Raw genomic sequence first — 72,089 nt, 5'->3', positions numbered from 1 at the left:
TCATTGGATGATGTCATAATCATTTTGTTGATGTCATAATCATTTGATGATGTCATAATCATTAGATTATGTCATAATCATTTTGATGATGTCATCATCATTTGATGATGTCATAATCATTGGATGATGTCATAATCATTGGATGATGTCATCATCATTTTGTTGATGTCATAATCATTTGATGTCATAATCATTTGATGATGTCATAATCATTTTGTTGATGTCATAATCATTTTGTTGATGTCATAATGATTTGATGATGTCAAAATCATTGGATGATGTCATAATCATTTTGTTGATGTCATAATCATTTGATGTCATAATCATTGGATGATGTCATAATCATTTTGTTGATGTCATAATCATTTGTTGATGTCATAATCATTTGATGTCATAATCATTGGATGATGTCATAATCATTTTTTTGATGTCATAATCATTGGATGATGTCATAATCATTTTGTTGATGTCATAATCATTTGATGATGTCATAATCATTAGATGATGTCATAATCATTTTGTTGATGTCATAATCATTTGATGATGTCATAATCATTAGATGATGTCATAATCATTTTGTTGATGTCATAATCATTTGATAATGTCATAATCATTAGATGATGTCATAATCATTTTGTTGATGTCATAATCATTTTGTTGATGTCATAATCATTTGATGATGTCATAATCATTTTGGTGATGTCATAATCATTTGATGATGTCATAATCATTTGATGTCATAATCATTGGATGATGTCATAATCATTTTGTTGATGTCATAATCATTTGATGATGTCATAATCATTAGATGATGTCATAATCATTTTGTTGATGTCATAATGATTTGATGATGTAATAATCATTGGATGATGTCATAATCATTGGATGATGTCATAATCATTTTGTTGATGTCATAATCATTTGATGATGTCATAATCATTAGATGATGTCATAATCATTTTGTTGATGTCATAATGATTTGATGATGTCATAATCATTTGATGTCATAATCATTGGATGATGTCATAATCATTTTGTTGATGTCATAATCATTTGATGATGTCATAAACATTTGATGTCATAATCATTGGATGATGTCATAATCATTTTGTTGATGTCATAATCATTTGATGATGTCATAAACATTTGATGTCATAATCATTGGATGATGTCATAATCATTTTGTTGATGTCATAATAATTGGATGATGTCATAATCATTTTGTTGATGTCATAATCATTTGATGATGTCATAATCATTAGATGATGTCATAATCATTTTGTTGATGTCATAATCATTTGATGATGTCATAATCATTAGATGATGTCATAATCATTTTGTTGATGTCATTATCATTTGATGATGTCATAATCATTTGATGTCATAATCATCGGATGATGTCATAATCATTTTGTTGATGTCATAATCATTTGATAATGTCATAATCATTAGATGATGTCATATTCATTTTGTTGATGTCATAATCATTTTTTTGATGTCATAATCATTTGATGATGTCATAATCATTTGATGTCATAATCATTGGATGATGTCATAATCATTTTGTTGATGTCATAATCATTTTGTTGATGTCATAATCATTTGATGATGTCATAATCATTTTGATGATGTCATAATCATTTGATGATGTCATAATCATTTGATGTCATAATCATTGGATGATGTCATAATCATTTTGTTGATGTCATAATCATTAGATGATGTCATAATCATTTTGTTGATGTCATAATGATTTGATGATGTCATAATCATTGGATGATGTCATAATCATTGGATGATGTCATCATCATTTTGTTGATGTCATAATCATTTGATGATGTCATAATCATTTGATGTCATAATCATTTGATGATGTCATAATCATTTTGTTGATGTCATAATCATTTTGTTGATGTCATAATGATTTGATGATGTCAAAATCATTGGATGATGTCACAATCATTTTGTTGATGTCATAATCATTTGATGTCATAATCATTGGATGATGTCATCATCATTTTGTTGATGTCATAATCATTTGATGATGTCATAATCATTTGATGTTATAATCATTGGATGATGTCATAATCATTTTGTTGATGTCATAATCATTTGATGATGTCATAATCATTAGATGATGTCATAATCATTTGATGTCATAATCATTGGATGATGTCATAATCGTTTTGTTGATGTCATAATCATTTGATGATGTCATAATCATTAGATGATGTCATAATCATTTTGTTGATGTCATAATCATTAGATGATGTCATAATCATTTTGTTGATGTCATAATCATTTGATGATGTCATAATCATTTGATGTCATAATCATCGGATGATGTCATAATCATTTTGTTGATGTCATAATCATTTGATAATGTCATAATCATTAGATGATGTCATAATCATTTTGTTGATGTCATAATCATTTTTTTGATGTCATAATCATTTGATGATGTCATAATCATTTTGTTGATGTCATAATCATTTGATGATGTCATAATCATTTGATGTCATAATCATTGGATGATGTCATAATCATTTTGTTGATATCATAACCATTTGATGATGTCATAATCATTAGATGATGTCATAATCATTTTGTTGATGTCATCATCATTTGATGATGTCATAATCATTGGATGATGTCATAATCATTGGATGATGTCATCATCATTTTGTTGATGTCATAATCATTTGATGTCATAATCATTTGATGATGTCATAATCATTTTGTTGATGTCATAATCATTTTGTTGATGTCATAATGATTTGATGATGTCAAAATCATTGGATGATGTCATAATCATTTTGTTGATGTCATAATCATTTGATGTCATAATCATTGGATGATGTCATAATCATTTTGTTGATGTCATAATCATTTGATGATGTCATAATCATTTGATGTCATAATCATTGGATGATGTCATAATCATTTTTTGATGTCATAATCATTGGATGATGTCATAATCATTTTGTTGATGTCATAATCATTTGATGATGTCATAATCATTAGATGATGTCATAATCATTTTGTTGATGTCATAATCATTTGATGATGTCATAATCATTTGATGTCATAATCATCGGATGATGTCATAATCATTTTGTTGATGTCATAATCATTTGATAATGTCATAATCATTAGATGATGTCATAATCATTTTGTTGATGTCATAATCATTTTTTTGATGTCATAATCATTTGATGATGTCATAATCATTTTGTTGATGTCATAATCATTTGATGATGTCATAATCATTTGATGTCATAATCATTGGATGATGTCATAATCATTTTGTTGATATCATAATCATTAGATGATGTCATAATCATTAGATGATGTCATAATCATTTTGTTGATGTCATCATCATTTGATGATGTCATAATCATTGGATGATGTCATAATCATTGGATGATGTCATCATCATTTTGTTGATGTCATAATCATTTGATGTCATAATCATTTGATGATGTCATAATCATTTTGTTGATGTCATAATCATTTTGTTGATGTCATAATGATTTGATGATGTCAAAATCATTGGATGATGTCATAATCATTTTGTTGATGTCATAATCATTTGATGTCATAATCATTGGATGATGTCATAATCATTTTGTTGATGTCATAATCATTTGATGATGTCATAATCATTTGATGTCATAATCATTGGATGATGTCATAATCATTTTTTGATGTCATAATCATTGGATGATGTCATAATCATTTTGTTGATGTCATAATCATTTGATGATGTCATAATCATTAGATGATGTCATAATCATTTTGTTGATGTCATAATCATTTGATGATGTCATAATCATTAGATGATGTCATAATCATTTTGTTGATGTCATAATCATTTGATAATGTCATAATCATTAGATGATGTCATAATCATTTTGTTGATGTCATAATCATTTTGTTGATGTCATAATCATTTGATTATGTCATAATCATTTTGGTGATGTCATAATCATTTGATGATGTCATAATCATTTGATGTCATAATCATTGGATGATGTCATAATCATTTTGTTGATGTCATAATCATTTGATGATGTCATAATCATTAGATGATGTCATAATCATTTTGTTGATGTCATAATGATTTGATGATGTAATAATCATTGGATGATGTCATAATCATTGGATGATGTCATAATCATTTTGTTGATGTCATAATGATTTGATGATGTCATAATCATTGGATGATGTCATAATCATTGGATGATGTCATCATCATTTTGTTGATGTCATAATCATTTGATGTCATAATCATTTGATGATGTCATAATCATTTTGTTGATGTCATAATCATTTTGTTGATGTCATAATGATTTGATGATGTCAAAATCATTGGATGATGTCATAATCATTTTGTTGATGTCATAATCATTTGATGTCATAATCATTGGATGATGTCATAATCATTTTGTTGATGTCATAATCATTTGATGATGTCATAATCATTTGATGTCATAATCATTGGATGATGTCATAATCATTGGATGATGTCATAATCATTTTGTTGATGTCATAATCATTTGATGATGTCATAATCATTAGATGATGTCATAATCATTTTGTTGATGTCATAATCATTTGATGATGTCATAATCATTAGATGATGTCATAATCATTTTGTTGATGTCATAATCATTTGATAATGTCATAATCATTAGATGATGTCATAATCATTTTGTTGATGTCATAATCATTTTGTTGATGTCATAATCATTTGATGATGTCATAATCATTTTGGTGATGTCATAATCATTTGATGATGTCATAATCATTTGATGTCATAATCATTGGATGGTGTCATAATCATTTTGTTGATGTCATAATCATTTGATGATGTCATAATCATTAGATGATGTCATAATCATTTTGTTGATGTCATAATGATTTGATGATGTAATAATCATTGGATGATGTCATAATCATTGGATGATGTCATAATCATTTTGTTGATGTCATAATCATTTGATGATGTCATAATCATTAGATGATGTCATAATCATTTTGTTGATGTCATAATGATTTGATGATGTCATAATCATTTGATGTCATAATCATTGGATGATGTCATAATCATTTTGTTGATGTCGTAATCATTTGATGATGTCATAAACATTTGATGTCATAATCATTGGATGATGTCATAATCATTTTGTTGATGTCATAATCATTTGATGATGTCATAATCATTAGATGATGTCATAATCATTTTGTTGATGTCATAATCATTTGATGATGTCATAATCATTAGATGATGTCATAATCATTTTGTTGATGTCATAATCATTTGATGATGTCATAATCATTTGATGTCATAATCATCGGATGATGTCATAATCATTTTGTTGATGTCATAATCATTTGATAATGTCATAATCATTAGATGATGTCATAATCATTTTGTTGATGTCATAATCATTTTTTTGATGTCATAATCATTTGATGATGTCATAATCATTTTGTTGATGTCATAATCATTTGATGATGTCATAATCATTTGATGTCATAATCATTGGATGATGTCATAATCATTTTGTTGATGTCATAATCATTTGATTATGTCATAATCATTAGATGATGTCATAATCATTTTGTTGATGTCATAATCATTTGATGATGTCATAATCATTAGATGATGTCATAATCATTTTGTGATGTCATAATCATTTGATGATGTCATAATCATTTGATGTCATAATCATTGGATGATGTCATAATCATTTTGTTGATGTCATAATCATTTGATAATGTCATAATCATTAGATGATGTCATAATCATTTTGTTGATGTCATAATCATTTTGTTGATGTCATAATGATTTGATGATGTCATAATCATTTTGTGATGTCATAATCATTTGATGATGTCATAATCATTTGATGTCATAATCATTGGATGATGTCATAATCATTTTGTTGATGTCATAATCATTTGATGTCATAATCATTGGATGATGTCATAATCATTTTGTTGATGTCATAATCATTTGATGATGTCATAATCATTTGATGTTATAATCATTGGATGATGTCATAATCATTTTGTTGATGTCATAATCATTTGATGATGTCATAATCATTAGATGATGTCATAATCATTTTGTGATGTCATAATCATTTGATGATGTCATAATCATTTGATGTCATAATCATTGGATGATGTCATAATCATTTTGTTGATGTCATAATCATTTGATAATGTCATAATCATTAGATGATGTCATAATCATTTTGTTGATGTCATAATCATTTTGTTGATGTCATAATCATTTGATGATGTCAAAATCATTTTGGTGATGTCATAATCATTTGATGATGTCATAATCATTTGATGTCATAATCATTGGATGATGTCATAATCATTTTGTTGATGTCATAATCATTTGATGATGTCATAATCATTAGATGATGTCATAATCATTTTGTTGATATCATAACCATTTGATGATGTCATAATCATTAGATGATGTCATAATCATTTTGTTGATGTCATCATCATTTGATGATGTCATAATCATTGGATGATGTCATAATCATTGGATGATGTCATCATCATTTTGTTGATGTCATAATCATTTGATGTCATAATCATTTGATGATGTCATAATCATTTTGTTGATGTCATAATCATTTTGTTGATGTCATAATGATTTGATGATGTCAAAATCATTGGATGATGTCATAATCATTTTGTTGATGTCATAATCATTTGATGTCATAATCATTGGATGATGTCATAATCATTTTGTTGATGTCATAATCATTTGATGATGTCATAATCATTTGATGTCATAATCATTGGATGATGTCATAATCATTTTTTGATGTCATAATCATTGGATGATGTCATAATCATTTTGTTGATGTCATAATCATTTGATGATGTCATAATCATTAGATGATGTCATAATCATTTTGTTGATGTCATAATCATTTGATGATGTCATAATCATTTGATGTCATAATCATCGGATGATGTCATAATCATTTTGTTGATGTCATAATCATTTGATAATGTCATAATCATTAGATGATGTCATAATCATTTTGTTGATGTCATAATCATTTTTTTGATGTCATAATCATTTGATGATGTCATAATCATTTTGTTGATGTCATAATCATTTGATGATGTCATAATCATTTGATGTCATAATCATTGGATGATGTCATAATCATTTTGTTGATATCATAATCATTAGATGATGTCATAATCATTAGATGATGTCATAATCATTTTGTTGATGTCATCATCATTTGATGATGTCATAATCATTGGATGATGTCATAATCATTGGATGATGTCATCATCATTTTGTTGATGTCATAATCATTTGATGTCATAATCATTTGATGATGTCATAATCATTTTGTTGATGTCATAATCATTTTGTTGATGTCATAATGATTTGATGATGTCAAAATCATTGGATGATGTCATAATCATTTTGTTGATGTCATAATCATTTGATGTCATAATCATTGGATGATGTCATAATCATTTTGTTGATGTCATAATCATTTGATGATGTCATAATCATTTGATGTCATAATCATTGGATGATGTCATAATCATTTTTTGATGTCATAATCATTGGATGATGTCATAATCATTTTGTTGATGTCATAATCATTTGATGATGTCATAATCATTAGATGATGTCATAATCATTTTGTTGATGTCATAATCATTTGATGATGTCATAATCATTAGATGATGTCATAATCATTTTGTTGATGTCATAATCATTTGATAATGTCATAATCATTAGATGATGTCATAATCATTTTGTTGATGTCATAATCATTTTGTTGATGTCATAATCATTTGATTATGTCATAATCATTTTGGTGATGTCATAATCATTTGATGATGTCATAATCATTTGATGTCATAATCATTGGATGATGTCATAATCATTTTGTTGATGTCATAATCATTTGATGATGTCATAATCATTAGATGATGTCATAATCATTTTGTTGATGTCATAATGATTTGATGATGTAATAATCATTGGATGATGTCATAATCATTGGATGATGTCATAATCATTTTGTTGATGTCATAATGATTTGATGATGTCATAATCATTGGATGATGTCATAATCATTGGATGATGTCATCATCATTTTGTTGATGTCATAATCATTTGATGTCATAATCATTTGATGATGTCATAATCATTTTGTTGATGTCATAATCATTTTGTTGATGTCATAATGATTTGATGATGTCAAAATCATTGGATGATGTCATAATCATTTTGTTGATGTCATAATCATTTGATGTCATAATCATTGGATGATGTCATAATCATTTTGTTGATGTCATAATCATTTGATGATGTCATAATCATTTGATGTCATAATCATTGGATGATGTCATAATCATTGGATGATGTCATAATCATTTTGTTGATGTCATAATCATTTGATGATGTCATAATCATTAGATGATGTCATAATCATTTTGTTGATGTCATAATCATTTGATGATGTCATAATCATTAGATGATGTCATAATCATTTTGTTGATGTCATAATCATTTGATAATGTCATAATCATTAGATGATGTCATAATCATTTTGTTGATGTCATAATCATTTTGTTGATGTCATAATCATTTGATGATGTCATAATCATTTTGGTGATGTCATAATCATTTGATGATGTCATAATCATTGGATGGTGTCATAATCATTTTGTTGATGTCATAATCATTTGATGATGTCATAATCATTAGATGATGTCATAATCATTTTGTTGATGTCATAATGATTTGATGATGTAATAATCATTGGATGATGTCATAATCATTGGATGATGTCATAATCATTTTGTTGATGTCATAATCATTTGATGATGTCATAATCATTAGATGATGTCATAATCATTTTGTTGATGTCATAATGATTTGATGATGTCATAATCATTTGATGTCATAATCATTGGATGATGTCATAATCATTTTGTTGATGTCGTAATCATTTGATGATGTCATAAACATTTGATGTCATAATCATTGGATGATGTCATAATCATTTTGTTGATGTCATAATCATTTGATGATGTCATAATCATTAGATGATGTCATAATCATTTTGTTGATGTCATAATCATTTGATGATGTCATAATCATTAGATGATGTCATAATCATTTTGTTGATGTCATAATCATTTGATGATGTCATAATCATTTGATGTCATAATCATCGGATGATGTCATAATCATTTTGTTGATGTCATAATCATTTGATAATGTCATAATCATTAGATGATGTCATAATCATTTTGTTGATGTCATAATCATTTTTTTGATGTCATAATCATTTGATGATGTCATAATCATTTTGTTGATGTCATAATCATTTGATGATGTCATAATCATTTGATGTCATAATCATTGGATGATGTCATAATCATTTTGTTGATGTCATAATCATTTGATTATGTCATAATCATTAGATGATGTCATAATCATTTTGTTGATGTCATAATCATTTGATGATGTCATAATCATTAGATGATGTCATAATCATTTTGTGATGTCATAATCATTTGATGATGTCATAATCATTTGATGTCATAATCATTGGATGATGTCATAATCATTTTGTTGATGTCATAATCATTTGATAATGTCATAATCATTAGATGATGTCATAATCATTTTGTTGATGTCATAATCATTTTGTTGATGTCATAATGATTTGATGATGTCATAATCATTTTGTGATGTCATAATCATTTGATGATGTCATAATCATTTGATGTCATAATCATTGGATGATGTCATAATCATTTTGTTGATGTCATAATCATTTGATGTCATAATCATTGGATGATGTCATAATAATTTTGTTGATGTCATAATCATTTGATGATGTCATAATCATTTGATGTTATAATCATTGGATGATGTCATAATCATTTTGTTGATGTCATAATCATTTGATGATGTCATAATCATTAGATGATGTCATAATCATTTTGTGATGTCATAATCATTTGATGATGTCATAATCATTTGATGTCATAATCATTGGATGATGTCATAATCATTTTGTTGATGTCATAATCATTTGATAATGTCATAATCATTAGATGATGTCATAATCATTTTGTTGATGTCATAATCATTTTGTTGATGTCATAATCATTTGATGATGTCAAAATCATTTTGGTGATGTCATAATCATTTGATGATGTCATAATCATTTGATGTCATAATCATTGGATGATGTCATAATCATTTTGTTGATGTCATAATCATTTGATGATGTCATAATCATTAGATGATGTCATAATCATTTTGTTGATGTCATAATCATTTGATGATGTCATAATCATTTGATGTCATAATCATTGGATGATGTCATAATCATTGGATGATGTCATAATCATTTTGTTGATGTCATAATCATTTGATAATGTCATAATCATTAGATGATGTCATAATCATTTTGTTGATGTCATAATCATTTTGTTGATGTCATAATCATTTTGATGATGTCATAATCATTTGATGATGTCATAATCATTTGATGTCATAATCATTGGATGATGTCATAATCATTTTGTCGATGTCATAATCATTTGATGATGTCATAATCATTAGATGATGTCATAATCATTTTGTTGATGTCATAATGATTTGATGATGTCATAATCATTGGATGATGTCATAATCATTGGATGATGTCATAATCATTTTGTTGATGTCATAATCATTTGATGATGTCATAATCATTAGATGATGTCATAATCATTTTGTTGATGTCATAATGATTTGATGATGTCATAATCATTTGATGTCATAATCATTGGATGATGTCATCATCATTTTGTTGATGACATAATCATTTGATGATGTCATAATCATTGGATGTCATAATCATTTTGTTGATGTCATAATCATTTGATGATGTCATAATCATTAGATGATGTCATAATCATTTGATGTCATAATCATTGGATGATGTCATATTCATTTTGTTGATGTCATAATCATTTGATGATGTCATAATCATTTGAAGTCATAATCAATGGATGATGTCATAATCATTTTGTTGATGTCATAATCATTTGATGATGTCATAATCATTTGATGTCATAATCATTGGATGATGACATAATCATTTTGTTGATGTCATAATCATTAGATGATGTCATAATCATTAGATGATGTCATAATCATTTTGTTGATGTAATAATCATTTGATGATGTCATAATCATTTTGTTGATGTCATAATCATTGGATGATGTCATAATCATTTTGTTGATGTCATAATCATTTGATGATGCCATAATCATTTTGTTGATGGCATAATCATTTGATGATGTCATAATCATTTGATGTCATAATCATTAGATGATGTCGTAATCATTTTGTTGATGTCATAATGATTTGATGATGTCAAAATCATTGGATGATGCCATAATCATTTTGTTGATGTCATAATCATTTGATGTCATAATCATTGGATGATGTCATAATCATTTTGGTGATGTCATAATCATTTGATGATGTCATAATCATTTTGGTGATGTCATAATCATTTGATGATGTCATAATCATTTGATGTCATAATCATTGGATGATGTCATAATCATTTTGTTGATGTCATAATCATTTGATGATGTCATAATCATTAGATGATGTCATAATGATTTTGTTGATGTCATAATCATTTGATGATGTCATAATCATTAGATGATGTCATAATCATTTTGTGATGTCATAATCATTTGATGATGTCATAATCATTTGATGTCATAATCATTGGATGATGTCATAATCATTTGATGTCATAATCATTGGATGATGTCATAATCATTTGATAATGTCATAATCATTAGATGATGTCATAATCATTTTGCTGATGTCATAATCATTTTGTTGATGTCATAATCATTTGATGATGTCATAATCATTTTGGTGATGTCATAATCATTTGATGATGTAATAATCATTTGATGTCATAATCATTGGATGATGTTATAATCATTTTGTTGATGTCATAATCATTTGATGATGTCATAATCATTAGATGATGTCATAATCATTTTGTTGATGTCATAATGATTTGATGATGTCAGAATCATTGGATGATATCATAATCATTGGATGATGTCATAATCATTTTGTTGATGTCATAATCATTTGATGATGTCATAATCAATAGATGATGTCATAATCATTTTGTTGATGTCATAATGATTTGATGATGTCATAATCATTTGATGTCATAATCATTGGATGATGCCATAATCATTTTGTTGATGTCATAATCATTTGATGATGTCATAAACATTTGATGTCATAATCATTGGATGATGTCATAATCATTTTGTTGATGTCATAATCATTGGATGATGTCATAATCGTTTTGTTGATGTCATAATCATTTGATGATGTCATAATCATTAGATGATGTCATAATCATTTTGTTGATGTCATAATCATTTGATGATGTCATTATCATTAGATGATGTCATAATCATTTTGTTGATGTCATAATCATTTGATGATGTCATAATCATTTGATGTCATAATCATCGGATGATGTCATAATCATTTTGTTGATGTCATAATCATTTGATAATGTCATAATCATTAGATGATGTCATAATCATTTTGTTGATGTCATAATCATTTTTTTGATGTCATAATCATTTGATGATGTCATAATCATTTTGTTGATGTCATAATCATTTGATGATGTCATAATCATTTGATGTCATAATCATTGGATGATGTCATAATCATTTTGTTGATATCATAATCATTTGATGATGTCATAATCATTAGATGATGTCATAATCATTTTGTTGATGTCATCATCATTTGATGATGTCATAATCATTGGATGATGTCATAATCATTGGATGATGTCATCATCATTTTGTTGATGTCATAATCATTTGATGTCATAATCATTTGATGATGTCATAATCATTTTGTTGATGTCATAATCATTTTGTTGATGTCATAATGATTTGATGATGTCAAAATCATTGGATGATGTCATAATCATTTTGTTGATGTCATAATCATTTGATGTCATAATCATTGGATGATGTCATAATCATTTTGTTGATGTCATAATCATTTGATGATGTCATAATCATTTGATGTCATAATCATTGGATGATGTCATAATCATTTTGTTGATGTCATAATCATTGGATGATGTCATAATCATTTTGTTGATGTCATAATCATTTGATGATGTCATAATCATTAGATGATGTCATAATCATTTTGTTGATGTCATAATCATTTGATGATGTCATAATCATTAGATGATGTCATAATCATTTTGTTGATGTCATAATCATTTGATAATGTCATAATCATTAGATGATGTCATAATCATTTTGTTGATGTCATAATCATTTTGTTGATGTCATAATCATTTGATGATGTCATAATCATTTTGGTGATGTCATAATCATTTGATGATGTCATAATCATTTGATGTCATAATCATTGGATGGTGTCATAATCATTTTGTTGATGTCATAATCATTTGATGATGTCATAATCATTAGATGATGTCATAATCATTTTGTTGATGTCATAATGATTTGATGATGTAATAATCATTGGATGATGTCATAATCATTGGATGATGTCATAATCATTTTGTTGATGTCATAATCATTTGATGATGTCATAATCATTAGATGATGTCATAATCATTTTGTTGATGTCATAATGATTTGATGATGTCATAATCATTTGATGTCATAATCATTGGATGATGTCATAATCATTTTGTTGATGTCGTAATCATTTGATGATGTCATAAACATTTGATGTCATAATCATTGGATGATGTCATAATCATTTTGTTGATGTCATAATCATTTGATGATGTCATAATCATTAGATGATGTCATAATCATTTTGTTGATGTCATAATCATTTGATGATGTCATAATCATTAGATGATGTCATAATCATTTTGTTGATGTCATAATCATTTGATGATGTCATAATCATTTGATGTCATAATCATCGGATGATGTCATAATCATTTTGTTGATGTCATAATCATTTGATAATGTCAAAATCATTAGATGATGTCATAATCATTTTGTTGATGTCATAATCATTTTTTTGATGTCATAATCATTTGATGATGTCATAATCATTTTGTTGATGTCATAATCATTTGATGATGTCATAATCATTTGATGTCATAATCATTGGATGATGTCATAATCATTTTGTTGATGTCATAATCATTTGATTATGTCATAATCATTAGATGATGTCATAATCATTTTGTTGATGTCATAATCATTTGATGATGTCATAATCATTAGATGATGTCATAATCATTTTGTGATGTCATAATCATTTGATGATGTCATAATCATTTGATGTCATAATCATTGGATGATGTCATAATCATTTTGTTGATGTCATAATCATTTGATAATGTCATAATCATTTTGTTGATGTCATAATCATTTTGTTGATGTCATAATGATTTGATGATGTCATAATCATTTTGTGATGTCATAATCATTTGATGATGTCATAATCATTTGATGTCATAATCATTGGATGATGTCATAATCATTTTGTTGATGTCATAATCATTTGATGTCATAATCATTGGATGATGTCATAATCATTTTGTTGATGTCATAATCATTTGATGATGTCATAATCATTTGATGTTATAATCATTGGATGATGTCATAATCATTTTGTTGATGTCATAATCATTTGATGATGTCATAATCATTAGATGATGTCATAATCATTTTGTGATGTCATAATCATTTGATGATGTCATAATCATTTGATGTCATAATCATTGGATGATGTCATAATCATTTTGTTGATGTCATAATCATTTGATAATGTCATAATCATTAGATGATGTCATAATCATTTTGTTGATGTCATAATCATTTTGTTGATGTCATAATCATTTGATGATGTCAAAATCATTTTGGTAATGTCATAATCATTTGATGATGTCATAATCATATGATGTCATAATCATTAGATGATGTCATAATCATTTTGTTGATGTCATAATCATTTGATGATGTCATAATCATTTGATGTCATAATCATTGGATGATGTCATAATCATTTGATGTCATAATCATTGGATGATGTCATAATCATTTTGTTGATGTCATAATCATTTGATAATGTCATAATCATTAGATGATGTCATAATCATTTTGTTGATGTCATAATCATTTTGTTGATGTCATAATCATTTTGATGATGTCATAATCATTTGATGATGTCATAATCATTTGATGTCATAATCATTGGATGATGTCATAATCATTTTGTCGATGTCATAATCATTTGATGATGTCATAATCATTAGATGATGTCATAATCATTTTGTTGATGTCATAATGATTTGATGATGTCATAATCATTGGAATATGTCATAATCATTGGATGATGTCATAATCATTTTGTTGATGTCATAATCATTTGATGATGTCATAATCATTAGATGATGTCATAATCATTTTGTTGATGTCATAATGATTTGATGATGTCATAATCATTTGATGTCATAATCATTGGATGATGTCATAATCATTTTGTTGATGACATAATCATTTGATGATGTCATAATCATTGGATGTCATAATCATTTTGTTGATGTCATAATCATTTGATGATGTCATAATCATTAGATGATGTCATAATCATTTGATGTCATAATCATTGGATGATGTCATATTCATTTTGTTGATGTCATAATCATTTGATGATGTCATAATCATTTGATGTCATAATCATTGGATGATGTCATAATCATTTTGTTGATGTCATAATCATTTGATGATGTCATAATCATTTGATGTCATAATCATTGGATGATGACATAATCATTTTGTTGATGTCATAATCATTAGATGATGTCATAATCATTAGATGATGTCATAATCATTTTGTTGATGTAATAATCATTTGATGATGTCATAATCATTTTGTTGATGTCATAATCATTGGATGATGTCATAATCATTTTGTTGATGTCATAATCATTTGATGATGCCATAATCATTTTGTTGATGGCATAATCATTTGATGATGTCATAATCATTTGATGTCATAATCATTAGATGATGTCATAATCATTTTGTTGATGTCATAATGATTTGATGATGTCAAAATCATTGGATGATGCCATAATCATTTTGTTGATGTCATAATCATTTGATGTCATAATCATTGGATGATGTCATAATCATTTTGGTGATGTCATAATCATTTGATGATGTCATAATCATTTTGGTGATGTCATAATCATTTGATGATGTCATAATCATTTGATGTCATAATCATTGGATGATGTCATAATCATTTTGTTGATCTCATAATCATTTGATGATGTCATAATCATTAGATGATGTCATAATGATTTTGTTGATGTCATAATCATTTGATGATGTCATAATCATTAGATGATGTCATAATCATTTTGTGATGTCATAATCATTTGATGATGTCATAATCATTTGATGTCATAATCATTGGATGATGTCATAATCATTTGATGTCATAATCATTGGATGATGTCATAATCATTTGATAATGTCATAATCATTAGATGATGTCATAATCATTTTGCTGATGTCATAATCATTTTGTTGATGTCATAATCATTTGATGATGTCATAATCATTTTGGTGATGTCATAATCATTTGATGATGTAATAATCATTTGATGTCATAATCATTGGATGATGTTATAATCATTTTGTTGATGTCATAATCATTTGATGATGTCATAATCATTAGATGATGTCATAATCATTTTGTTGATGTCATAATGATTTGATGATGTCAGAATCATTGGATGATATCATAATCATTGGATGATGTCATAATCATTTTGTTGATGTCATAATCATTTGATGATGTCATAATCAATAGATGATGTCATAATCATTTTGTTGATGTCATAATCATTTGATGATGTCATAATCATTTGATGTCATAATCATTGGATGATGTCATAATCATTTTGTTGATGTCATAATCATTTGATGATGTCATAAACATTTGATGTCATAATCATTGGATGATGTCATAATCATTTTGTTGATGTCATAATCATTGGATGATGTCATAATCGTTTTGTTGATGTCATAATCATTTGATGATGTCATAATCATTAGATGATGTCATAATCATTTTGTTGATGTCATAATCATTTGATGATGTCATAATCATTAGATGATGTCATAATCATTTTGTTGATGTCATAATCATTTGATGATGTCATAATCATTTGATGTCATAATCATCGGATGATGTCATAATCATTTTGTTGATGTCATAATCATTTGATAATGTCATAATCATTAGATGATGTCATAATCATTTTGTTGATGTCATAATCATTTTTTTGATGTCATAATCATTTGATGATGTCATAATCATTTTGTTGATGTCATAATCATTTGATGATGTCATAATCATTTGATGTCATAATCATTGGATGATGTCATAATCATTTTGTTGATATCATAATCATTTGATGATGTCATAATCATTAGATGATGTCATAATCATTTTGTTGATGTCATCATCATTTGATGATGTCATAATCATTGGATGATGTCATAATCATTGGATGATGTCATCATCATTTTGTTGATGTCATAATCATTTGATGTCATAATCATTTGATGATGTCATAATCATTTTGTTGATGTCATAATCATTTTGTTGATGTCATAATGATTTGATGATGTCAAAATGATTGGATGATGTCATAATCATTTTGTTGATGTCATAATCATTTGATGTCATAATCATTGGATGATGTCATAATCATTTTGTTGATGTCATAATCATTTGATGATGTCATAATCATTTGATGTCATAATCATTTGATGTCATAATCATTGGATGATGTCATAATCATTTTGTTGATGTCATAATCATTTGATGATGTCATAATCATTAGATGATGTCATAATCATTTTGTTGATGTCATAATCATTTGATGATGTCATAATCATTTGATGTCATAATCATTGGATGATGTCATAATCATTTTGTTGATGTCATAATCATCGGATGATGTCATAATCATTTTGTTGATGTCATAATCATTTGATAATGTCATAATCATTAGATGATGTCATAATCATTTTGTTGATGTCATAATCATTTTTTTGATGTCATAATCATTTGATGATGTCATAATCATTTTATTGATGTCATAATCATTTGATGATGTCATAATCATTTGATGTCATAATCATTGGATGATGTCATAATCATTTTGTTGATGTCATAATCATTTGATGATGTCATAATCATTAGATGATGTGATAATCATTTTGTTGATGTCATAATGATTTGATGATGTCATAATCATTGGATGATGTCATAATCATTGGATGATGTCATCATCATTTTGTTGATGTCATAATCATTTGATGATGTCATAATCATTTGATGTCATAATCATTGGATGATGTCATAATCATTTGATGATGTCATAATCATTTTGTTGATGTCATAATCATTTGATGATGCCATAATCATTTTGTTGATGTCATAATCATTGGATGATGTCATAATCATTTTGTTGATGTCATAATCATTTGATGATGTCATAATCATTGGATGATGTCATATTCATTTTGTTGATGTCATAATCATTTGATGATGTCATAATCATTAGATCATGTCATAATCATTTGATGTCATAATCATTTTGTTGATGTCATAATCATTTGATGATGTCATAATCATTTGATGTCATAATCCTTGGATGATGTCATAATCATTTTGTTGATGTCATAATCATTTGATGATGTCAATCATTTTGTTGATGTCATAATCATTTGATGATGTCATAATCATTTGATGTCATAATCATTGGATGATGTCATAATCATTTTGTTGATATCATAATCATTTGATGATGTCATAATCATTTGATGATGTCATAATCATTTTGTTGATGTCATCATCATTTGATGATGTCATAATCATTGGATGATGTCATAATCATTGGATGATGTCATCATCATTTTGTTGATGTCATAATCATTTGATGTCATAATCATTTGATGATGTCATAATCATTTTGTTGATGTCATAATCATTTTGTTGATGTCATAATGATTTGATGATGTCAAAATCATTGGATGATGTCATAATCATTTTGTTGATGTCATAATCATTTGATGTCATAATCATTGGATGATGTCATAATCATTTTGTTGATGTCATAATCATTTGATGATGTCATAATCATTTGATGTCATAATCATTTGATGTCATAATCATTGGATGATGTCATAATCATTTTGTTGATGTCATAATCATTTGATGATGTCATAATCATTAGATGATGTCATAATCATTTTGTTGATGTCATAATCATTTGATGATGTCATAATCATTTGATGTCATAATCATTGGATGATGTCATAATCATTTTGTTGATGTCATAATCATCGGATGATGTCATAATCATTTTGTTGATGTCATAATCATTTGATAATGTCATAATCATTAGATGATGTCATAATCATTTTGTTGATGTCATAATCATTTTTTTGATGTCATAATCATTTGATGATGTCATAATCATTTTATTGATGTCATAATCATTTGATGATGTCATAATCATTTGATGTCATAATCATTGGATGATGTCATAATCATTTTGTTGATGTCATAATCATTTGATGATGTCATAATCATTAGATGATGTCATAATCATTTTGTTGATGTCATAATGATTTGATGATGTCATAATCATTGGATGATGTCATAATCATTGGATGATGTCATCATCATTTTGTTGATGTCATAATCATTTGATGATGTCATAATCATTTGATGTCATAATCATTGGATGATGTCATAATCATTTGATGATGTCATAATCATTTTGTTGATGTCATAATCATTTGATGATGCCATAATCATTTTGTTGATGTCATAATCATTGGATGATGTCATAATCATTTTGTTGATGTCATAATCATTTGATGATGTCATAATCATTGGATGATGTCATATTCATTTTGTTGATGTCATAATCATTTGATGATGACATAATCATTAGATCATGTCATAATCATTTGATGTCATAATCATTTTGTTGATGTCATAATCATTTGATGATGTCAATCATTTTGTTGATGTCATAATCATTTTGTTGATGTCATAATGATTTGATGATGTCAAAATCATTGGATGATGTCATAATAATTTTGTTGATGTCATAATCATTTGATGATGCCATAATCATTTTGTTGATGTCATAATCATTTGATGATGCCATAATCATTTTGTTGATGTCATAATCATTTGATGATGCCATAATCATTTTGTTGATGTCATAATCATTAGATGATGTCATAATCATTTGATGTCATAATCATTTGATGATGCCATAATCATTTTGTTGATGTCATAATCATTTGATGATGTCATAATCATTTGATGTCATAATCATTGGATGATGTCATAATCATTTTGTTGATGTCATAATCATTTGATGATGTCATAAACATTTGATGTCATAATCATTGGATGATGTCATAATCATTTTGTTGATGTCATAATCATTGGATGATGTCATAATCATTTTGTTGATGTCATAATCATTTGATGATGTCATAATCAGTAGATGATGTCATAATCATTTTGTTGATGTCATAATCATTTGATGATGTCATAATCATTAGATGATGTCATAATCATTTTGTTGATGTCATAATCATTTGATGATGTCATAATCATTTGATGTCATAATCATCGGATGATGTCATAATCATTTTGTTGATGTCATAATCATTTGATGATGTCATAATCATTTGATGTCATAATAATTGGATGATGTCATAATCATTTTGTTGATGTCATAATCATTTGATGATGTCATAATCATTTTGGTGATGTCATAATCATTTGATGATGTCATAATCATTTGATGTCATAATCATTGGATGATGTCATAATCATTTTGTTGATGTCATAATCATTTGATGATGTCATAATCATTAGATGATGTCATAATCATTTTGTTGATGTCATAATGATTTGATGATGTCATAATCATTGGATGATGTCATAATCATTGGATGATGTCATCATCATTTTGTTGATGTCATAATCATTTGATGATGTCATAATCATTTGATGTCATAATCATTTGATGATGTCATAATCATTTTGTTGATGTCATAATCATTTTGTTGATGTCATAATGATTTGATGATGTCAAAATCATTGGATGATGTCATAATCATTTTGTTGATGTCATAATCATTTGATGTCATAATCATTGGATGATGTCATAATCATTTTGTTGATGTCATAATCATTTGATGATGTCATAATCATTTGATGTTATAATCATTGGATGATGTCATAATCATTTTGTTGATGTCATAATCATTTGATGATGTCATAATCATTAGATGATGTCATAATCATTTTGTTGATGTCATAATCATTTGATGATGTCATAATCATTAGATGATGTCATAATCATTTTGTGATGTCATAATCATTTGATGATGTCATAATCATTTGATGTCATAATCATTGGATGATGTCATAATCATTTTGTTGATGTCATAATCATTTGATAATGTCATAATCATTAGATGATGTCATAATCATTTTGTTGATGTCATAATCATTTTGTTGATGTCATAATCATTTGATGATGTCATAATCATTTTGGTGATGTCATAATCATTTGATGATGTCATAATCATTTGATGTCATAATCATTGGATGATGTCATAATCATTTTGTTGATGTCATAATCATTTGATGATGTCATAATCATTAGATGATGTCATAATCATTTTGTTGATGTCATATCCATTTGATGATGTCATAATCATTAGATGATGTCATAATCATTTTGTGATGTCATAATCATTTGATGATGTCATAATCATTTGATGTCATAATCATTGGATGATGTCATAATCATTTTGTTGATGTCATAATCATTTGATAATGTCATAATCATTAGATGATGTCATAATCATTTTGTTGATGTCATAATCATTTTGTTGATGTCATAATCATTTTGGTGATGTCATAATCATTTGATGATGTAATAATCATTTGATGTCAAAATCATTGGATGATGTCATAATCATATTGTTGATGTCAAAATCATTTGATGATGTCATAATCATTAGATGGTGTCATAATCATTTTGTTGATGTCATAATGATTTGATGATGTCATAATCATTGGATGATGTCATAATCATTTGATGATGTCATAATCATTAGATGATGTCATAATCATTTTGTTGATGTCATAATGATTTGATGATGTCATAATCATTTGATGTCATAATCATTGGATGATGTCATAATCATTTTGTTGATGTCATAATCATTTGATGATGTCATAATCATTGGATGATGTCATATTCATTTTGTTGATGTCATAAACATTTCATGATGTCATAATCATTAGATCATGTCATAATCATTTGATGTCATAATCATTTTGTTGATGTCATAATCATTTGATGATGTCATAATCATTAGATGATGTCATAATCATTTGATGTCATATTCATTTTGTTGATGTCATAATCATTTGATGATGTCATAATCATTTGATGTCATAATCATTGGATGATGACATAATCATTTTGTTGATGTCATAATCATTAGATGATGTCATAATCATTAGATGATGTCATAATCATTTTGTTGATGTAATAATCATTTGATGATGTCATAATCATTTTGTTGATGTCATAATCATTGGATGATGTCATAATCATTTTGTTGATGTCATAATCATTTGATGATGCCATAATCATTTTGTTGATGGCATAATCATTTGATGATGTCATAATCATTTGATGTCATAATCATTAGATGATGTCATAATCATTTTGTTGATGTCATAATGATTTGATGATGTCAAAATCATTGGATGATGTCATAATCATTTTGTTGATGTCATAATGATTTGATGATGTCATAATCATTGGATGATGTCATAATCATTGGATGAAGTCATAATCATTTGATGTCATAATCATTGGATGATGTCATAATCATTTTGTTGATGTCATAATCATTTGATGATGTCATAATCATTTGATGATGTCATAATCATTTTGTTGATGTCATAATCATTTTGTTGATGTCATAATGATTTGATGATGTCAAAATCATTGGATGATGTCATAATCATTTTGTTGATGTCATAATCATTTGATGTCATAATCATTGGATGATGTCATAATCATTTTGTTGATGTCATAATCATTTGATGATGTCATAATCATTTGATGTTATAATCATTGGATGATGTCATAATCATTTTGTTGATGTCATAATCATTTGATGATGTCATAATCATTAGATGATGTCATAATCATTTTGTTGATGTCATAATCATTTGATGATGTCATAATCATTAGATGATGTCATAATCATTTTGTGATGTCATAATCATTTGATGATGTCATAATCATTTGATGTCATAATCATTGGATGATGTCATAATCATTTTGTTGATGTCATAATCATTTGATAATGTCATAATCATTAGATGATGTAATAATCATTTTGTTGATGTCATAATCATTTTGTTGATGTCATAATCATTTGATGATGTCATAATCATTTTGGTGATGTCATAATCATTTGATGATGTCATAATCATTTGATGTCATAATCATTGGATGATGTCATAATCATTTTGTTGATGTCATAATCATTTGATGATGTCATAATCATTAGATGATGTCATAATCATTTTGTTGATGTCATATCCATTTGATGATGTCATAATCATTAGATGATGTCATAATCATTTTGTGATGTCATAATCATTTTGTTGATGTCATATCCATTTGATGATGTCATAATCATTGGATGATGTCATAATCATTTTGTGATGTCATAATCATTTGATGATGTCATAATCATTTGATGTCATAATCATTGGATGATGTCATAATCATTTTGTTGATGTCATAATCATTTGATAATGTCATAATCATTAGATGATGTCATAATCATTTTGTTGATGTCATAATCATTTTGTTGATGTCATAATCATTTTGGTGATGTCATAATCATTTGATGATGTCATAATCATTTGATGTCAAAATCATTGGATGATGTCATAATCATTTTGTTGATGTCATAATCATTTGATGATGTCATAATCATTAGATGGTGTCATAATCATTTTGTTGATGTCATAATGATTTGATGATGTCATAATCATTGGATGATGTCATAATCATTGGATGATGTCATAATCATTTTGTTGATGTCATAATCATTTGATGATGTCATAATCATTAGATGATGTCATAATCATTTTGTTGATGTCATAATGATTTGATGATGTCATAATCATTTGATGTCATAATCATTGGATGATGTCATAATCATTTTGTTGATGTCATAATCATTTGATGATGTCATAATCATTGGATGATGTCATATTCATTTTGTTGATGTCATAAACATTTCATGATGTCATAATCATTAGATCATGTCATAATCATTTGATGTCATAATCATTTTGTTGATGTCATAATCATTTGATGATGTCATAATCATTAGATGATGTCATAATCATTTGATGTCATAATCATTGGATGATGTCATATTCATTTTGTTGATGTCATAATCATTTGATGATGTCATAATCATTTGATGTCATAATCATTGGATGATGACATAATCATTTTGTTGATGTCATAATCATTAGATGATGTCATAATCATTAGATGATGTCATAATCATTTTGTTGATGTAATAATCATTTGATGATGTCATAATCATTTTGTTGATGTCATAATCATTGGATGATGTCATAATCATTTTGTTGATGTCATAATCATTTGATGATGCCATAATCATTTTGTTGATGGCATAATCATTTGATGATGTCATAATCATTTGATGTCATAATCATTAGATGATGTCATAATCATTTTGTTGATGTCATAATGATTTGATGATGTCAAAATCATTGGATGATGTCATAATCATTTTGTTGATGTCATAATGATTTGATGATGTCATAATCATTGGATGATGTCATAATCATTGGATGAAGTCATAATCATTTGATGTCATAATCATTGGATGATGTCATAATCATTTTGTTGATGTCATAATCATTTGATGATGTCATAATCATTTGATGATGTCATAATCATTTGATGTCATAATCATTGGATGATGTCATAATCATTTTGTTGATGTCATAATCATTTGATGATGTCATAATCATTTGATGATGTCATAATCATTTGATGTCATAATCATTGGATGATGTCATAATCATTTTGTTGATGTCATAATCATTTGATGTCATAATCATTGGATGATGTCATAATCATTTTGTTGATGTCATAATCATTTGATGTCATAATCATTGGATGATGTCATAATCATTTTGTTGATGTCATAATCATTGGATGATGTCATAATCATTTGATGATGTCATAATCATTTGATGTCATAATCATTGGATGATGTCATAATCATTTTGTTGATGTCATAATCATTTGATGATGTCATAATCATTAGATGATGTCATAATAATTTTGTTGATGTCATAATGATTTGATGATGTCATAATCATTGGATGATGTCATAATCATTGGATGAAGTCATAATAATTTTGTTGATGTCATAATCATTGGATGATGTCATAATCATTTTGTTGATGTCATAATCATTTGTTGATGTCATAATCATTTGATGATGTCATAATCATTAGATGATGTCATAATCATTTTGTTGATGTCATAATCATTTGATGATGTCATAATCATTAGATGATGTCATAATCATTTTGTGATGTCATAATCATTTGATGATGTCATAATCATTTGATGTCATAATCATTGGATGATGTCATAATCATTTTGTTGATGTCATAATCATTTGATAATGTCATAATCATTAGATGATGTCATAATCATTTTGTTGATGTCATAATCATTTTGTTGATGTCATAATCATTTGATGATGTCATAATCATTTTGGTGATGTCATAATCATTTGATGATGTCATAATCATTTGATGTCATAATCATTGGATGATGTCATAATCATTTTGTTGATGTCATAATCATTTGATGATGTCATGATCATTAGATGATGTCATAATGATTTTGTTGATGTCATAATCATTTGATGATGTCATAATCATTAGATGATGTCATAATCATTTTGTGATGTCATAATCATTTGATGATGTCATAATCATTTGATGTCATAATCATTGGATGATGTCATAATCATTTGATGTCATAATCATTGGATGATGTCATAATCATTTGATAATGTCATAATCATTAGATGATGTCATAATCATTTTGCTGATGTCATAATCATTTTGTTGATGTCATAATCATTTGATGATGTCATAATCATTTTGGTGATGTCATAATCATTTGATGATGTAATAATCATTTGATGTCATAATCATTGGATGATGTTATAATCATTTTGTTGATGTCATAATCATTTGATGATGTCAATCATTAGATGATGTCATAATCATTTTGTTGATGTCATAATGATTTGATGATGTCATAATCATTGGATGATATCATAATCATTGGATGATGTCATAATCATTTTGTTGATGTCATAATCATTTGATGATGTCATAATCATTAGATGATGTCATAATCATTTTGTTGATGTCATAATGATTTGATGATGTCATAATCATTTGATGTCATAATCATTGGATGATGTCATAATCATTTTGTTGATGTCATAATCATTTGATGATGTCATAAACATTTGATGTCATAATCATTGGATGATGTCATAATCATTTTGTTGATGTCATAATCATTGGATGATGTCATAATCATTTTGTTGATGTCATAATCATTTGATGATGTCATAATCATTAGATGATGTCATAATCATTTTGTTGATGTCATAATCATTTGATGATGTCATAATCATTAGATGATGTCATAATCATTTTGTTGATGTCATAATCATTTGATGATGTCATAATCATTTGATGTCATAATCATTGGATGATGACATAATCATTTTGTTGATGTCATAATCATTAGATGATGTCATAATCATTAGAAGATGTCATAATCATTTTGTTGATGTCATAATGATTTGATGATGTAATAATCATTGGATGATGTCATAATCATTGGATGATGTCATAATCATTTTGTTGATGTCATAATCATTTGATGATGTCATAATCATTAGATGATGTCATAATCATTTTGTTGATGTCATAATGATTTGATGATGTAATAATCATTGGATGATGTCATAATCATTGGATGATGTCATAATCATTTTGTTGATGTCATAATCATTTGATGATGTCATAATCATTAGATGATGTCATAATCATTTTGTTGATGTCATAATGATTTGATGATGTCATAATCATTTGATGTCATAATCATTGGATGATGTCATAATCATTTTGTTGATGTCATAATCATTTGATGATGTCATAATCATTTGATGATGTCATAATTATTTTGTTGATGTCATAATCATTTTGTTGATGTCATAATGATTTGATGATGTCAAAATCATTGGATGATGTCATAATCATTTTGTTGATGTCATAATCATTTGATGTCATAATCATTGGATGATGTCATAATCATTTTGTTGATGTCATAATCATTTGATGATGTCATAATCATTTGATGTTATAATCATTGGATGATGTCATAATCATTTTGTTGATGTCATAATCATTTGATGATGTCATAATCATTAGATGATGTCATAATCATTTTGTTGATGTCATAATCATTTGATGATGTCATAATCATTAGATGATGTCATAATCATTTTGTGATGTCATAATCATTTGATGATGTCATAATCATTTGATGTCATAATCATTGGATGATGTCATAATCATTTTGTTGATGTCATAATCATTTTGTTGATGTCATAATCATTTGATGATGTCATAATCATTTTGGTGATGTCATAATCATTTGATGATGTCATAATCATTTGATGTCATAATCATTGGATGATGTCATAATCATTTTGTTGATGTCATAATCATTTGATGATGTCATAATCATTAGATGATGTCATAATCATTTTGTTGATGTCATATCCATTTGATGATGTCATAATCATTAGATGATGTCATAATCATTTTGTGATGTCATAATCATTTGATGATGTCATAATCATTTGATGTCATAATCATTGGATGATGTCATAATCATTTTGTTGATGTCATAATCATTTGATAATGTCATAATCATTAGATGATGTCATAATCATTTTGTTGATGTCATAATCATTTTGTTGATGTCATAATCATTTTGGTGATGTCATAATCATTTGATGATGTCATAATCATTTGATGTCAAAATCATTGGATGATGTCATAATCATTTTGTTGATGTCATAATCATTTGATGATGTCATAATCATTAGATGGTGTCATAATCATTTTGTTGATGTCATAATGATTTGATGATGTCATAATCATTGGATGATGTCATAATCATTAGATGATGTCATAATCATTTTGTTGATGTCATAATCATTTGATGATGTCATAATCATTAGATGATGTCATAATCATTTTGTTGATGTCATAATGATTTGATGATGTCATAATCATTTGATGTCATAATCATTGGATGATGTCATAATCATTTTGTTGATGTCATAATCATTTGATGATGTCATAATCATTGGATGATGTCATATTCATTTTGTTGATGTCATAAACATTTCATGATGTCATAATCATTAGATCATGTCATAATCATTTGATGTCATAATCATTTTGTTGATGTCATAATCATTTGATGATGTCATAATCATTAGATGATGTCATAATCATTGGATGATGTCATATTCATTTTGTTGATGTCATAATCATTTGATGATGTCATAATCATTTGATGTCATAATCATTGGATGATGACATAATCATTTTGTTGATGTCATAATCATTAGATGATGTCATAATCATTAGATGATGTCATAATCATTTTGTTGATGTAATAATCATTTGATGATGTCATAATCATTTTGTTGATGTCATAATCATTGGATGATGTCATAATCATTTTGTTGATGTCATAATCATTTGATGATGCCATAATCATTTTGTTGATGGCATAATCATTTGATGATGTCATAATCATTTGATGTCATAATCATTAGATGATGGCATAATCATTTTGTTGATGTCATAATGATTTGATGATGTCAAAATCATTGGATGATGTCATAATCATTTTGTTGATGTCATAATGATTTGATGATGTCATAATCATTGGATGATGTCATAATCATTGTATGAAGTCATAATCATTTGATGTCATAATCATTGGATGATGTCATAATCATTTTGTTGATGTCATAATCATTTGATGATGTCATAATCATTTGATGATGTCATAATCATTTGATGTCATAATCATTGGATGATGTCATAATCATTTTGTTGATGTCATAATCATTTGATGATGTCATAATCATGTGATGATGTCATAATCATTTGATGTCATAATCATTGGATGATGTCATAATCATTTTGTTGATGTCATAATCATTTGATGTCATAATCATTGGATGATGTCATAATCATTTTGTTGATGTCATAATCATTGGATGATGTCATAATCATTTGATGATGTCATAATCATTTGATGTCATAATCATTGGATGATGTCATAATCATTTTGTTGATGTCATAATCATTTGATGATGTCATAATCATTAGATGATGTCATAATAATTTTGTTGATGTCATAATGATTTGATGATGTCATAATCATTGGATGATGTCATAATCATTGGATGAAGTCATAATAATTTTGTTGATGTCATAATCATTGGATGATGTCATAATCATTTTGTTGATGTCATAATCATTTGTTGATGTCATAATCATTTGATGATGTCATAATCATTAGATGATGTCATAATCATTTTGTTGATGTCATAATCATTTGATGATGTCATAATCATTAGATGATGTCATAATCATTTTGTGATGTCATAATCATTTGATGATGTCATAATCATTTGATGTCATAATCATTTTGTTGATGTCATAATCATTTTGTTGATGTCATAATCATTTGATAATGTCATAATCATTAGATGATGTCATAATCATTTTGTTGATGTCATAATCATTTTGTTGATGTCATAATCATTTGATGATGTCATAATCATTTTGGTGATGTCATAATCATTTGATGATGTCATAATCATTTGATGTCATATTCATTGGATGATGTCATAATGATTTGATGATGTCATAATCATTGGATGATATCATAATCATTGGATGATGTCATAATCATTTTGTTGATGTCATAATCATTTGATGATGTCATAATCATTAGATGATGTCATAATCATTTTGTTGATGTCATAATGATTTGATGATGTCATAATCATTTGATGTCATAATCATTGGATGATGTCATAATCATTTTGTTGATGTCATAATCATTTGATGATGTCATAAACATTTGATGTCATAATCATTAGATGATGTCATAATCATTTTGTTGATGTCATAATCATTGGATGATGTCATAATCATTTTGTTGATGTCATAATCATTTGATGATGTCATAATCATTAGATGATGTCATAATCATTTTGTTGATGTCATAATCATTTGATGATGTCATAATCATTAGATGATGTCATAATCATTTTGTTGATGTCATAATCATTTGATGATGTCATAATCATTTGATGTCATAATCATTGGATGATGACATAATCATTTTGTTGATGTCATAATCATTAGATGATGTCATAATCATTAGATGATGTCATAATCATTTTGTTGATGTCATAATGATTTGATGATGTAATAATCATTGGATGATGTCATAATCATTGGATGATGTCATAATCATTTTGTTGATGTAATAATCATTGGATGATGTCATAATCATTGGATGATGTCATAATCATTTTGTTGATGTCATAATCATTTGATGATGTCATAATCATTAGATGATGTCATAATCATTTTGTTGATGTCATAATGATTTGATGATGTCATAATCATTTGATGTCATAATCATTGGATGATGTCATAATCATTTTGTTGATGTCATAATCATTTGATGATGTCATAAACATTTCATGTCTTAATCATTGGATGATGTCATAATCATTTTGTTGATGTCATAATCATTGGATGATGTCATAATCATTTTGTTGATGTCATAATCATTTGATGATGTCATAATCATTAGATGATGTCATAATCATTTTGTTGATGTCATAATCATTTGATGATGTCATAATCATTAGATGATGTCATAATCATTTTGTTGATGTCATAATCATTTGATGATGTCATAATCATTTGATGTCATAATCATCGGATGATGTCATAATCATTTTGTTGATGTCATAATCATTTGATAATGTCATAATCATTAGATGATGTCATATTCATTTTGTTGATGTCATAATCATTTTTTGATGTCATAATCATTTGATGATGTCATAATCATTTGATGTCATAATCATTGGATGATGTCATAATCATTTTGTTGATGTCATAATCATTTTGTTGATGTCATAATCATTTGATGATGTCATAATCATTTTGATGATGTCATAATCATTTGATGATGTCATAATCATTTGATGTCATAATCATTGGATGATGTCATAATCATTTTGTTGATGTCATAATCATTTGATGATGTCATAATCATTAGATGATGTCATAATCATTTTGTTGATGTCATAATGATTTGATGATGTCATAATCATTGGATGATGTCATAATCATTTTGTTGATGTCATAATCATTTGATGATGTCATAATCATTTTGTTGATGTCATAATCATTTGATGATGTCATAATCATTAGATGATGTCATAATCATTTTGTTGATGTCATAATCATTTGATGATGTCATAATCATTTGATGTCATAATCATTGGATGATGACATAATCATTTTGTTGATGTCATAATCATTAGATGATGTCATAATCATTAGATGATGTCATAATCATTTTGTTGATGTAATAATCATTTGATGATGTCATAATCATTTTGTTGATGTCATAATAATTGGATGATGTCATAATCATTTTGTTGATGTCATAATCATTTGATGATGCCATAATCATTTTGTTGATGGCATAATCATTTGATGATGTCATAATCATTTGATGTCATAATCATTAGATGATGTCATAATCATTTTGTTGATGTCATAATCATTTGATGATGTCATCATCATTTTGTTGATGTCATAATCATTTTGTTGATGTCATAATGATTTGATGATGTCATAATGATTTGATGATGTCATAATCATTGGATGATGTCATAATCATTTTGTTGATGTCATAATCATTTGATGATGCCATAATCATTTTGTTGATGTCATAATCATTTTGTTGATGTCATAATGATTTGATGATGTTATAATCATTGGATGATGTCATAATCATTGGATGATGTCATAATCATTTTGTTGATGTCATAATCATTTGATGTCATAATCATTGGATGATGTCATAATCATTTTGTTGATGTCATAATCATTTGATGATGTCATAATCATTAGATGATGTCATAATCATTTTGTTGATGTCATAATCATTTGATGATGTCATAATCATTTGATGTCATAATCATTGGATGATGTCATAATCATTTTGTTGATGTCATAATCATCGGATGATGTCATAATCATTTTGTTGATGTCATAATCATTTGATAATGTCATAATCATTAGATGATGTCATAATCATTTTGTTGATGTCATAATCATTTTTTTGATGTAATAATCATTTGATGATGTCATAATCATTTTATTGATGTCATAATCATTTGATGATGTCATAATCATTTGATGTCATAATCATTGGATGATGTCATAATCATTTTGTTGATGTCATAATCATTTGATGATGTCATAATCATTAGATGATGTCATAATCATTTTGTTGATGTCATAATGATTTGATGATGTCATAATCATTGGATGATGTCATAATCATTGGATGATGTCATCATCATTTTGTTGATGTCATAATCATTTGATGATGTCATAATCATTTGATGTCATAATCATTGGATGATGTCATAATCATTTGATGATGTCATAATCATTTTGTTGATGTCATAATCATTTGATGATGCCATAATCATTTTGTTGATGTCATAATCATTGGATGATGTCATAATCATTTTTTTTGATGTCATAATCATTTGATGATGTCATAATCATTGGATGATGTCATATTCATTTTGTTGATGTCATAATCATTTGATGATGTCATAATCATTAGATCATGTCATAATCATTTGATGTCATAATCATTTTGTTGATGTCATAATCATTTGATGATGTCATAATCATTTGATGTCATAATCCTTGGATGATGTCATAATCATTTTGTTGATGTCATAATCATTTGATGATGTCAATCATTTTGTTGATGTCATAATCATTTTGTTGATGTCATAATGATTTGATGATGTCAAAATCATTGGATGATGTCATAATAATTTTGTTGATGTCATAATCATTTGATGATGCCATAATCATTTTGTTGATGTCATAATCATTTGATGATGCCATAATCATTTTGTTGATGTCATAATCATTTGATGATGCCATAATCATTTTGTTGATGTCATAATCATTAGATGATGTCATAATCATTTGATGTCATAATCATTTGATGATGCCATAATCATTTTGTTGATGTCATAATCATTTGATGATGTCATAATCATTTGATGTCATAATCATTGGATGATGTCATAATCATTTTGTTGATGTCATAATCATTTGATGATGTCATAAACATTTGATGTCATAATCATTGGATGATGTCATAATCATTTTGTTGATGTCATAATCATTGGATGATGTCATAATCATTTTGTTGATGTCATAATCATTTGATGATGTCATAATCAGTAGATGATGTCATAATCATTTTGTTGATGTCATAATCATTTGATGATGTCATAATCATTAGATGATGTCATAATCATTTTGTTGATGTCATAATCATTTGATGATGTCATAATCATTTGATGTCATTATCATCGGATGATGTCATAATCATTTTGTTGATGTCATAATCATTTGATGATGTCATAATCATTTGATGTCATAATCATTGGATGATGTCATAATCATTTTGTTGATGTCATAATCATTTTGTTGATGTCATAATCATTTGATGATGTCATAAACATTTGATGTCATAATCATTGGATGATGTCATAATCATTTTGTTGATGTCATAATCATTGGATGATGTCATAATCATTTTGTTGATGTCATAATCATTTGATGATGTCATAATCAGTAGATGATGTCATAATCATTTTGTTGATGTCATAATCATTTGATGATGTCATAATCATTAGATGATGTCATAATCATTTTGTTGATGTCATAATCATTTGATGATGTCATAATCATTTGATGTCATTATCATCGGATGATGTCATAATCATTTTGTTGATGTCATAATCATTTGATGATGTCATAATCATTTGATGTCATAATCATTGGATGATGTCATAATCATTTTGTTGATGTCATAATCATTTTGTTGATGTCATAATCATTTGATGATGTCATAATCATTTTGGTGATGTCATAATCATTTGATGATGTCATAATCATTTGATGTCATAATCATTGGATGATGTCATAATCATTTTGTTGATGTCATAATCATTTGATGATGTCATAATCATTAGATGATGTCATAATCATTTTGTTGATGTCATAATGATTTGATGATGTCATAATCATTGGATGATGTCATAATCATTGGATGATGTCATCATCATTTTGTTGATGTCATAATCATTTGATGATGTCATAATCATTTGATGTCATAATCATTTGATGATGTCATAATCATTTTGTTGATGTCATAATCATTTTGTTGATGTCATAATGATTTGATGATGTCAAAATCATTGGATGATGTCATAATCATTTTGTTGATGTCATAATCATTTGATGTCATAATCATTGGATGATGTCATAATCATTTTGTTGATGTCATAATCATTTGATAATGTCATAATCATTAGATGATGTCATAATCATTTTGTTGATGTCATAATCATTTGATGATGTCATAATCATTTTGGTGATGTCATAATCATTTGATGATGTCATAATCATTTGATGTCATAATCATTGGATGATGTCATAATCATTTTGTTGATGTCATAATCATTTGATGATGTCATAATCATTAGATGATGTCATAATCATTTTGTTGATGTCATATCCATTTGATGATGTCATAATCATTAGATGATGTCATAATCATTTTGTGATGTCATAATCATTTGATGATGTCATAATCATTTGATGTCATAATCATTGGATGATGTCATAATCATTTTGTTGATGTCATAATCATTTGATAATGTCATAATCATTAGATGATGTCATAATCATTTTGTTGATGTCATAATCATTTTGTTGATGTCATAATCATTTTAGTGATGTCATAATCATTTGATGATGTCATAATCATTTGATGTCAAAATCATTGGATGATGTCATAATCATTTTGTTGATGTCATAATCATTTGATGATGTCATAATCATTAGATGGTGTCATAATCATTTTGTTGATGTCATAATGATTTGATGATGTCATAATCATTGGATGATGTCATAATCATTGGATGATGTCATAATCATTTTGTTGATGTCATAATCATTTGATGATGTCATAATCATTAGATGATGTCATAATCATTTTGTTGATGTCATAATGATTTGATGATGTCATAATCATTTGATGTCATAATCATTGGATGATGTCATAATCATTTTGTTGATGTCATAATCATTTGATGATGTCATAATCATTGGATGATGTCATATTCATTTTGTTGATGTCATAAACATTTCATGATGTCATAATCATTAGATCATGTCATAATCATTTGATGTCATAATCATTTTGTTGATGTCATAATCATTTGATGATGTCATAATCATTTGATGTCATAATCATTGGATGATGACATAATCATTTTGTTGATGTCATAATCATTAGATGATGTCATAATCATTAGATGATGTCATAATCATTTTGTTGATGTAATAATCATTTGATGATGTCATAATCATTTTGTTGATGTCATAATCATTGGATGATGTCATAATCATTTTGTTGATGTCATAATCATTTGATGATGCCATAATCATTTTGTTGATGGCATAATCATTTGATGATGTCATAATCATTTGATGTCATAATCATTAGATGATGTCATAATCATTTTGTTGATGTCATAATGATTTGATGATGTCAAAATCATTGGATGATGTCATAATCATTTTGTTGATGTCATAATGATTTGATGATGTCATAATCATTGGATGATGTCATAATCATTGGATGAAGTCATAATCATTTGATGTCATAATCATTGGATGATGTCATAATCATTTGATGATGTCATAATCATTTGATGATGTCATAATCATTTGATGTCATAATCATTGGATGATGTCATAATCATTTTGTTGATGTCATAATCATTTGATGATGTCATAATCATTTGATGATGTCATAATCATTTGATGTCATAATCATTGGATGATGTCATAATCATTTTGTTGATGTCATAATCATTTGATGTCATAATCATTGGATGATGTCATAATCATTTTGTTGATGTCATAATCATTGGATGATGTCATAATCATTTGATGATGTCATAATCATTTGATGTCATAATCATTGGATGATGTCATAATCATTTTGTTGATGTCATAATCATTTGATGATGTCATAATCATTAGATGATGTCATAATAATTTTGTTGATGTCATAATGATTTGATGATGTCATAATCATTGGATGATGTCATAATCATTGGATGAAGTCATAATCATTTTGTTGATGTCATAATCATTGGATGATGTCATAATCATTTTGTTGATGTCATAATCATTTGTTGATGTCATAATCATTTGATGATGTCATAATCATTAGATGATGTCATAATCATTTTGTTGATGTCATAATCATTTGATGATGTCATAATCATTAGATGATGTCATAATCATTTGATGTCATAATCATTGGATGATGTCATAATCATTTGATGATGTCATAATCATTTTGTTGATGTCATAATCATTTGATGATGCCATAATCATTTTGTTGATGTCATAATCATTGGATGATGTCATAATCATTTTTTTTGATGTCATAATCATTTGATGATGTCATAATCATTGGATGATGTCATATTCATTTTGTTGATGTCATAATCATTTGATGATGTCATAATCATTAGATCATGTCATAATCATTTGATGTCATAATCATTTTGTTGATGTCATAATCATTTGATGATGTCATAATCATTTGATGTCATAATCCTTGGATGATGTCATAATCATTTTGTTGATGTCATAATCATTTGATGATGTCAATCATTTTGTTGATGTCATAATCATTTTGTTGATGTCATAATGATTTGATGATGTCAAAATCATTGGATGATGTCATAATAATTTTGTTGATGTCATAATCATTTGATGATGCCATAATCATTTTGTTGATGTCATAATCATTTGATGATGCCATAATCATTTTGTTGATGTCATAATCATTTGATGATGCCATAATCATTTTGTTGATGTCATAATCATTAGATGATGTCATAATCATTTGATGTCATAATCATTTGATGATGCCATAATCATTTTGTTGATGTCATAATCATTTGATGATGTCATAATCATTTGATGTCATAATCATTGGATGATGTCATAATCATTTTGTTGATGTCATAATCATTTGATGATGTCATAAACATTTGATGTCATAATCATTGGATGATGTCATAATCATTTTGTTGATGTCATAATCATTGGATGATGTCATAATCATTTTGTTGATGTCATAATCATTTGATGATGTCATAATCAGTAGATGATGTCATAATCATTTTGTTGATGTCATAATCATTTGATGATGTCATAATCATTAGATGATGTCATAATCATTTTGTTGATGTCATAATCATTTGATGATGTCATAATCATTTGATGTCATTATCATCGGATGATGTCATAATCATTTTGTTGATGTCATAATCATTTGATGATGTCATAATCATTTGATGTCATAATCATTGGATGATGTCATAATCATTTTGTTGATGTCATAATCATTTTGTTGATGTCATAATCATTTGATGATGTCATAAACATTTGATGTCATAATCATTGGATGATGTCATAATCATTTTGTTGATGTCATAATCATTGGATGATGTCATAATCATTTTGTTGATGTCATAATCATTTGATGATGTCATAATCAGTAGATGATGTCATAATCATTTTGTTGATGTCATAATCATTTGATGATGTCATAATCATTAGATGATGTCATAATCATTTTGTTGATGTCATAATCATTTGATGATGTCATAATCATTTGATGTCATTATCATCGGATGATGTCATAATCATTTTGTTGATGTCATAATCATTTGATGATGTCATAATCATTTGATGTCATAATCATTGGATGATGTCATAATCATTTTGTTGATGTCATAATCATTTTGTTGATGTCATAATCATTTGATGATGTCATAATCATTTTGGTGATGTCATAATCATTTGATGATGTCATAATCATTTGATGTCATAATCATTGGATGATGTCATAATCATTTTGTTGATGTCATAATCATTTGATGATGTCATAATCATTAGATGATGTCATAATCATTTTGTTGATGTCATAATGATTTGATGATGTCATAATCATTGGATGATGTCATAATCATTGGATGATGTCATCATCATTTTGTTGATGTCATAATCATTTGATGATGTCATAATCATTTGATGTCATAATCATTTGATGATGTCATAATCATTTTGTTGATGTCATAATCATTTTGTTGATGTCATAATGATTTGATGATGTCAAAATCATTGGATGATGTCATAATCATTTTGTTGATGTCATAATCATTTGATGTCATAATCATTGGATGATGTCATAATCATTTTGTTGATGTCATAATCATTTGATAATGTCATAATCATTAGATGATGTCATAATCATTTTGTTGATGTCATAATCATTTGATGATGTCATAATCATTTTGGTGATGTCATAATCATTTGATGATGTCATAATCATTTGATGTCATAATCATTGGATGATGTCATAATCATTTTGTTGATGTCATAATCATTTGATGATGTCATAATCATTAGATGATGTCATAATCATTTTGTTGATGTCATATCCATTTGATGATGTCATAATCATTAGATGATGTCATAATCATTTTGTGATGTCATAATCATTTGATGATGTCATAATCATTTGATGTCATAATCATTGGATGATGTCATAATCATTTTGTTGATGTCATAATCATTTGATAATGTCATAATCATTAGATGATGTCATAATCATTTTGTTGATGTCATAATCATTTTGTTGATGTCATAATCATTTTAGTGATGTCATAATCATTTGATGATGTCATAATCATTTGATGTCAAAATCATTGGATGATGTCATAATCATTTTGTTGATGTCATAATCATTTGATGATGTCATAATCATTAGATGGTGTCATAATCATTTTGTTGATGTCATAATGATTTGATGATGTCATAATCATTGGATGATGTCATAATCATTGGATGATGTCATAATCATTTTGTTGATGTCATAATCATTTGATGATGTCATAATCATTAGATGATGTCATAATCATTTTGTTGATGTCATAATGATTTGATGATGTCATAATCATTTGATGTCATAATCATTGGATGATGTCATAATCATTTTGTTGATGTCATAATCATTTGATGATGTCATAATCATTGGATGATGTCATATTCATTTTGTTGATGTCATAAACATTTCATGATGTCATAATCATTAGATCATGTCATAATCATTTGATGTCATAATCATTTTGTTGATGTCATAATCATTTGATGATATCATAATCATTTGATGTCATAATCATTGGATGATGACATAATCATTTTGTTGATGTCATAATCATTAGATGATGTCATAATCATTAGATGATGTCATAATCATTTTGTTGATGTAATAATCATTTGATGATGTCATAATCATTTTGTTGATGTCATAATCATTGGATGATGTCATAATCATTTTGTTGATGTCATAATCATTTGATGATGCCATAATCATTTTGTTGATGGCATAATCATTTGATGATGTCATAATCATTTGATGTCATAATCATTAGATGATGTCATAATCATTTTGTTGATGTCATAATGATTTGATGATGTCAAAATCATTGGATGATGTCATAATCATTTTGTTGATGTCATAATGATTTGATGATGTCATAATCATTGGATGATGTCATAATCATTGGATGAAGTCATAATCATTTGATGTCATAATCATTGGATGATGTCATAATCATTTGATGATGTCATAATCATTTGATGATGTCATAATCATTTGATGTCATAATCATTGGATGATGTCATAATCATTTTGTTGATGTCATAATCATTTGATGATGTCATAATCATTTGATGATGTCATAATCATTTGATGTCATAATCATTGGATGATGTCATAATCATTTTGTTGATGTCATAATCATTTGATGTCATAATCATTGGATGATGTCATAATCATTTTGTTGATGTCATAATCATTGGATGATGTCATAATCATTTGATGATGTCATAATCATTTGATGTCATAATCATTGGATGATGTCATAATCATTTTGTTGATGTCATAATCATTTGATGATGTCATAATCATTAGATGATGTCATAATAATTTTGTTGATGTCATAATGATTTGATGATGTCATAATCATTGGATGATGTCATAATCATTGGATGAAGTCATAATCATTTTGTTGATGTCATAATCATTGGATGATGTCATAATCATTTTGTTGATGTCATAATCATTTGTTGATGTCATAATCATTTGATGATGTCATAATCATTAGATGATGTCATAATCATTTTGTTGATGTCATAATCATTTGATGATGTCATAATCATTAGATGATGTCATAATCATTTTGTGATGTCATAATCATTTGATGATGTCATAATCATTTGATGTCATAATCATTGGATGATGTCATAATCATTTTGTTGATGTCATAATCATTTGATAATGTCATAATCATTAGATGATGTCATAATCATTTTGTTGATGTCATAATCATTTTGTTAATGTCATAATCATTTGATGATGTCATAATCATTTTGGTGATGTCATAATCATTTGATGATGTCATAATCATTTGATGTCATAATCATTGGATGATGTCATAATCATTTTGTTGATGTCATAATCATTTGATGATGTCATGATCATTAGATGATGTCATAATGATTTTGTTGATGTCATAATCATTTGATGATGTCATAATCATTAGATGATGTCATTATCATTTTGTGATGTCATAATCATTTGATGATGTCATAATCATTTGATGTCATAATCATTGGATGATGTCATAATCATTTGATGTCATAATCATTGGATGATGTCATAATCATTTGATAATGTCATAATCATTAGATGATGTCATAATCATTTTGCTGATGTCATAATCGTTTTGTTGATGTCATAATCATTTGATGATGTCATAATCATTTTGGTGATGTCATAATCATTTGATGATGTAATAATCATTTGATGTCATAATCATTGGATGATGTTATAATCATTTTGTTGATGTCATAATCATTTGATGATGTCAATCATTAGATGATGTCATAATCATTTTGTTGATATCATAATGATTTGATGATGTCATAATCATTGGATGATATCATAATCATTGGATGATGTCATAATCATTTTGTTGATGTCATAATCATTTGATGATGTCATAATCATTAGATGATGTCATAATCATTTTGTTGATGTCATAATGATTTGATGATGTCATAATCATTTGATGTCATAATCATTGGATGATGTCATAATCATTTTGTTGATGTCATAATCATTTGAAGATGTCATAAACATTTGATGTCATAATCATTGGATGATGTCATAATCATTTTGTTGATGTCATAATCATTGGATGATGTCATAATCATTTTGTTGATGTCATAATCATTTGATGATGTCATAATCATTAGATGATGTCATAATCATTTTGTTGATGTCATAATCATTTGATGATGTCATAATCATTAGATGATGTCATAATCATTTTGTTGATGTCATAATCATTTGATGATGTCATAATCATTTGATGTCATAATCATTGGATGATGACATAATCATTTTGTTGATGTCATAATCATTAGATGATGTCATAATCATTTTGTTGATGTAATAATCATTTGATGATGTCATAATCATTTTGTTGATGTCATAATCATTGGATGATGTCATAATCATTTTGTTGATGTCATAATCATTTGATGATGCCATAATCATTTTGTTGATGGCATAATCATTTGATGATGTCATAATCATTTGATGTCATAATCATTAGATGATGTCATAATCATTTTGTTGATGTCATAATCATTTGATGATGTCATAATCATTTGATGTCATAATCATTGGATGATGACATAATCATTTTGTTGATGTCATAATCATTAGATGATGTCATAATCATTTTGTTGATGTAATAATCATTTGATGATGTCATAATCATTTTGTTGATGTCATAATCATTGGATGATGTCATAATCATTTTGTTGATGTCATAATCATTTGATGATGCCATAATCATTTTGTTGATGGCATAATCATTTGATGATGTCATAATCATTTGATGTCATAATCATTAGATGATGTCATAATCATTTTGTTGATGTCATAATGATTTGATGATGTCAAAATCATTGGATGATGTCATAATCATTTTGTTGATGTCATAATCATTTGATGATGTCATAATCATTTGATGTCATAATCATTGGATGATGTCATAAACATTTTGTTGATGTCATAATCATTTTGTTGATGTCATAATCATTTGATGATGTCATAATCATTTGATGTCATAATCATTGGATGATGTCATAATCATTTTGTTGATGTCATAATCATTTGATGATGTCATAATCATTAGATGATGTCATAATCATTTTGTTGATGTCATAATGATTTGATGATGTCATAATCATTGGATGATGTCATAATCATTGGATGATGTCATCATCATTTTGTTGATGTCATAATCATTTGATGATGTCATAATCATTTGATGTCATAATCATTTGATGATGTCATAATCATTTTGTTGATGTCATAATCATTTTGTTGATGTCATAATGATTTGATGATGTCAAAATCATTGGATGATGTCATAATCATTTTGTTGATGTCATAATCATTTGATGTCATAATCATTGGATGATGTCATAATCATTTTGTTGATGTCATAATCATTTGATGATGTCATAATCATTTGATGTTATAATCATTGGATGATGTCATAATCATTTTGTTGATGTCATAATCATTTGATGATGTCATAATCATTAGATGATGTCATAATCATTTTGTTGATGTCATAATCATTTGATGATGTCATAATCATTAGATGATGTCATAATCATTTTGTGATGTCATAATCATTTGATGATGTCATAATCATTTGATGTCATAATCATTGGATGATGTCATAATCATTTTGTTGATGTCATAATCATTTGATAATGTCATAATCATTAGATGATGTCATAATCATTTTGTTGATGTCATAATCATTTGATGATGTCATAATCATTTTGGTGATGTCATAATCATTTGATGATGTCATAATCATTTGATGTCATAATCATTGGATGATGTCATAATCATTTTGTTGATGTCATAATCATTTGATGATGTCATAATCATTAGATGATGTCATAATCATTTTGTTGATGTCATATCCATTTGATGATGTCATAATCATTAGATGATGTCATAATCATTTTGTTGATGTCATAATCATTGGATGATGTCATAATCATTTTGTTGATGTCATAATCATTTGATAATGTCATAATCATTAGATGATGTCATAATCATTTTGTTGATGTCATAATCATTTTGTTGATGTCATAATCATTTTAGTGATGTCATAATCATTTGATGATGTCATAATCATTTGATGTCAAAATCATTGGATGATGTCATAATCATTTTGTTGATGTCATAATCATTTGATGATGTCATAATCATTAGATGGTGTCATAATCATTTTGTTGATGTCATAATGATTTGATGATGTCATAATCATTGGATGATGTCATAATCATTGGATGATGTCATAATCATTTTGTTGATGTCATAATCATTTGATGATGTCATAATCATTAGATGATGTCATAATCATTTTGTTGATGTCATAATGATTTGATGATGTCATAATCATTTGATGTCATAATCATTGGATGATGTCATAATCATTTTGTTGATGTCATAATCATTTGATGATGTCATAATCATTGGATGATGTCATATTCATTTTGTTGATGTCATAAACATTTCATGATGTCATAATCATTAGATCATGTCATAATCATTTGATGTCATAATCATTTTGTTGATGTCATAATCATTTGATGATGTCATAATCATTAGAGGATGTCATAATCATTTGATGTCATAATCATTGGATGATGTCATATTCATTTTGTTGATGTCATAAACATTTCATGATGTCATAATCATTAGATCATGTCATAATCATTTGATGTCATAATCATTTTGTTGATGTCATAATCATTTGATGATGTCATAATCATTAGATGATGTCATAATCATTTGATGTCATAATCATTGGATGATGTCATATTCATTTTGTTGATGTCATAATCATTTGATGATGTCATAATCATTTGATGTCATAATCATTGGATGATGACATAATCATTTTGTTGATGTCATAATCATTAGATGATGTCATAATCATTAGATGATGTCATAATCATTTTGTTGATGTAATAATCATTTGATGATGTCATAATCATTTTGTTGATGTCATAATCATTGGATGATGTCATAATCATTTTGTTGATGTCATAATCATTTGATGATGCCATAATCATTTTGTTGATGGCATAATCATTTGATGATGTCATAATCATTTGATGTCATAATCATTAGATGATGTCATAATCATTTTGTTGATGTCATAATGATTTGATGATGTCAAAATCATTGGATGATGTCATAATCATTTTGTTGATGTCATAATGATTTGATGATGTCATAATCATTGGATGATGTCATAATCATTGGATGAAGTCATAATCATTTGATGTCATAATCATTGGATGATGTCATAATCATTTTGTTGATGTCATAATCATTTGATGATGTCATAATCATTTGATGATGTCATAATCATTTGATGTCATAATCATTGGATGATGTCATAATCATTTTGTTGATGTCATAATCATTTGATGATGTCATAATCATTTGATGATGTCATAATCATTTGATGTCATAATCATTGGATGATGTCATAATCATTTTGTTGATGTCATAATCATTTGATGTCATAATCATTGAATGATGTCATAATCATTTTGTTGATGTCATAATCATTGGATGATGTCATAATCATTTGATGATGTCATAATCATTTGATGTCATAATCATTGGATGATGTCATAATCATTTTGTTGATGTCATAATCATTTGATGATGTCATAATCATTAGATGATGTCATAATAATTTTGTTGATGTCATAATCATTTGATGATGTCATAATCATTAGATGATGACATAATCATTTTGTTGATATCATAATCATTAGATGATGTCATAATCATTGGATGATGTCATAATCATTTTGTTGATGTCATAATCATTGGATGATGTCATAATCATTTTGTTGATGTCATAATCATTGGATGATGTCATAATCATTTTGTTGATGTCATAATCATTGGATGATGTCATAATCATTTTGTTGATGTCATAATCATTGGATGATGTCATAATCATTTTGTTGATGTCATAATCATTTGATGATGTCATAATCATTAGATGATGTCATAATCATTTTGTTGATGTCATAATCATTTGATGATGTCATAATCATTAGAAGATGTCATAATCATTTTGTTGATGTCATAATCATTTGATGATGTCATAATCATCTGATGTCATAATCATCGGATGATGTCATAATCATTTTGTTGATGTCATAATCATTTGATAATGTCATAATCATTAGATGATGTCATAATCATTTTGTTGATGTCATAATCATTTTTTTGATGTCATAATCATTTGATGATGTCATAATCATTTTGTTGATGTCATAATCATTTGATGATGTCATAATCATTTGATGTCATAATCATTGGATGATGTCATAATCATTTTGTTGATGTCATAATCATTTGTTGATGTCATAATCATTTGATGATGTCATAATCATTAGATGATGTCATAATCATTTTGTGATGTCATAATCATTTGATGATGTCATAATCATTTGATGTCATAATCATTGGATGATGTCATAATCATTTTGTTGATGTCATAATCATTTGATAATGTCATAATCATTAGATGATTTCATAATCATTTTGTTGATGTCATAATCATTTTGTTGATGTCATAATCATTTGATGATGTCATAATCATTTTGGTGATGTCATAATCATTTGATGATGTCATAATCATTTGATGTCATAATCATTGGATGATGTCATAATCATTTTGTTGATGTCATAATCATTTGATGATGTCATAATCATTAGATGATGTCATAATGATTTTGTTGATGTCATAATCATTTGATGATGTCATAATCATTAGATGATGTCATAATCATTTTGTGATGTCATAATCATTTGATGATGTCATAATCATTTGATGTCATAATCATTGGATGATGTCATAATCATTTGATGTCATAATCATTGGATGATGTCATAATCATTTGATAATGTCATAATCATTAGTTGATGTCATAATCATTTTGCTGATGTCATAATCATTTTGTTGATGTCATAATCATTTGATGATGTCATAATCATTTTGGTGATGTCATAATCATTTGATGATGTAATAATCATTTGATGTCATAATCATTGGATGATGTCATAATCATTTTGTTGATGTCATAATCATTTGATGATGTCATAATCATTAGATGATGTCATAATCATTTTGTTGATGTCATAATGATTTGATGATGTAATAATCATTGGATGATGTCATAATCATTGGATGATGTCATAATCATTTTGTTGATGTCATAATCATTTGATGATGTCATAATCATTAGATGATGTCATAATCATTTTGTTGATGTCATAATGATTTGATGATGTCATAATCATTTGATGTCATAATCATTGGATGATGTCATAATCATTTTGTTGATGTCATAATCATTTGATGATGTCATAAACATTTCATGTCTTAATCATTGGATGATGTCATAATCATTTTGTTGATGTCATAATCATTGGATGATGTCATAATCATTTTGTTGATGTCATAATCATTTGATGTTGTCATAATCATTAGATGATGTCATAATCATTTTGTTGATGTCACAATCATTTGATGATGTCATAATCATTAGATGATGTCATAATCATTTTGTTGATGTCATAATCATTTGATGATGTCATAATCATTTGATGTCATAATCATCGGATGATGTCATAATCATTTTGTTGATGTCATAATCATTTGATAATGTCATAATCATTAGATGATGTCATATTCATTTTGTTGATGTCATAATCATTTTTTTGATGTCATAATCATTTGATGATGTCATAATCATTTGATGTCATAATCATTGGATGATGTCATAATCATTTTGTTGATGTCATAATCATTTTGTTGATGTCATAATCATTTGATGATGTCATAATCATTTTGATGATGTCATAATCATTTGATGATGTCATAATCATTTGATGTCATAATCATTGGATGATGTCATAATCATTTTGTCGATGTCATAATCATTTGATGATGTCATAATCATTAGATGATGTCATAATCATTTTGTTGATGTCATAATGATTTGATGATGTCATAATGATTTGATGATGTCATAATCATTGGATGATGTCATAATCATTTTGTTGATGTCATAATCATTTGATGATGTCATAATCATTAGATGATGTCATAATCATTTTGTTGATGTCATAATGATTTGATGATGTCATAATCATTTGATGTCATAATCATTGGATGATGTCATAATCATTTTGTTGATGTCATAATCATTTGATGATGTCATAATCATTGGATGTCATAATCATTTTGTTGATGTCATAATCATTTGATGATGTCATAATCATTAGATGATGTCATAATCATTTGATGTCATAATCATTGGATGATGTCATATTCATTTTGTTGATGTCATAATCATTTGATGTCATAATCATTGGATGATGTCATAATCATTTTGTTGATGTCATAATCATTTGATGATGTCATAATCATTTGATGTCATAATCATTGGATGATGACATAATCATTTTGTTGATATCATAATCATTAGATGATGTCATAATCATTGGATGATGTCATAATCATTTTGTTGATGTCATAATCATTGGATGATGTCATAATCATTTTGTTGATGTCATAATCATTGGATGATGTCATAATCATTTTGTTGATGTCATAATCATTGGATGATGTCATAATCATTTTGTTGATGTCATAATCATTGGATGATGTCATAATCATTTTGTTGATGTCATAATCATTTGATGATGTCATAATCATTAGATGATGTCATAATCATTTTGTTGATGTCATAATCATTTGATGATGTCATAATCATTAGAAGATGTCATAATCATTTTGTTGATGTCATAATCATTTGATGATGTCATAATCATCTGATGTCATAATCATCGGATGATGTCATAATCATTTTGTTGATGTCATAATCATTTGATAATGTCATAATCATTAGATGATGTCATAATCATTTTGTTGATGTCATAATCATTTTTTTGATGTCATAATCATTTGATGATGTCATAATCATTTTGTTGATGTCATAATCATTTGATGATGTCATAATCATTTGATGTCATAATCATTGGATGATGTCATAATCATTTTGTTGATGTCATAATCATTTGATGATGTCATAATCATTAGATGATGTCATAATCATTTTGTGATGTCATAATCATTTGATGATGTCATAATCATTTGATGTCATAATCATTGGATGATGTCATAATCATTTTGTTGATGTCATAATCATTTGATAATGTCATAATCATTAGATGATTTCATAATCATTTTGTTGATGTCATAATCATTTTGTTGATGTCATAATCATTTGATGATGTCATAATCATTTTGGTGATGTCATAATCATTTGATGATGTCATAATCATTTGATGTCATAATCATTGGATGATGTCATAATCATTTTGTTGATGTCATAATCATTTGATGATGTCATAATCATTAGATGATGTCATAATGATTTTGTTGATGTCATAATCATTTGATGATGTCATAATCATTAGATGATGTCATAATCATTTTGTGATGTCATAATCATTTGATGATGTCATAATCATTTGATGTCATAATCATTGGATGATGTCATAATCATTTGATGTCATAATCATTGGATGATGTCATAATCATTTGATAATGTCATAATCATTAGTTGATGTCATAATCATTTTGCTGATGTCATAATCATTTTGTTGATGTCATAATCATTTGATGATGTCATAATCATTTTGGTGATGTCATAATCATTTGATGATGTAATAATCATTTGATGTCATAATCATTGGATGATGTTATAATCATTTTGTTGATGTCATAATCATTTGATGATGTCATAATCATTAGATGATGTCATAATCATTTTGTTGATGTCATAATCATTTTTTTGATGTCATAATCATTTGATAATGTCATAATCATTAGATGATGTCATAATCATTTTGTTGATGTCATAATCATTTTGTTGATGTCATAATCATTTGATGATGTCATAATCATTTTGGTGATGTCATAATCATTTGATGATGTCATAATCATTTGATGTCATAATCATTGGATGATGTCATAATCATTTTGTTGATGTCATAATCATTTGATGATGTCATAATCATTAGATGATGTCATAATCATTTTGTTGATGTCATAATGATTTGATGATGTAATAATCATTGGATGATGTCATAATCATTGGATGATGTCATAATCATTTTGTTGATGTCATAATCATTTGATGATGTCATAATCATTTGATGTCATAATCATTGGATGATGTCATAATCATTTGATGTCATAATCATTGGATGATGTCATAATCATTTTGTTGATGTCATAATCATTTGATAATGTCATATTCATTAGATGATGTCATAATCATTTTGTTGATGTCATAATCATTTTGTTGATGTCATAATCATTTTGGTGATGTCATAATCATTTGATGATGTCATAATCATTTGATGTCATAATCATTGGATGATATCATAATCATTTTGTCGATGTCATAATCATTTGATGATGTCATAATCATTAGATGATGTCATAATCATTTTGTTGATGTCATAATGATTTGATGATGTCATAATGATTTGATGATGTCATAATCATTGGATGATGTCATAATCATTTTGTTGATGTCATAATCATTTGATGATGTCATAATCATTTGATGTCATAATCATTGGATGATGACATAATCATTTTGTTGATATCATAATCATTAGATGATGTCATAATCATTGGATGATGTCATAATCATTTTGTTGATGTCATAATCATTGGATGATGTCATAATCATTTTGTTGATGTCATAATCATTGGATGATGTCATAATCATTTTGTTGATGTCATAATCATTGGATGATGTCATAATCATTAGATGATGTCATAATCATTTTGTTGATGTCATAATCATTTGATGATGTCATAATCATTAGAAGATGTCATAATCATTTTGTTGATGTCATAATCATTTGATGATGTCATAATCATCTGATGTCATAATCATCGGATGATGTCATAATCATTTTGTTGATGTCATAATCATTAGAAGATGTCATAATCATTTTGTTGATGTCATAATCATTTGATGATGTCATAATCATCTGATGTCATAATCATCGGATGATGTCATAATCATTTTGTTGATGTCATAATCATTTGATAATGTCATAATCATTAGATGATGTCATAATCATTTTGTTGATGTCATAATCATTTTTTTGATGTCATAATCATTTGATGATGTCATAATCATTTTGTTGATGTCATAATCATTTGATGATGTCATAATCATTTGATGTCATAATCATTGGATGATGTCATAATCATTTTGTTGATGTCATAATCATTTGTTGATGTCATAATCATTTGATGATGTCATAATCATTAGATGATGTCATAATCATTTTGTGATGTCATAATCATTTGATGATGTCATAATCATTTGATGTCATAATCATTGGATGATGTCATAATCATTTTGTTGATGTCATAATCATTTGATAATGTCATAATCATTAGATGATTTCATAATCATTTTGTTGATGTCATAATCATTTTGTTGATGTCATAATCATTTGATGATGTCATAATCATTTTGGTGATGTCATAATCATTTGATGATGTCATAATCATTTGATGTCATAATCATTGGATGATGTCATAATCATTTTGTTGATGTCATAATCATTTGATGATGTCATAATCATTAGATGATGTCATAATGATTTTGTTGATGTCATAATCATTTGATGATGTCATAATCATTAGATGATGTCATAATCATTTTGTGATGTCATAATCATTTGATGATGTCATAATCATTTGATGTCATAATCATTGGATGATGTCATAATCATTTGATGTCATAATCATTGGATGATGTCATAATCATTTGATAATGTCATAATCATTAGTTGATGTCATAATCATTTTGCTGATGTCATAATCATTTTGTTGATGTCATAATCATTTGATGATGTCATAATCATTTTGGTGATGTCATAATCATTTGATGATGTAATAATCATTTGATGTCATAATCATTGGATGATGTTATAATCATTTTGTTGATGTCATAATCATTTGATGATGTCATAATCATTAGATGATGTCATAATCATTTTGTTGATGTCATAATGATTTGATGATGTCAGAATCATTGGATGATATCATAATCATTGGATGATGTCATAATCATTTTGTTGATGTCATAATCATTTGATGATGTCATAATCATTAGATGATGTCATAATCATTTTGTTGATGTCATAATGATTTGATGATGTCATAATCATTTGATGTCATAATCATTGGATGATGTCATAATCATTTTGTTGATGTCATAATCATTTGATGATGTCATAAACATTTGATGTCATAATCATTGGATGATGTCATAATCATTTTGTTGATGTCATAATCATTGGATGATGTCATAATCGTTTTGTTGATGTCATAATCATTTGATGATGTCATAATCATTAGATGATGTCATAATCATTTTGTTGATGTCATAATCATTTGATGATGTCATAATCATTAGATGATGTCATAATCATTTTGTTGATGTCATAATCATTTGATGATGTCATAATCATTTGATGTCATAATCATCGGATGATGCCATAATCATTTTGTTGATGTCATAATCATTTGATAATGTCATAATCATTAGATGATGTCATAATCATTTTGTTGATGTCATAATCATTTTTTTGATGTCATAATCATTTGATGATGTCATAATCATTTTGTTGATGTCATAATCATTTGATGATGTCATAATCATTTGATGTCATAATCATTGGATGATGTCATAATCATTTTGTTGATGTCATAATCATTTGATGATGTCATAATCATTAGATTATGTCATAATCATTTTGATGATGTCATCATCATTTGATGATGTCATAATCATTGGATGATGTCATAATCATTGGATGATGTCATCATCATTTTGTTGATGTCATAATCATTTGATGTCATAATGATTTGATGATGTCATAATCATTTTGTTGATGTCATAATCATTTTGTTGATGTCATAATGATTTGATGATGTCAAAATCATTGGATGATGTCATAATCATTTTGTTGATGTCATAATCATTTGATGTCATAATCATTGGATGATGTCATAATCATTTTGTTGATGTCATAATCATTTGATGATGTCATAATCATTTGATGTCATAATCATTGGATGATGTCATAATCATTTTTTTGATGTCATAATCATTGGATGATGTCATAATCATTTTGTTGATGTCATAATCATTTAATGATGTCATAATCATTAGATGATGTCATAATCATTTTGTTGATGTCATAATCATTTGATGATGTCATAATCATTAGATGATGTCATAATCATTTTGTTGATGTCATAATCATTTGATAATGTCATAATCATTAGATGATGTCATAATCATTTTGTTGATGTCATAATCATTTTGTTGATGTCATAATCATTTGATGATGTCATAATCATTTTGGTGATGTCATAATCATTTGATGATTTCATAATCATTTGATGTCATAATCATTGGATGATGTCATAATCATTTTGTTGATGTCATAATCATTTGATGATGTCATAATCATTAGATGATGTCATAATCATTTTGTTGATGTCATAATGATTTGATGATGTAATAATCATTGGATGATGTCATAATCATTGGATGATGTCATAATCATTTTGTTGATGTCATAATCATTTGATGATGTCATAATCATTAGATGATGTCATAATCATTTTGTTGATGTCATAATGATTTGATGATGTCATAATCATTTGATGTCATAATCATTGGATGATGTCATAATCATTTTGTTGATGTCATAATCATTTGATGATGTCATAAACATTTCATGTCTTAATCATTGGATGATGTCATAATCATTTTGTTGATGTCATAATCATTGGATGATGTCATAATCATTTTGTTGATGTCATAATCATTTGATGATGTCATAATCATTAGATGATGTCATAATCATTTTGTTGATGTCATAATCATTTGATGATGTCATAAACATTTCATGTCTTAATCATTGGATGATGTAATAATCATTTTGTTGATGTCATAATCATTGGATGATGTCATAATCATTTTGTTGATGTCATAATCATTTGATGATGTCATAATCATTAGATGATGTCATAATCATTTTGTTGATGTCATAATCATTTGATGATGTCATAATCATTTGATGTCATAATCATTGGATGATGTCATCATCATTTTGTTGATGTCATAATCATTTGATGTCATAATCATTTGATGATGTCATAATCATTTTGTTGATGTCATAATCATTTTGTTGATGTCATAATGATTTGATGATGTCAAAATCATTGGATGATGTCATAATCATTTTGTTGATGTCATAATCATTTGATGTCATAATCATTGGATGATGTCATAATCATTTGATGATGTCATAATCATTTGATGTCATAATCATTGGATGATGTCATAATCATTTTTTTGATGTCATAATCATTGGATGATGTCATAATCATTTTGTTGATGTCATAATCATTTGATGATGTCATAATCATTAGATGATGTCATAATCATTTTGTTGATGTCATAATCATTTGATGATGTCATAATCATTAGATGATGTCATAATCATTTTGTTGATGTCATAATCATTTGATAATGTCATAATCATTAGATGATGTCATAATCATTTTGTTGATGTCATAATCATTTTGTTGATGTCATAATCATTTGATGATGTCATAATCATTTTGGTGATGTCATAATCATTTGATGATTTCATAATCATTTGATGTCATAATCATTGGATGATGTCATAATCATTTTGTTGATGTCATAATCATTTGATGATGTCATAATCATTAGATGATGTCATAATCATTTTGTTGATGTCATAATGATTTGATGATGTAATAATCATTGGATGATGTCATAATCATTGGATGATGTCATAATCATTTTGTTGATGTCATAATCATTTGATGATGTCATAATCATTAGATGATGTCATAATCATTTTGTTGATGTCATAATGATTTGATGATGTCATAATCATTTGATGTCATAATCATTGGATGATGTCATAATCATTTTGTTGATGTCATAATCATTTGATGATGTCATAAACATTTCATGTCTTAATCATTGGATGATGTCATAATCATTTTGTTGATGTCATAATCATTGGATGATGTCATAATCATTTTGTTGATGTCATAATCATTTGATGATGTCATAATCATTAGATGATGTCATAATCATTTTGTTGATGTCATAATCATTTGATGATGTCATAATCATTAGATGATGTCATAATCATTTTGTTGATGTCATAATCATTTGATGATGTCATAATCATTTGATGTCATAATCATCGGATGATGTCATAATCATTTTGTTGATGTCATAATCATTTGATAATGTCATAATCATTAGATGATGTCATATTCATTTTGTTGATGTCATAATCATTTTTTTGATGTCATAATCATTTGATGATGTCATAATCATTTGATGTCATAATCATTGGATGATGTCATAATCATTTTGTTGATGTCATAATCATTTTGTTGATGTCATAATCATTTGATGATGTCATAATCATTTTGATGATGTCATAATCATTTGATGATGTCATAATCATTTGATGTCATAATCATTGGATGATGTCATAATCATTTTGTCGATGTCATAATCATTTGATGATGTCATAATCATTAGATGATGTCATAATCATTTTGTTGATGTCATAATGATTTGATGATGTCATAATGATTTGATGATGTCATAATCATTGGATGATGTCATAATCATTTTGTTGATGTCATAATCATTTGATGATGTCATAATCATTAGATGATGTCATAATCATTTTGTTGATGTCATAATGATTTGATGATGTCATAATCATTTGATGTCATAATCATTGGATGATGTCATAATCATTTTGTTGATGTCATAATCATTTGATGATGTCATAATCATTGGATGTCATAATCATTTTGTTGATGTCATAATCATTTGATGATGTCATAATCATTAGATGATGTCATAATCATTTGATGTCATAATCATTGGATGATGTCATATTCATTTTGTTGATGTCATAATCATTTGATGTCATAATCATTGGATGATGTCATAATCATTTTGTTGATGTCATAATCATTTGATGATGTCATAATCATTTGATGTCATAATCATTGGATGATGACATAATCATTTTGTTGATATCATAATCATTAGATGATGTCATAATCATTGGATGATGTCATAATCATTTTGTTGATGTCATAATCATTGGATGATGTCATAATCATTTTGTTGATGTCATAATCATTGGATGATGTCATAATCATTTTGTTGATGTCATAATCATTGGATGATGTCATAATCATTTTGTTGATGTCATAATCATTGGATGATGTCATAATCATTTTGTTGATGTCATAATCATTTGATGATGTCATAATCATTAGATGATGTCATAATCATTTTGTTGATGTCATAATCATTTGATGATGTCATAATCATTAGAAGATGTCATAATCATTTTGTTGATGTCATAATCATTTGATGATGTCATAATCATCTGATGTCATAATCATCGGATGATGTCATAATCATTTTGTTGATGTCATAATCATTTGATAATGTCATAATCATTAGATGATGTCATAATCATTTTGTTGATGTCATAATCATTTTTTTGATGTCATAATCATTTGATGATGTCATAATCATTTTGTTGATGTCATAATCATTTGATGATGTCATAATCATTTGATGTCATAATCATTGGATGATGTCATAATCATTTTGTTGATGTCATAATCATTTGATGATGTCATAATCATTAGATGATGTCATAATCATTTTGTGATGTCATAATCATTTGATGATGTCATAATCATTTGATGTCATAATCATTGGATGATGTCATAATCATTTTGTTGATGTCATAATCATTTGATAATGTCATAATCATTAGATGATTTCATAATCATTTTGTTGATGTCATAATCATTTTGTTGATGTCATAATCATTTGATGATGTCATAATCATTTTGGTGATGTCATAATCATTTGATGATGTCATAATCATTTGATGTCATAATCATTGGATGATGTCATAATCATTTTGTTGATGTCATAATCATTTGATGATGTCATAATCATTAGATGATGTCATAATGATTTTGTTGATGTCATAATCATTTGATGATGTCATAATCATTAGATGATGTCATAATCATTTTGTGATGTCATAATCATTTGATGATGTCATAATCATTTGATGTCATAATCATTGGATGATGTCATAATCATTTGATGTCATAATCATTGGATGATGTCATAATCATTTGATAATGTCATAATCATTAGTTGATGTCATAATCATTTTGCTGATGTCATAATCATTTTGTTGATGTCATAATCATTTGATGATGTCATAATCATTTTGGTGATGTCATAATCATTTGATGATGTAATAATCATTTGATGTCATAATCATTGGATGATGTTATAATCATTTTGTTGATGTCATAATCATTTGATGATGTCATAATCATTAGATGATGTCATAATCATTTTGTTGATGTCATAATGATTTGATGATGTCAGAATCATTGGATGATATCATAATCATTGTATGATGTCATAATCATTTTGTTGATGTCATAATCATTTGATGATGTCATAATCATTAGATGATGTCATAATCATTTTGTTGATGTCATAATGATTTGATGATGTCATAATCATTTGATGTCATAATCATTGGATGATGTCATAATCATTTTGTTGATGTCATAATCATTTGATGATGTCATAAACATTTGATGTCATAATCATTGGATGATGTCATAATCATTTTGTTGATGTCATAATCATTGGATGATGTCATAATCGTTTTGTTGATGTCATAATCATTTGATGATGTCATAATCATTAGATGATGTCATAATCATTTTGTTGATGTCATAATCATTTGATGATGTCATAATCATTAGATGATGTCATAATCATTTTGTTGATGTCATAATCATTTGATGATGTCATAATCATTTGATGTCATAATCATCGGATGATGCCATAATCATTTTGTTGATGTCATAATCATTTGATAATGTCATAATCATTAGATGATGTCATAATCATTTTGTTGATGTCATAATCATTTTTTTGATGTCATAATCATTTGATGATGTCATAATCATTTTGTTGATGTCATAATCATTTGATGATGTCATAATCATTTGATGTCATAATCATTGGATGATGTCATAATCATTTTGTTGATGTCATAATCATTTGATGATGTCATAATCATTAGATTATGTCATAATCATTTTGATGATGTCATCATCATTTGATGATGTCATAATCATTGGATGATGTCATAATCATTGGATGATGTCATCATCATTTTGTTGATGTCATAATCATTTGATGTCATAATCATTTGATGATGTCATAATCATTTTGTTGATGTCATAATCATTTTGTTGATGTCATAATGATTTGATGATGTCAAAATCATTGGATGATGTCATAATCATTTTGTTGATGTCATAATCATTTGATGTCATAATCATTGGATGATGTCATAATCATTTTGTTGATGTCATAATCATTTGATGATTTCATAATCATTTGATGTCATAATCATTGGATGATGTCATAATCATTTTTTTGATGTCATAATCATTGGATGATGTCATAATCATTTTGTTGATGTCATAATCATTTGATGATGTCATAATCATTAGATGATGTCATAATCATTTTGTTGATGTCATAATCATTTGATGATGTCATAATCATTAGATGATGTCATAATCATTTTGGTGATGTCATAATCATTTGATGATTTCATAATCATTTGATGTCATAATCATTGGATGATGTCATAATCATTTTGTTGATGTCATAATCATTTGATGATGTCATAATCATTAGATGATGTCATAATCATTTTGTTGATGTCATAATGATTTGATGATGTAATAATCATTGGATGATGTCATAATCATTGGATGATGTCATAATCATTTTGTTGATGTCATAATCATTTGATGATGTCATAATCATTAGATGATGTCATAATCATTTTGTTGATGTCATAATGATTTGATGATGTCATAATCATTTGATGTCATAATCATTGGATGATGTCATAATCATTTTGTTGATGTCATAATCATTTGATGATGTCATAAACATTTCATGTCTTAATCATTGGATGATGTCATAATCATTTTGTTGATGTCATAATCATTGGATGATGTCATAATCATTTTGTTGATGTCATAATCATTTGATGATGTCATAATCATTTGATGATGTCATAATCATTTTGTTGATGTCATAATCATTTGATGATGTCATAAACATTTCATGTCTTAATCATTGGATGATGTCATAATCATTTTGTTGATGTCATAATCATTGGATGATGTCATAATCATTTTGTTGATGTCATAATCATTTGATGATGTCATAATCATTAGATGATGTCATAATCATTTTGTTGATGTCATAATCATTTGATGATGTCATAATCATTTGATGTCATAATCATTGGATGATGTCATCATCATTTTGTTGATGTCATAATCATTTGATGTCATAATCATTTGATGATGTCATAATCATTTTGTTGATGTCATAATCATTTTGTTGATGTCATAATGATTTGATGATGTCAAAATCATTGGATGATGTCATAATCATTTTGTTGATGTCATAATCATTTGATGTCATAATCATTGGATGATGTCATAATCATTTGATGATGTCATAATCATTTGATGTCATAATCATTGGATGATGTCATAATCATTTTTTTGATGTCATAATCATTGGATGATGTCATAATCATTTTGTTGATGTCATAATCATTTGATGATGTCATAATCATTAGATGATGTCATAATCATTTTGTTGATGTCATAATCATTTGATGATGTCATAATCATTAGATGATGTCATAATCATTTTGTTGATGTCATAATCATTTGATAATGTCATAATCATTAGATGATGTCATAATCATTTTGTTGATGTCATAATCATTTTGTTGATGTCATAATCATTTGATGATGTCATAATCATTTTGGTGATGTCATAATCATTTGATGATTTCATAATCATTTGATGTCATAATCATTGGATGATGTCATAATCATTTTGTTGATGTCATAATCATTTGATGATGTCATAATCATTAGATGATGTCATAATCATTTTGTTGATGTCATAATGATTTGATGATGTAATAATCATTGGATGATGTCATAATCATTGGATGATGTCATAATCATTTTGTTGATGTCATAATCATTTGATGATGTCATAATCATTAGATGATGTCATAATCATTTTGTTGATGTCATAATGATTTGATGATGTCATAATCATTTGATGTCATAATCATTGGATGATGTCATAATCATTTTGTTGATGTCATAATCATTTGATGATGTCATAAACATTTCATGTCTTAATCATTGGATGATGTCATAATCATTTTGTTGATGTCATAATCATTGGATGATGTCATAATCATTTTGTTGATGTCATAATCATTTGATGATGTCATAATCATTAGATGATGTCATAATCATTTTGTTGATGTCATAATCATTTGATGATGTCATAATCATTAGATGATGTCATAATCATTTTGTTGATGTCATAATCATTTGATGATGTCATAATCATTTGATGTCATAATCATCGGATGATGTCATAATCATTTTGTTGATGTCATAATCATTTGATAATGTCATAATCATTAGATGATGTCATATTCATTTTGTTGATGTCATAATCATTTTTTTGATGTCATAATCATTTGATGATGTCATAATCATTTGATGTCATAATCATTGGATGATGTCATAATCATTTTGTTGATGTCATAATCATTTTGTTGATGTCATAATCATTTGATGATGTCATAATCATTTTGATGATGTCATAATCATTTGATGATGTCATAATCATTTGATGTCATAATCATTGGATGATGTCATAATCATTTTGTTGATGTCATAATCATTTGATGATGTCATGATCATTAGATGATGTCATAATCATTTTGTTGATGTCATAATGATTTGATGATGTCATAATCATTGGATGATGTCATAATCATTGGATGATGTCATAATCATTTTGTTGATGTCATAATCATTTGATGATGTCATAATCATTAGATGATGTCATAATCATTTTGTTGATGTCATAATCATTTGATGATGTCATAATCATTAGATGATGTCATAATCATTTTGTTGATGTCATAATCATTTGATGATGTCATAATCATTTGATGTCATAATCATTGGATGATGACATAATCATTTTGTTGATGTCATAATCATTAGATGATGTCATAATCATTAGATGATGTCATAATCATTTTGTTGATGTAATAATCATTTGATGATGTCATAATCATTTTGTTGATGTCATAATCATTGGATGATGTCATAATCATTTTGTTGATGTCATAATCATTTGATGATGCCATAATCATTTTGTTGATGGCATAATCATTTGATGATGTCATAATCATTTGATGTCATAATCATTAGATGATGTCATAATCATTTTGTTGATGTCATAATGATTTGATGATGTCAAAATCATTGGATGATGTCATAATCATTTTGTTGATGTCATAATCATTTGATGTCATAATCATTGGATGATGTCATAATCATTTTGTTGATGTCATAACCATTTGATGATGTCATAATCATTAGATGATGTCATAATGATTTTGTTGATGTCATAATCATTTGATGATGTCATAATCATTAGATGATGTCATAATCATTTTGTGATGTCATAATCATTTGATGATGTCATAATCATTTGATGTCATAATCATTGGATGATGTCATAATCATTTGATGTCATAATCATTGGATGATGTCATAATCATTTAATAATGTCATAATCATTAGATGATGTCATAATCATTTTGCTGATGTCATAATCATTTTGTTGATGTCATAATCATTTGATGATGTCATAATCATTTTGGTGATGTCATAATCATTTGATGATGTAATAATCATTTGATGTCATAATCATTGGATGATGTTATAATCATTTTGTTGATGTCATAATCATTTGATGATGTCATAATCATTAGATGATGTCATAATCATTTTGTTGATGTCATAATGATTTGATGATGTCAGAATCATTGGATGATATCATAATCATTGGATGATGTCATAATCATTTTGTTGATGTCATAATCATTTGATGATGTCATAATCATGAGATGATGTCATAATCATTTTGTTGATGTCATAATGATTTGATGATGTCATAATCATTTGATGTCATAATCATTGGATGATGTCATAATCATTTTGTTGATGTCATAATCATTTGATGATGTCATAAACATTTGATGTCATAATCATTGGATGATGTCATAATCATTTTGTTGATGTCATAATCATTGGATGATGTCATAATCGTTTTGTTGATGTCATAATCATTTGATGATGTCATAATCATTAGATGATGTCATAATCATTTTGTTGATGTCATAATCATTTGAAGATGTCATAATCATTAGATGATGTCATAATCATTTTGTTGATGTCATAATCATTTGATGATGTCATAATCATTTGATGTCATAATCATCGGATGATGTCATAATCATTTTGTTGATGTCATAATCATTTGATAATGTCATAATCATTAGATGATGTCATAATCATTTTGTTGATGTCATAATCATATTTTTGATGTCATAATCATTTGATGATGTCATAATCATTTTGTTGATGTCATAATCATTTGATGATGTCATAATCATTTGATGTCATAATCATTGGATGATGTCATAATCATTTTGTTGATGTCATAATCATTTGATGATGTCATAATCATTAGATTATGTCATAATCATTTTGATGATGTCATCATCATTTGATGATGTCATAATCATTGGATGATGTCATAATCATTGGATGATGTCATCATCATTTTGTTGATGTCATAATCATTTGATGTCATAATCATTTGATGATGTCATAATCATTTTGTTGATGTCATAATCATTTTGTTGATGTCATAATGATTTGATGATGTCAAAATCATTGGATGATGTCATAATCATTTTGTTGATGTCATAATCATTTGATGTCATAATCATTGGATGATGTCATAATCATTTTGTTGATGTCATAATCATTTGTTGATGTCATAATCATTTGATGTCATAATCATTGGATGATGTCATAATCATTTTTTTGATGTCATAATCATTGGATGATGTCATAATCATTTTGTTGATGTCATAATCATTTGATGATGTCATAATCATTAGATGATGTCATAATCATTTTGTTGATGTCATAATCATTTGATGATGTCATAATCATTAGATGATGTCATAATCATTTTGTTGATGTCATAATCATTTGATAATGTCATAATCATTAGATGATGTCATAATCATTTTGTTGATGTCATAATCATTTTGTTGATGTCATAATCATTTGATGATGTCATAATCATTTTGGTGATGTCATAATCATTTGATGATGTCATAATCATTTGATGTCATAATCATTGGATGATGTCATAATCATTTTGTTGATGTCATAATCATTTGATGATGTCATAATCATTAGATGATGTCATAATCATTTTGTTGATGTCATAATGATTTGATGATGTAATAATCATTGGATGATGTCATAATCATTGGATGATGTCATAATCATTTTGTTGATGTCATAATCATTTGATGATGTCATAATCATTAGATGATGTCATAATCATTTTGTTGATGTCATAATGATTTGATGATGTCATAATCATTTGATGTCATAATCATTGGATGATGTCATAATCATTTTGTTGATGTCATAATCATTTGATGATGTCATAAACATTTGATGTCATAATCATTGGATGATGTCATAATCATTTTGTTGATGTCATAATCATTTGATGATGTCATAAACATTTGATGTCATAATCATTGGATGATGTCATAATCATTTTGTTGATGTCATAATAATTGGATGATGTCATAATCATTTTGTTGATGTCATAATCATTTGATGATGTCATAATCATTTGATGTCATAATCATCGGATGATGTCATAATCATTTTGTTGATGTCATAATCATTGGATGATGTCATAATCATTTTGTTGATGTCATAAACATTTTGTTGATGTCATAATCATTTTGTTGATGTCATTATCATTTGATGATGTCATAATCATTTGATGTCATAATCATCGGATGATGTCATAATCATTTTGTTGATGTCATAATCATTTGATAATGTCATAATCATTAGATGATGTCATATTCATTTTGTTGATGTCATAATCATTTTTTTGATGTCATAATCATTTGATGATGTCATAATCATTTGATGTCATAATCATTGGATGATGTCATAATCATTTTGTTGATGTCATAATCATTTTGTTGATGTCATAATCATTTGATGATGTCATAATCATTTTGATGATGTCATAATCATTTGATGATGTCATAATCATTTGATGTCATAATCATTGGATGATGTCATAATCATTTTGTTGATGTCATAATCATTAGATGATGTCATAATCATTTTGTTGATGTCATAATGATTTGATGATGTCATAATCATTGGATGATGTCATAATCATTGGATGATGTCATCATCATTTTGTTGATGTCATAATCATTTGATGATGTCATAATCATTTGATGTCATAATCATTTGATGATGTCATAATCATTTTGTTGATGTCATAATCATTTTGTTGATGTCATAATGATTTGATGATGTCAAAATCATTGGATGATGTCACAATCATTTTGTTGATGTCATAATCATTTGATGTCATAATCATTGGATGATGTCATCATCATTTTGTTGATGTCATAATCATTTGATGATGTCATAATCATTTGATGTTATAATCATTGGATGATGTCATAATCATTTTGTTGATGTCATAATCATTTGATGATGTCATAATCATTAGATGATGTCATAATCATTTGATGTCATAATCATTGGATGATGTCATAATCGTTTTGTTGATGTCATAATCATTTGATGATGTCATAATCATTAGATGATGTCATAATCATTTTGTTGATGTCATAATCATTTGATGATGTCATAATCATTAGATGATGTCATAATCATTTTGTTGATGTCATAATCATTTGATGATGTCATAATCATTTGATGTCATAATCATCGGATGATGTCATAATCATTTTGTTGATGTCATAATCATTTGATAATGTCATAATCATTAGATGATGTCATAATCATTTTGTTGATGTCATAATCATTTTTTTGATGTCATAATCATTTGATGATGTCATAATCATTTTGTTGATGTCATAATCATTTGATGATGTCATAATCATTTGATGTCATAATCATTGGATGATGTCATAATCATTTTGTTGATATCATAACCATTTGATGATGTCATAATCATTAGATGATGTCATAATCATTTTGTTGATGTCATCATCATTTGATGATGTCATAATCATTGGATGATGTCATAATCATTGGATGATGTCATCATCATTTTGTTGATGTCATAATCATTTGATGTCATAATCATTTGATGATGTCATAATCATTTTGTTGATGTCATAATCATTTTGTTGATGTCATAATGATTTGATGATGTCAAAATCATTGGATGATGTCATAATCATTTTGTTGATGTCATAATCATTTGATGTCATAATCATTGGATGATGTCATAATCATTTTGTTGATGTCATAATCATTTGATGATGTCATAATCATTTGATGTCATAATCATTGGATGATGTCATAATCATTTTTTGATGTCATAATCATTGGATGATGTCATAATCATTTTGTTGATGTCATAATCATTTGATGATGTCATAATCATTAGATGATGTCATAATCATTTTGTTGATGTCATAATCATTTGATGATGTCATAATCATTTGATGTCATAATCATCGGATGATGTCATAATCATTTTGTTGATGTCATAATCATTTGATAATGTCATAATCATTAGATGATGTCATAATCATTTTGTTGATGTCATAATCATTTTTTTGATGTCATAATCATTTGATGATGTCATAATCATTTTGTTGATGTCATAATCATTTGATGATGTCATAATCATTTGATGTCATAATCATTGGATGATGTCATAATCATTTTGTTGATATCATAATCATTAGATGATGTCATAATCATTAGATGATGTCATAATCATTTTGTTGATGTCATCATCATTTGATGATGTCATAATCATTGGATGATGTCATAATCATTGGATGATGTCATCATCATTTTGTTGATGTCATAATCATTTGATGTCATAATCATTTGATGATGTCATAATCATTTTGTTGATGTCATAATCATTTTGTTGATGTCATAATGATTTGATGATGTCAAAATCATTGGATGATGTCATAATCATTTTGTTGATGTCATAATCATTTGATGTCATAATCATTGGATGATGTCATAATCATTTTGTTGATGTCATAATCATTTGATGATGTCATAATCATTTGATGTCATAATCATTGGATGATGTCATAATCATTTTTTGATGTCATAATCATTGGATGATGTCATAATCATTTTGTTGATGTCATAATCATTTGATGATGTCATAATCATTAGATGATGTCATAATCATTTTGTTGATGTCATAATCATTTGATGATGTCATAATCATTAGATGATGTCATAATCATTTTGTTGATGTCATAATCATTTGATAATGTCATAATCATTAGATGATGTCATAATCATTTTGTTGATGTCATAATCATTTTGTTGATGTCATAATCATTTGATTATGTCATAATCATTTTGGTGATGTCATAATCATTTGATGATGTCATAATCATTTGATGTCATAATCATTGGATGATGTCATAATCATTTTGTTGATGTCATAATCATTTGATGATGTCATAATCATTAGATGATGTCATAATCATTTTGTTGATGTCATAATGATTTGATGATGTAATAATCATTGGATGATGTCATAATCATTGGATGATGTCATAATCATTTTGTTGATGTCATAATGATTTGATGATGTCATAATCATTGGATGATGTCATAATCATTGGATGATGTCATCATCATTTTGTTGATGTCATAATCATTTGATGTCATAATCATTTGATGATGTCATAATCATTTTGTTGATGTCATAATCATTTTGTTGATGTCATAATGATTTGATGATGTCAAAATCATTGGATGATGTCATAATCATTTTGTTGATGTCATAATCATTTGATGTCATAATCATTGGATGATGTCATAATCATTTTGTTGATGTCATAATCATTTGATGATGTCATAATCATTTGATGTCATAATCATTGGATGATGTCATAATCATTGGATGATGTCATAATCATTTTGTTGATGTCATAATCATTTGATGATGTCATAATCATTAGATGATGTCATAATCATTTTGTTGATGTCATAATCATTTGATGATGTCATAATCATTAGATGATGTCATAATCATTTTGTTGATGTCATAATCATTTGATAATGTCATAATCATTAGATGATGTCATAATCATTTTGTTGATGTCATAATCATTTTGTTGATGTCATAATCATTTGATGATGTCATAATCATTTTGGTGATGTCATAATCATTTGATGATGTCATAATCATTTGATGTCATAATCATTGGATGGTGTCATAATCATTTTGTTGATGTCATAATCATTTGATGATGTCATAATCATTAGATGATGTCATAATCATTTTGTTGATGTCATAATGATTTGATGATGTAATAATCATTGGATGATGTCATAATCATTGGATGATGTCATAATCATTTTGTTGATGTCATAATCATTTGATGATGTCATAATCATTAGATGATGTCATAATCATTTTGTTGATGTCATAATCATTTGATGATGTCATAATCATTTGATGTCATAATCATTGGATGATGTCATAATCATTTTGTTGATGTCGTAATCATTTGATGATGTCATAAACATTTGATGTCATAATCATTGGATGATGTCATAATCATTTTGTTGATGTCATAATCATTTGATGATGTCATAATCATTAGATGATGTCATAATCATTTTGTTGATGTCATAATCATTTGATGATGTCATAATCATTAGATGATGTCATAATCATTTTGTTGATGTCATAATCATTTGATGATGTCATAATCATTTGATGTCATAATCATCGGATGATGTCATAATCATTTTGTTGATGTCATAATCATTTGATAATGTCATAATCATTAGATGATGTCATAATCATTTTGTTGATGTCATAATCATTTTTTTGATGTCATAATCATTTGATGATGTCATAATCATTTTGTTGATGTCATAATCATTTGATGATGTCATAATCATTTGATGTCATAATCATTGGATGATGTCATAATCATTTTGTTGATGTCATAATCATTTGATTATGTCATAATCATTAGATGATGTCATAATCATTTTGTTGATGTCATAATCATTTGATGATGTCATAATCATTAGATGATGTCATAATCATTTTGTGATGTCATAATCATTTGATGATGTCATAATCATTTGATGTCATAATCATTGGATGATGTCATAATCATTTTGTTGATGTCATAATCATTTGATAATGTCATAATCATTAGATGATGTCATAATCATTTTGTTGATGTCATAATCATTTTGTTGATGTCATAATGATTTGATGATGTCATAATCATTTTGTGATGTCATAATCATTTGATGATGTCATAATCATTTGATGTCATAATCATTGGATGATGTCATAATCATTTTGTTGATGTCATAATCATTTGATGTCATAATCATTGGATGATGTCATAATCATTTTGTTGATGTCATAATCATTTGATGATGTCATAATCATTTGATGTTATAATCATTGGATGATGTCATAATCATTTTGTTGATGTCATAATCATTTGATGATGTCATAATCATTAGATGATGTCATAATCATTTTGTGATGTCATAATCATTTGATGATGTCATAATCATTTGATGTCATAATCATTGGATGATGTCATAATCATTTTGTTGATGTCATAATCATTTGATAATGTCATAATCATTAGATGATGTCATAATCATTTTGTTGATGTCATAATCATTTTGTTGATGTCATAATCATTTGATGATGTCAAAATCATTTTGGTGATGTCATAATCATTTGATGATGTCATAATCATTTGATGTCATAATCATTGGATGATGTCATAATCATTTTGTTGATGTCATAATCATTTGATGATGTCATAATCATTAGATGATGTCATAATCATTTTGTTGATGTCATAATCATTTGATGATGTCATAATCATTTGATGTCATAATCATTGGATGATGTCATAATCATTTGATGTCATAATCATTGGATGATGTCATAATCATTTTGTTGATGTCATAATCATTTGATAATGTCATAATCATTAGATGATGTCATAATCATTTTGTTGATGTCATAATCATTTTGTTGATGTCATAATCATTTTGATGATGTCATAATCATTTGATGATGTCATAATCATTTGATGTCATAATCATTGGATGATGTCATAATCATTTTGTCGATGTCATAATCATTTGATGATGTCATAATCATTAGATGATGTCATAATCATTTTGTTGATGTCATAATGATTTGATGATGTCATAATCATTGGATGATGTCATAATCATTGGATGATGTCATAATCATTTTGTTGATGTCATAATCATTTGATGATGTCATAATCATTAGATGATGTCATAATCATTTTGTTGATGTCATAATGATTTGATGATGTCATAATCATTTGATGTCATAATCATTGGATGATGTCATAATCATTTTGTTGATGACATAATCATTTGATGATGTCATAATCATTGGATGTCATAATCATTTTGTTGATGTCATAATCATTTGATGATGTCATAATCATTAGATGATGTCATAATCATTTGATGTCATAATCATTGGATGATGTCATATTCATTTTGTTGATGTCATAATCATTTGATGATGTCATAATCATTTGATGTCATAATCATTGGATGATGTCATAATCATTTTGTTGATGTCATAATCATTTGATGATGTCATAATCATTTGATGTCATAATCATTGGATGATGACATAATCATTTTGTTGATGTCATAATCATTAGATGATGTCATAATCATTAGATGATGTCATAATCATTTTGTTGATGTAATAATCATTTGATGATGTCATAATCATTTTGTTGATGTCATAATCATTGGATGATGTCATAATCATTTTGTTGATGTCATAATCATTTGATGATGCCATAATCATTTTGTTGATGGCATAATCATTTGATGATGTCATAATCATTTGATGTCATAATCATTAGATGATGTCGTAATCATTTTGTTGATGTCATAATGATTTGATGATGTCAAAATCATTGGATGATGCCATAATCATTTTGTTGATGTCATAATCATTTGATGTCATAATCATTGGATGATGTCATAATCATTTTGGTGATGTCATAATCATTTGATGATGTCATAATCATTTTGGTGATGTCATAATCATTTGATGATGTCATAATCATTTGATGTCATAATCATTGGATGATGTCATAATCATTTTGTTGATGTCATAATCATTTGATGATGTCATAATCATTAGATGATGTCATAATGATTTTGTTGATGTCATAATCATTTGATGATGTCATAATCATTAGATGATGTCATAATCATTTTGTGATGTCATAATCATTTGATGATGTCATAATCATTTGATGTCATAATCATTGGATGATGTCATAATCATTTGATGTCATAATCATTGGATGATGTCATAATCATTTGATAATGTCATAATCATTAGATGATGTCATAATCATTTTGCTGATGTCATAATCATTTTGTTGATGTCATAATCATTTGATGATGTCATAATCATTTTGGTGATGTCATAATCATTTGATGATGTAATAATCATTTGATGTCATAATCATTGGATGATGTTATAATCATTTTGTTGATGTCATAATCATTTGATGATGTCATAATCATTAGATGATGTCATAATCATTTTGTTGATGTCATAATGATTTGATGATGTCAGAATCATTGGATGATATCATAATCATTGGATGATGTCATAATCATTTTGTTGATGTCATAATCATTTGATGATGTCATAATCAATAGATGATGTCATAATCATTTTGTTGATGTCATAATCATTTGATGATGTCATAATCATTTGATGTCATAATCATTGGATGATGTCATAATCATTTTGTTGATGTCATAATCATTTGATGATGTCATAAACATTTGATGTCATAATCATTGGATGATGTCATAATCATTTTGTTGATGTCATAATCATTGGATGATGTCATAATCGTTTTGTTGATGTCATAATCATTTGATGATGTCATAATCATTAGATGATGTCATAATCATTTTGTTGATGTCATAATCATTTGATGATGTCATAATCATTAGATGATGTCATAATCATTTTGTTGATGTCATAATCATTTGATGATGTCATAATCATTTGATGTCATAATCATCGGATGATGTCATAATCATTTTGTTGATGTCATAATCATTTGATAATGTCATAATCATTAGATGATGTCATAATCATTTTGTTGATGTCATAATCATTTTTTTGATGTCATAATCATTTGATGATGTCATAATCATTTTGTTGATGTCATAATCATTTGATGATGTCATAATCATTTGATGTCATAATCATTGGATGATGTCATAATCATTTTGTTGATATCATAATCATTTGATGATGTCATAATCATTAGATGATGTCATAATCATTTTGTTGATGTCATCATCATTTGATGATGTCATAATCATTGGATGATGTCA

This window comes from Dendrobates tinctorius, unplaced genomic scaffold (assembly GCF_039654945.1).
Source record: "Dendrobates tinctorius isolate UK_male_01 unplaced genomic scaffold, ASM3965494v1 ptg000019l, whole genome shotgun sequence".
Taxonomy (NCBI): Eukaryota; Metazoa; Chordata; class Amphibia; order Anura; family Dendrobatidae; genus Dendrobates; species Dendrobates tinctorius.
Note: the sequence above shows the minus strand (reverse complement) of the source record.